The sequence below is a fragment of the Hippocampus guttulatus genome, chromosome 5 (genome assembly GCF_054856545.1).
Source record: "Hippocampus guttulatus isolate MCC_2025c chromosome 5, RoL_Hgut_1.0, whole genome shotgun sequence".
Classification (NCBI taxonomy): domain Eukaryota; kingdom Metazoa; phylum Chordata; class Actinopteri; order Syngnathiformes; family Syngnathidae; genus Hippocampus; species Hippocampus guttulatus.
Genome location: NC_141265.1, coordinates 2,254,097 through 2,326,185, shown reverse-complemented (window position 1 = coordinate 2,326,185; position 72,089 = coordinate 2,254,097). Strand labels below are relative to the sequence as shown.

General features: G+C 42.0%; 3 protein-coding genes across 5 annotated transcripts; 2 read left to right on the top strand and 1 right to left on the bottom strand.

The window, feature by feature from the left end:
• Positions 1–11,825: 11,825 nt before the first annotated feature.
• Positions 11,826–18,497, bottom strand: tm2d2 (TM2 domain containing 2). The gene is made up of 4 exons (XM_086112241.1): positions 18,126–18,497; positions 17,752–17,839; positions 16,616–16,731; positions 11,826–14,209 (listed from the first exon to the last, which is right to left on the bottom strand). The coding sequence occupies exons 1-4, from the start codon at positions 18,389–18,391 to the stop codon at positions 13,996–13,998; spliced, it is 684 nt and encodes a 227-aa protein (XP_085968367.1). The 5' UTR covers positions 18,392–18,497; the 3' UTR covers positions 11,826–13,995.
• Positions 18,498–22,125: 3,628 nt separating this feature from the next.
• On the top strand, positions 22,126–28,103 carry LOC147204634 (leukocyte surface antigen CD53-like). Of its 2 annotated transcripts, none has more exons than XM_086112498.1 (7): positions 22,126–22,262; positions 22,423–22,572; positions 23,721–23,795; positions 23,996–24,106; positions 24,265–24,372; positions 26,326–26,409; positions 27,647–28,103. In XM_086112498.1, the coding sequence occupies exons 1-7, from the start codon at positions 22,200–22,202 to the stop codon at positions 27,713–27,715; spliced, it is 660 nt and encodes a 219-aa protein (XP_085968624.1). In that variant the 5' UTR covers positions 22,126–22,199; the 3' UTR covers positions 27,716–28,103. The 2 variants fall into 2 exon arrangements, with proteins under 2 accessions (XP_085968624.1, XP_085968623.1); XM_086112497.1 differs by having other exon boundaries at positions 22,127–22,262; positions 22,384–22,572.
• An 11,112-nt stretch (positions 28,104–39,215) lies between these two features.
• On the top strand, positions 39,216–70,707 carry nsmfb (NMDA receptor synaptonuclear signaling and neuronal migration factor b). 2 transcript variants are annotated; one of them, XM_086112281.1, is made up of 15 exons: positions 39,216–39,458; positions 47,599–47,660; positions 48,157–48,900; positions 49,587–49,659; positions 51,424–51,492; positions 55,107–55,159; positions 56,573–56,662; positions 57,583–57,710; positions 57,845–57,928; positions 59,993–60,026; positions 60,261–60,331; positions 60,856–60,935; positions 61,771–61,873; positions 67,688–67,763; positions 68,921–70,707. In XM_086112281.1, exons 1-15 carry the CDS (start codon positions 39,349–39,351, stop codon positions 69,016–69,018), a joined length of 1,875 nt encoding a protein of 624 aa, XP_085968407.1. In that variant the 5' UTR covers positions 39,216–39,348; the 3' UTR covers positions 69,019–70,707. The 2 variants fall into 2 exon arrangements, with proteins under 2 accessions (XP_085968407.1, XP_085968408.1); XM_086112282.1 differs by lacking the exon at positions 51,424–51,492.
• The last annotated feature ends 1,382 nt before the right edge of the window (positions 70,708–72,089 follow it).

Sequence of the window (72,089 nt, the reverse complement as noted above, 5' to 3'; positions counted from 1 at the left end):
ATGGCCACATCACTATATTGGTTGCCCTCCAAAAGGGGATCAAGGTTAGACTGCCGCCTTAAGCAGCGTAGAGACGGTGACTCCACAGATGTATTAGGATAGAGTTGCGTGTTACATGTTAAAAAGTGTAGTTAATGGAAGTACCATATTATTAAAGACAGGTAACTTTTATTTACTTTTAGATTACGACAGATCCATCCATCCATCCGATCCGCTTATCCTCACAAGGATCGCGGGGGGTGCTGGAGCCAATCCAAGCCATCTTTGGGCAGTTTGGCGGGAGACAGCCAGAAATGGTTGGTAGCCAATCGCAGGGCACACAGAGACGAACAACCATCCGCGCTCACACTCACACCTGGGGACAATTTAGAGCAGGGGTGTCCAAAGTCGGTCCTCAAGGGCCGCTGTCCTGCCTGTTTTCCAGCTTTCCTGATTCAAATCATCAGGATCGTTCTAATGCTGCTTCAGAGCTGGCTGATGAGCTGATCATCTGAATCAGGTGTGTTGCAGGCGGGAGAGCTGAAAAACAGGCAGGACAGTGGCCCTCCAGGCCCGGAGCTGGACATGTCTGATTTAGAGTGTTCAATCAGCCTGCCAGGTTTTTGGAATGTGGGAGGAAACCTGAGTACCCGGAGAAAACCCACGCAGGCCCGGGGAGAACATGCAAACTCCACACAGGGAGGCCGGAGCTGGAATTGAACCCGGTACCTCTGAACTGTGAGGTCTAACGCACTAACCACTGGACTACCAGGCCACCCTGGTTACGACAAATTACACACACACATGCACGCACGCACGTACATATTTATTCATTTATTTGTTTTGGTCTTATGAATGTTTATCTAATAGTATGGGTGGGTGGATGGATGGTTGGTTGGTTGGTTTTGGAATGAATGCGAAAAGCAAAGCACGCACCACCCTTTCTCTATGCTAGCCACTTGTGCATGGTGCTACGGAAGGATGGGTGGATTGTTTGATGGATGGACAATTGCATCAACAGCTATGATTGTGTACTAAACTCAGTAAAATGAAGGTACTGTTAGGGTTTGGATGTGACCCCAATAGCACGACAACAGGCAGTTATCGTGGAAGCCAACACTTGGCGTAGTTTATTTAAGAGTCTTCACAAAGTCACTCAGGAAGAAGCACGAGGAGTCCACAAGGAAATGTCCACACAAGGAACAAAAAGCTGCAGGAGATGGCAACAGAGTCCACCGGCGTGGTGACGGCACGAACTTGCACTGAGGAATGGTCTGTGCGTCAATTTGTACCAGTCCGAACGAGCAGATCGGCAACAGGTGGGTGATGAGCTGACGAGTCTCAGGTGTGAGGTGCAGAGCACCCTGGCTGAGGAGGCTGCCCGGCTGGCCCCTCCCTAACAGGTACAGTATTGCATGAATTAATATTAATGCTTCAAAGAATAAATCAATCAAAGAATTTATACGAATTTACTTGGCAGCGACATCCTGACAGTGCATATTGCATGCACATACACATGGACAGACACAAATGATTGTTTTTCTAAATAAAAGCATCTTTATGTGAAGACATACTTTCAAGGACCAAAATAAAAACAAATCATGAAAAATGTCACTTACTGTGAGCTATGCTTCACCCAGCCATTCCAACAAGTACTGTATTTTCCGCAGTGAAAGGCGCACCTAAAAGCCTTCCATTTTCTTAAAAGCTCACAGCGGGCCTTAAAATCCGATGCGCCTTGTGTATGGTCATTACGGTAATATGTCGACCCCAAAATGGCTCCTTGCTAGAGACCTGCTTTCAACGCAGAGTTCAAACTTAAGGCAATCGGGTTACGCAGTCGAATACGGAAACAGAGCACCAGCAAGGGAGTTCAATATTAACGAGTCAATGTTATAACTTGCTGTTGGTTCAGTGAACTGTGTCGCTGCTTTCTCAAATAAGTTTTACTGACATTTGATCGTTCTGTAGCAACGACGCTCAACAGCTAAATTGTCATTTGTTTACTTATTGGTGTATTTAATACCCGGAACACCACATCTTCCGGCCGTAATAATGTTGAGTTCAGATTATTTGCGTAGCAAAATACAGACAATCCAGAAGTGTTGGCAGCTCCGCAAAACATATTTTGCGTGCATCAACCTGCCGCAGGAGGAGAGCAAATCAGTTTCTTCTTCCACCACGTCAAGGACTACAGTATAAGCAGGCGTCTCATGCGCCGTATTTAAAGAGAATGGGTGGCAGCGAGTCAGGTTGGCTGTGTTCACATCTTCCACGTTGCAAAAACCCAGGTTTGCAAAATTACCAAAACTTAAGTCTCGCCCACCCCTGCGCAGATTTAGACACCTCACAGCAGGCCTGTGCTGGACACAAAAATAGAGCCCTACGTGTCATGTTTGTGTTAATCAAAGACCTTAGAATTTAACCTGTGATTAGTGCGGCGTTAGATCTCACATGTACAAAGTACAGGTACATCTTTTTCTTTTTTACTGATAGGTTGGTTTTGAAAGAGGCAAGCACCTTCCGTGGTAGCTCTGCTTGTACCCCCACTGAGCTCAGCACGTCGTTTTTTTTCTCTTTTTACCTTCACACACGCGCACGCTGCTGAGGAAGCTTGAGGGCTTCAAGTCAGGAATAAATGAATGTTTTGTCTGTACAGCATCTGTTTGTGTTCTATGACTAGCTGCCTGGGAGCTTCATAGTTTCCTTTATATTGCTGATAAACTGTACGCCAACCAACTGGAATCAGTATCGCTGCGCCATGCCACGACCATGCTTTTCAAATCTTACAGTCACGCTGGGGGCAAGCTGGATTGTCTTTATGATGTCCCCATACAAACCGACTGTCAAAACCTTCCTCTTGTGTATCTGCACTTTGCATTTGGCAAGGGGACTGTAACAGGCCGGTTCCACAGTAAAGGTAAAAATATGAAATATTTATGAAAGTACATCCACAGCAAAGCTTTCAGCAGAGCCCTTCGTAGTGTGTTATACTTTTTGTGTAGGAGGTTTCATGAAACACACCAGAGGATTCAGAGAACTCTGCAAACAAACCTATTCCCCTGATTTGAAATGGCCCAGTCTCCCGCTGATTAACGAAAACTACCTTCCTCAGCCACGTATGAAAAGAATCCCAAGTATAGTCATGCGATGCACTTTAGTGGAGCACTTCCTGTGATTTGAAAATTATTTGAGTGCCCAAATGCCCTCCACTGGAAGGTCAAGCTAAGTACAAAAGGTACTCAACTGGAAAAATGATGTAAAACAATTTACTCAAACTCTTGCTATATTCTTGGAAAGGGGCTTACCTGGGTTTCCGCATTTTACTGTTCATTGTTGAAGTCTTTCTTTGGTGACTGAAGTTTTCATCAAGCTCATCCAGATCTTTTTACCTTCACAACATTATTCAAGAGCAGAGGTGCCCGAACGTTTTGGACCGAAGATCGACTGTTCGATCAACCCGTTACCGTACGCGCGCACGCACATAAACATGCACGCCATGATGAGCAACAGGAGGCATGCGACTCACTTTTGCAGCCTGCTAACTATCGTAGCTCACACGTACCGTTTTAAAGTGCTTCCCTCGGCCCTCTAGATTCCTATTCTTTGCCCCTTGCCCTCGGTGAATTTTACACGAAACAAACAAAATGATAAAAGATGAAAGATATAGCGCAACAGCTTCGATCACAAGCTGCAATTGCAGACTGCTGAGCGCTAACAACTTCTGGTGACGCAGGTCACGCGCCACCGTCGGTTAAAGATTTACCTGCTTTTTATTTTATTTTATTTTCTTAATACTTTTTGTGAAATGAGACTGACAGGATATTTAGGGTGCAGTGCACATTAACAAAAAAAATATATTACTAACATGCACAAAGACACACAAATGGTTGTTTGGTTTTTTTTCGGGCGGCCCGGTAGTCCAGTGGTTTGCACGTCGGCTTCATAGTGCAGAGGTACCGGGTTCAATTCCAGCTCCGGCCTCCCTGTGTGGAGTTTGCATGTTCTCCCCGGGCCTGCGTGGGTTTTCTCCGGGTGCTCCGGTTTCCTCCCACATTCCAAAAACATGCATGTCAGGCTGATTGGACGCTCTAAATTGTCCCTAGGTGTGAATGTGAGCGTGGATGGTTGTTCGTCTCTGTGTGCCCTGCGATTGGCTGGCAACTGATTCAGGGTGTCCCCGCCTACTGCCCGAAGACGGCTGGGATAGGCTCCAGCACCCCCCCCCCCGCGACCCTAGTGAGGATCAAGCGGTTCGGAAAATGGATGGATGGATGGATGGTTTTTTTTCTCCTCTACCCCCCTCGGGACCAGCCCGCGATCTACCGATCGATCTCCATCGACGTAATGGGCACCCCTGTTCAAGAGGAACTTAAGTGCAAAAAAATGGTGAAGTTTTGAAATAGAGTGGCAAATTAGAGCAGGGGGGGTTGTGATGACTTGTCCTTGGCATTGTTAACTCTTTCACGTACCCCGTGACCTGATAACATAAGCTGTCCACTGTAGTAACCTCCGTCCCTGAAAAGGATAATGCCATGAACAAGACTGTTGCCTTAAGTCCACTTTCATGCATTGAAGTGGAAGGTCATAGTTTAAAAGGTCCCATTCTCCATGTCATGCTTGCGCCTCTCGCACTGTGCACGTCCTAGAAATGTGATGCAAAAAAATATATGCGATAATAATTAATTCAGCACTACTTGAATGGGGCTTCCTCTACCTTTCTGATATTCGCCGGTTGTCCTTTCTCTGCTGTCATCATCACTGCAAGGTGGCGAGAGGTGAGCCGATTGCTCGTACGACTTGATCAAGTGCTCAGCAAAGTGATGGAGGTCATCCTTCATCACTCCACCTGAAACGATCCACAAATCCATAAATAAAGTTACCAAGAGGAATCTTGTCTTGAACTTTGCCGCTGAAAATACGTTCACATATAAATTGTGTTGAAAGAACCTCTTATTCTTGAGAAGTTACAACGGTGAGTGGCAAGATACAAGGCGAGAAGTTTTTGTTAAAAAGTCTTGTCACAGGGCCTGTCTCTTGTCGGGAATAAAACTGTGAATTGCTTTCAGGTGCTTTGGAAAAGAGAGCTGACATCTGGATGGCTCAGAGGTGTTTTTGCACCAAGCGCAATCATTTTATGACACGCTCTCAGTGAAAAACAATTGTTTTTTTTCACGTTCTAAAGGAGGGAGCACCTTAATTGCCCCCCTGGGAACAAGTCACATATGTTACAGCTGATTCATATCAACAGCTGAGAGTATCTAAAGTTATCAAAACTTTCAATAAAAAGTATTATGATTATTATTTTTTTTTTCTCAATTAAATCAAAGAGCAGTATTCACAGTTTAGGTGAGATGAGTGAGAGATTACTTGTGCAGCCCTAACAGATACCGACAATATATCGGAAAAATATTGTTATTTCGATAATGGCACATGTGATTTGCTTTTCACAGAGATGTGCAATAAAAATACATTTGTATTTTCATATGGAGTTGTATGCCTCTATCTGACTTTGTCCAGTCAAATGCAACCTTGAATATCCAGCACCATCCAATAGGAGAACATTATCTAGGGACATCTATTTATTTTTTTAATCATACTTATTTTGCCCCATGGGAAAAAAAAAAAAGTATTTCTCTCAAGAATATAGCAAGAGTTTGAGTAAAATGACATTTTCATTAGGCAATGAAAATGTCATTTCTTATCATGCAGCCTTTGTATTTGTGTCTGTGTTTAAAAATGGTGGACTTGAATGCAAAAGTGGAATCTTTTACAGAAAAGCAATGATGTAACATTGTTGTTATACTCTAAGTTCAAGGTGCTTCAAGGTGCGAGCTATAAGGCAACACAGTTACGGTTTAACTAAAACAGCGCATGCCAAACTTTGCATGGGGCTTACTATGCAGTATCAGCTAGGACTCATACGAAGACTTACTCTCCATTTTATTGGGTCACTGGTTGTCAAAGAAAAATGCTGCTTGATATTTTAATGGCTGTCACGAAGGCATACATTAAGTCCTGTTTGAGTCATCATCGTTGTGTGTTCTGTATTGTTACTGGAAACAACTGACCTCGAAAAAAAAAAAAAAAGCATGCTTGACCTTTTGCTTTTTCATTTGTTTGAGTGGTTCAACTTCTTTGCTACCTTATGCCTTTGAGAACTGATCAGGTAATGGTTTCCGATAGGTATCATTCTAATTGCAAGTTCGCAGTCAAACAGTTAGCAAAGGACATCTTTCATGAAGTTTGCGTGGTAGAGTTGAACCTCCAAGATGCATTACAGTCTATCGTGCAGATCTTGGTGTAAGATAACTCAACATTCAACCATATTCATTATCATTCTGAAACTACGGTATATCCTCATATTAAATAAGCAAATTACATTAATCCATAACCATGTAAGAATGGGGCAAGAAATTTATATATCAGTACTGTATTAAAGATGTTATGGGGGTTTAAAAACGCAATCACGTGAACTTTCACTGAACAGCATTTCGGCTTTGACGACATCCATAGCCCACATTAAATTAGTCTTCTCAAGGTCCTCAGAAAAAAAAAAATCTTGAGGAGCCTTTTGAGGCGCTCTGGTTCTCACCGACATGAATGTTTGTTGTCTGCGTCCTTGCCGTCATCACTGTAAGAAGCTGCGAGGTGAGAGGCAATAATTCCACTGCTGGCTATGTGCATGCGGTAGTCATTTTCTATAGTCTGGTAAAAAAATATGAATTGGTGTTTTTAAGTGGTATTTAATTAGCACTACTAGTCAGATTGTACTGATCAGCAAGGACAGAGAAGTGCATACAGCTTTCTGGCATCCCAATAAGTTTCCCGTCCTTTGCCTCCGCTCGTTATCTTGTGTGGTTGATTTCATTTCCCACATTCATTCATGTCGTGCATGAGAACAATTTTACCTCAAGATTTTTGGGTTGAATTTAAGGTATCCCCCGCAAATCCCACCACCGCCACCACCATTACATTCTTTGATTCATCACTGATACCCACACACACCAAAACTCAAAGAATACCACAAAATACAGACTTACAAGCAAACCAGCAAAGAAGGTGAGTTTATACTCAGCCTGTTTGTCTCCTTTTGTTCTTACAAACCGTTCAGATTTGGAGAGTCCGCTCGCTGTATACTGCAATATATCAGAGTCCAACCTAAAAAGAAATAGCCAAACCCTGCCTCTGCATGAAACTATATTTTCAGTATTGGGACTTCCTGCATTTAATCAAGGCTCAAATCCTCATATATTCCAGAATATAGTACTGCATTGCAATCACAATACACTTAATTTGGAGGATTATTTACTTAAGAAAAGTAGTAAAGTTTCTTCACTCAAAAATTGGAAGTACAGTAAATTTTACTTTAATTCCTTAACCTTTACGTAACTTCTTTTTTCAAAATAAACTTACACTATGCAAGTAACATTTACTCAAAAGTACTCCTTGTACAATTTACTGATTGTTAATTACTCATTTCTGACTGAGAAAAAATATGTACCAGAACTTTTCAAAAATATTTTTCAGTGTAACATGGAAATCACTGAAATTAAGTTCAAATGTAGAAGACGTGAAATACAGAGGAATTAGGTGTAAAAAAAAAAAAGATGCTACAAAACAGCAATGAATGAGCTAACGTAGTACTGCGACAAGGCTCTACTGAAGAAATCAGAATGGATCTTTATGAGCTATTACAACAACCAATGGTGCATACAGAGAGAGAAGAGAGAAGGTCAGAAACATTGCCCTACCCGGTATTATAGTCTGCATTTCTTTGTGCTAAAATATCATATTTTGTGCGTGCGTGTGTTGGGGAGAGTGGTTGCGTTCAGGCGCGCCTTGATTTCTCCTTACTAATTTTTTTTTCTGCTCTGCAGACTGTCATATAAAAATGAACGTAGATTCATTCTCAGCTCACTCGTGCAGTTGTTTACGCCTGCACATCATTTTCAAGAATTTCCTGAAAACTATGATGGCTAATTCTCCAGACACACATGACCTCAATTTCCAAAAAGTCTCAATCCTCTTAATAGATTATGCACCATGACTGAGGAGTCCTCAGTGAGGACATACAAAAGGGTGTAAGCCCAAATCAAAATGAAGCTTATTTTCTTTCCCCTTGATGTAGAGTTGTGATGGCGCCCGCCAAAGAAGGTATTTTCATCTGCTCTTTGCATTGCATCTTATCTATTACCGCAGACAAGACTCGTGAAACAGGATATGGAGAGTTCACCTCAAACAGCTCCAGCTCTGACGGTTGCCATATGGGACCTTTAAAAAGCTGGATCTCTTAAGGTCCACAGGGGCTGTCATTTTGCCTCGCTTTCAATTGTAGCGTCACAGAGGCAACCCGCAGCCAATTAGGCAGCGGCCATCGCTGAAAGAGGAGAGCCGCTGCGGTCAGGACTGCTTCTGAGATAGCTGACCTTGGGAGCAGCAAACCTTCCGCGTGTGCATCTGGCTCTACAAGGGAAGAGGTGGAAAGCATTTTTACCCAGCAGCATTTCCTGCTCCAATATAGATTGGTGGCACCAGATTACAAAGAGGACAGATCGTAGAACACTTCTGCCCCCTGGTGGCAAAAGGTGAAACCCGACACTCGACTGGAAAGGTGAAAGAAAGCTCTTCATGTTGAGATGGTGAAGCACTCTTGAGAGAGGACGTCTGCACAATGGCCCGGCAACTATGTGACATATGATCGTGGCTAAGTGGAAAGCATCGAAAACTCTCGAGAAGATATCCCCCGCCGTGAGGACATACAGAGTTCTTTCAAAGTCACTTTGTGTATTTGTCAAGTTTGAAAGAACGACTGCTTTTGAGACAGCTCACAACTTTCAAAACTGGGCCACTGCTGATCAGGAAATTGCACAAAGGACACACACAGCCTCTTCAATTCACACCCACTCTAATGAGATTATGAATTATGAGTTTTCCCGGGGAAGTAATGGATTTGTATGCTGAAGGAGCGCGCAGAGTGACGGCCATTCAAAATGAACATTTCCTTTGTCTATTACATAAACTTCATTAACTTACACTTTAGTCCAAGTAAATTGTATTTTATATGATCACTACTGTAATTACAGTCATGACACAATTATTGAGAAATATAATTCTGTCACATGCTTCAATTATTTTTTTTCACTTGCGCTATTACCCAGACAGCTCGAGGGAAAATCCTGCCTGGGCTGTGCAGTCCAATTTCTCTTACTGCTGTTCTCATTATCAAATCATGTTTAAGCATTTCAGGAGCTGGGTGTAATATTGTGTATTTATAGATTGAGACTACAGCAGCACTCCTTCAAACAAAGTAGTGACCAATTATACTGCAAACGTTCTCCACGTTGTATGGGAACATAAAAAATGTAAAAGAAAATAGCAATGATTTGGTTCACCCTTTCTCATTCAATATTTAAATAGACCCTTAAAGGCACATATAAAATCATCTAATTGTACCCGTCCAAACAATTTGAAATGCCATCATCATTACTCTAAAGCAAAAGTTAGCTTTATTTTCAATACTTCATTCAACTGACAGCTCCTCTATACGTTTTAATCAGCTCATCCAATTACTTGAATAAAGTTGTCCCCTTGAGGTATATCTGTGATGGACGTACAACGATACAAGTATGAGAATTGACTTGGCAGTAGCAAGGTAAATGGTAAAAGAAAGCAAAGCATAAAAGAGACATGATTTAGATTATTATTTTGAAACCTTACCATTGGCTGTCAACCACTTCCGGGATCCCCCGCCCACTGCCCCGAAGACAGCTGGGAGAGGCTCCAGCACACCCGCGACCCTCGTGAGGATAAGTGGATCAGAAAATGGATGGATGGATATTTTGAAACCAATGCTGCATATTAGGCTGGAAGATCAATAATAATCCATTCATCCATCTCGAGTCTCAAGTATATTCCACCGTAGCTGCAAGACTCTGCTTACTATGTCACAAAATTAGTCAACACACGATTTTATTACCGTTTATAGTCACAATAAATGCAACTTTTAACAACAGAACACGTTGCCAAAATGTCTTTTGTCGCCTAAAAGCCACCTTTAAAGTCCAAAACTAATCCCTGGGGGTTCCACATACTTTAGTAATAGTGAAGCCACCCACAGATAGTTGTATTAACCTCTCCATGAGCCATCACCTTACTGTGGTTGAAGGCTTTGCGTGTCCCGATGATCCTAGGAGCCAAGTTGTCTGGGGCTTTATGCTCCTAGCAGGGTCACCCACAGCAAACAGGTCCTAGATGAGGGACCTATGATTGGGGTACGCCCTCTCAGGCCTGGCCTGGAGGTAGGGCTCGCTGCTGAGCACCTTGTGGCCATAGGGCCCGGTGGGGCACAGCCCAAAAAGGCAACGCGGGTCACTCTTCCCATGGGATCAGCATGCGGGAGACGGGTCTTGGAGTCGGGTCCCCTGTGAGGTGGGCAGTGGCAAAGAGCAGGGACTTTGGGGGTTCAATCATGGGGTACAGAAAATAGCTCTTGGGACATGAAATGTCACCTCTCTGACAGAGAAGGAGCCCGAGCTGATGTGCGAGGCAGAACTTTGCCCAGGTCCCGGGGGAGGCAGGGGACAGTAAGTGGACCATGTTCCGTGCCTCCACTGTTGAGACGGCAATCCCCAAATCCTCGGGTGGACTCCACCAGTACGGGATGCCATCTAGCTGAAGAAAGAGTCCTATCGGGCTAATAGACACCGACTGGCCAAGCGGAATGCAGCTTCGGTGGTCACTGAGGCAAACCACACTAGAACAAAATACACAGGTGACTTCAAAATTGACTGAAATTTCGCATATACTGTACATTGTGATGAGTCGATATTTATACTGGAAAAGCCATTATTTTAGGCAAAGGTATTCCACAGAAAGTCACCAGTTTCATGCTTTTTTGGTCAATATGCTTCAACTGATGGGTTATGGATGCGGGCTAAGCCCAAGTGAGGATCAAGGATTCAAATGGGGCAGGGCGACAGAGCACTTTGGAGAATAGGGACAACCTACACACTTGCACCATCGACAGGATCCTGCAATGAAAGGGACACAAGTGTGGAAGTGTAGATATCGGGATAGGGCTCCCTCCTCTCCAATCTGTACATCATTGCCGGCCTCTCCACTGTCTTATAAACTTTCACCTTCATCCTAGCAGAGACTCATCGATCCCATAACACTCCGCTGACAGTGTTGTACTAAATTATGGTGTGCTCTCTTCCCGCCTGGCATCTTGCTGCCAGCAGCTACCATCAAAGACATTTAATCAGGCAAAAAAAAAAAAATGGGGCATACAGTCTATTCCACGGAGAACGACATTTAGAGGCCACCAAATTTAGAGCATAGCTTACATGGTCAATTTGTAAATTCTCATCCACTTGGGAGATATTTGGTCTTGTCGAGAAAAATCAAAGGCTTTCATTTTTGTTGGAAGCGCTTGCAGGAGTTTTTTCTGAATAAAATATTTGTCATCCAAGAACTTATAAAACCAGCTGTTTGCATCAGACCGTGACTACTTCAGGCAAACGAGAACTGCAATTGACTGCAAAGAGGGAGAAGAAATGGTGTTTTTCAACAGCATGGGAGGTGATTTGATGTGGTAAAAATACAAATATAGAGCTGTTTTGAAAGAAAACCAAGCCCAAGACCTGAGACTGGGATGGAGGTTTTCCTTCAAAGAAGACGGCGATGCCAAACATAAAGCCATATCTACAATGGAATGGTTCAAAATTAAAGATATCCAAGTGTTAGAAAGGCCTAGTCAAAGTCCAGATCTGAATCAAATTGAGAATCTGTGGAAAGATGCCTTGGATATGTTTGTAGTGTATTCAATTAAAGGTTGAACATGATTTGCAAATCATTGTAATCTGTTTTTATTTTTGTTGAACACAACATCCCACTTTCATTGGAATTGGGTTTTTCAAAAAAAAACAAACAAAACACATCTAGTAAATACTCTCCTGAGTAACACCTCAAATTATTTATCCATGATGAATAAGTCTCTCTTGCAGCTGTTGTTTATTGTTGGACATCACAATCTGGCAACAAAGCATCACTTTGCATCACTGCCTTTGTTTTTTCAGTCTGTGGTCGACAGGGCCAGCCAAAGCTAGCAACATAATTCATGCTTTTCCGAGTAGTCTTTCGCCCGTGGCGGGTGCCAGCCATGTTTTTCGTACGTCATCACAACATTCTGTTTCTGCCAGCTTTGTTTTGCTGATACAAGTATTTTGATGCAAAGTGTTTAGCAGAATGTCAGCAACAAAAAATGGAAAAGGAAAATATATACTGTAGATGTACTGCTTGCATATGTGCGAGTAGATGGAAATTTTACTCGTGTAGTCTCAAATTTTCGGAGCAACGTGGAGGCCTGTAAACGTCTGTCCTGTGAAACAAATAGAATATACAGTTTCTTATAATGTTTTCTGGGTGGTTCATAACATGGTTTCCAACAAAGGGCATGTACACTTGGTTTTAATAGATATGTCCCATGAAAACATACATGGATTGAGAGAGAAAGCCATACTTGATGGGTTTATTATTTGAAAACATTCCCTTTTACGTGAACTCAGATGGTCACATTCATCCATCCATCAATCCATTTTCTGCCGCTTATCCGAGGTTGGGTTGCGGGGGCAACAGCTTTAGCAGGGAAGCCCAGACTTCACTCTCCCCAGCCACTTCTTCCAGTTCTTCCCGGGGGATCCCAAGGCGTTCCCAGGCCAGCAGGGAGACATAGTCTCTCCTGGGTCGTTCCTGGGGCCTGATGCTGGTGGGACATGCCCGAGCCACCTCATCTGGCTCGTCTCAACATGGAAGAGAAGCCGCTCGACTCTACGCCCCTCCCGGATGACCGAGCTTCCCACCTTATCTCTAAGGGAGAGCCCGGAGACCCTGCGGAGGAAACTCATTTCGGCTGCTTGTTGCCGGGATATCGTTCTTTCGGTCACGACCCATAGCTTGTGACCAGAAATGAAGGTTGGAACGTAGATCAACCGGTAAGTTGAGAGCTTCGCCTTTTGGCCGAGTTCCTTCTTCACCACGAAAGTCGGCATTTGCCTGTCGATCTCTCTGCTCCCTCCGGCCCTCATTTGTGAACAAGACCCTAAGATACTTCAACTCCTCCACTTGGGGCAAGATCTCATCCCCGACCAGCAGAGGGCACTCCACCCATTTCCGACTGAGGGCCATTGTTTCAGATTTGGAGATGCCGATTGGTCATATTTAACACATCATCGCATTTCAAATGCAGTCATCACCAATATGTAACACAAAAAAAACCCCAGAAAAGGAGTGGTGGGGGGGGGGGGCACTTTTCCTCCATCTTCTCGAGTAGCTGTACTTGCCGCAGGGAGTCACATTATGTGTATATATGAAAGTATTAGGAAAATAACGTGGCAAAGCAATCTGCCCGGGCTAGCAAATGTCGGTCTCAAAACTAAAATAAATCATTTGAAGTTGAAAATGGCGTTACTTGAAGGATGTTGCTCCAGATGTGAATTTCATCTCTGTGAGCAATATTATTTGTTTCCTTAAGGTGAAATATTTGACTACCATCTGAAGTTTAAAAAGCCACTGCCATGCATCTTGCGGCAATGAGAATTAATGTTCGAGCTGCAACCAACATAGTTGAAGGCCGTCATCAATTGAGTTGGGAATAAAGTGAATACTGTATATTGCATGAAATTGTTCAGTCCACACTTAAAAGTTTTTATGTGGACTCATGTGGGTCAGTCTCACAAATATGACGGAAATTTTTAAAGTGAAATGATTTGAAAGTGGAGAAGATTCAACGTTTGCTCTTTGTCTGCTTGTTTTTTGACTGATGTGTACACATGACAGGGTGTTTTTCACATGAAAAAAGCTCAGGTAGTAGAATAGTGTATTTTTGTGTCCCCACGGGTAACCTGACTGGATCTCGGCTGGGTAGTTTGGAACCAGCCTGAAATCCCATTTCTGTTCTCTGAAAATGCAGTATCCAACACAAGGAAGGTTCAACTTCAGGCATCGCTCTTCTGGTCAGTAGTAAGTGCACCAGTTGCTATAATCGCTCGGCATCAAGCCACCGGTAATGAGCAGGATCAGGTCCACAAACCACCAGATTCCTAAACCTCCAAGTGTAAGCAGCTTCCCCACCGCTGTCCCTGTGTGGCCCAAGCAAAAACGGTCGACCCCGAAACAACCAAGGAAGAAGGAGTACAGCAGAGTGGTGATGAAATAGTGTCCGGTGTATCTGTGGAAGGAAAAAAAAAAGTCATTCGAAACCACCTAAAGGTATTAAAGGTGACTGCCCAGATGTTTTTTTCTGGGGGACTGATAACACTGCTAATTATTACCTCTGATGAAAACATCTTAAATCTGGGAGTCGCGGCTTAGAATTGAAGCGGATTTACATGGGAGAGGAGAAGAGAGCCAATCTCTCTTTTTCGTTCGTTAATGGATGCTACAGCTTCTTGTTGCTTTCAAGTTTAGCTTGTAGCAGACCAGTGGTGAAAAGGACACTTTGATTCGCTCCTCTTTCATCTATAACTGCTTCAGACAACGAAGTGTATGCATGAAAGTGGTTAAGATTGCATGACTGTCTGTGTCTTAAGGGTTGTATTATTTTTAGAGCTGTCAGTTTAGCGCGTTTTTATTGGTATTAATTTAAATGAATTTTAACGGGATTAAATTTTTTTCTCGCGAGATTAACGCGGCACACGTCATAGCGGATGTTACGTTTCTCTATAAATAAATCAGAAACAAAACAAGCACGCTGCACAGGTCCACGCATGTTTGTTTTGCCAGCCACGGCAGCGTGAGACACCGAAAACGGATACTTAAAGAGTTTATGAATGGAAAGTTTACTTTTAAAAAGTTGCCAGATTGTTCCACTGACAAGACCAAAGTTACCTGTATGTTTTGCAGTCGCTGATGCACGTCGAGAGTTTAGCGGTGCAGTGGTAGCGACCACACTGAAAACAAAACGTCTCCAGTGTTGTCATCGAACCAAGTGTAATCATCCGAAATGATGTCTACACAAAACCGTAGAGAGACTTCTGCGCAAGAAGGACCAACACGATCAACATAGCCTGACTGCTGTGTTCAAAGCAAACTTGAGAAAAACGAAGTATGCAACCATGGCTTAAATCCACTATAGGCTGAGTACTAGTTTACCTTAGATGTGCACTTTATAATGTTATATTGCTCTGTTTTGATTCCATAAAAAGAGCTGTTAAAGCAGCTGTTGTGTGACAAAATATTTTTTTCACTGTTGTTGATGGACAGTAATATTGTGTGAGAGATTATGTGTGAATAACTGCTCCAAGTGAAAAATGTTCATGTAAAATTGAAAATCAAAATCGTTATTTCAGTAAATATTTGCATTCTGCACATAGAAAACTGATTCATGATTCCATGTTGATGAGAGCATTAAAATGGGGAAAAATAGGACAAAAAAATATAAAAGGAAATTCAGAAATGATAAAAAATGCGTGAGTAATCACGATTAATTTTTTAGTTCATTTGAGTTAATTACGACAGTTGCATTTTTAATTAGATTAAATATTTGAATCGTTTGACAGCTCTAATTATTTTGTCATTTTATGTTAACTGTTCTTTTGATGGCGGGGCGGGCACCTGCAGAGACTCCTCTCTCTCCTGTGGTTGAGTGGAAAGAAATTTCATCTGTGCTGTATGCTATATGTTACACATACAGCACATTTGACAATAAAGTTGTATTCAATTCAATTCAAAATGTGGTCTGCTGTGTATGAAGCATCGCACTTAATGGAGCAAAGATACAGTCACGCTTTATCTGATTAACATGTTCAGTTCTGAGAAACTCTCGCCCAAGTAGTCATAAAAAGACAGTTGTGTGAATTCGGATGACAACCTGCCAATAAGTTCAAGGGGTATGTTTCTGAGGGATAAAGTGAGATACCGAGCGGTAGAAGATGGACGGATGGATGGATGGAAAGTGGGATAGCGCTCCGGGTGGTGGCGACACAACGTCTCCATCCCACAGGCTGACTCACTGATAGTAGTTTACCCATTTCCAGCACACACCTATTTCCGTGGTATCCTGTGATAACAATGCCCTATTCCTCTAAACATATGCTGATGTATGCTCATGAATAGGCCAATCATGAAAATAAGTTAAATGATATTTAATGGCTTGGAATAACAAAATGAGTATGGGGATTCACGACCCAACACAGCTGGAAGAGGTGGAAGGTAACATAAAATAAAATAAGCCTCCACTCTTTTTCAGCGGATTAACTGGACGTGATGCGATCCACATTTGTCACCTGTGCAGCAGTCATTTTGTCAGATAGAGAATTGTTTTTCAGTCAGAGAAAAGCATCCATAGAATTCAATGGCTCTTTCTCTTGAGGCACGTTTCTTGTGAGACTCTGTGAGTCTCATATTCCTCACCGTCTTTCGCTCACAAGGATACACAAAAGGGCCAAAAACAAACTATCGTTCAGATTTAAACACGCACGATGGCAGCGTGGAACATCCTCGGAATCAACCAGCCGGATCGTGAATCTAATCAGTGATGGGAAATTATGCAAAATATAGGCTGATCTGATCAAGCCGATCAGGTAGGCAGAAAGTAAATTTTTCAGCCTTTCATCTATTCTATCCAGCAGCTTACTTGATGCAGGGTACATTCCCTCTCAGGAATTCTCTGGGCCCGGCACATTCAATCTCATCAAGTGCAGTGCAGACAACTGGTGTGTGGTTCACTTCTTTCTTCGTCTGTCCTCCCCACTATCAATGAAAACAATGAATCAGGTGCTGTTCAAAGAAAACAATCAAACACCATGTTGAAAGTTGTGGTCAGAGATACACACAGCATACACTCCTCAAACACATCAGTGGATCATTCCATGCCAAAAAATTTAGTTAGTGTACGTTTTTCGGTGGCGGTCTTGAACGCCTCTCGAGTCGAACAGATGAAAGCACGGAGATAGACAAAGACGTACCTGTATTTGTTGAGACCGTTTTAAAAAATTAACACCACAGCTCTCCTTTTTTCGGAGCTGCAACGCATACTTATTTAATAAAGCAGCGACACAGTTCACTGAACCAACAGCAAGTTATAACATTGGAAGGATGTCTCCAGGAAGGAGCCATCTTGGAGTCGACGTATTACCGTAATGACCGTACAAAAGATGCACCGGATTTTAAGGCGCTCTGTGAGCTTTTAAGAAAGTTGAAGACTTTTTGGTGCGCCGAATAGTGCGGAAAATACGGTAATTTCTCCAAGACCGTGAACAGAACCGTTCAGGGTGGATATTATCAATACTGCATTTTTTAAAGTTCCGCCCAGGTGCCAGTTAAGAATCCGGGCTCGGTACCCAACCCAGCAGTGCTGGTACATGTTGCGAAGTTTCATAAAAGTTGAATGTACAGTATTATTATTTTGTCTTTAGTTTTAGTTTGTTAAGTAAGAGCAGCCGCTTGCTAATATGCTGCAATTTTTATATGATCCGATTTGTCGACGAATCGCAAAAAATGCTCTGTGAATAATCGATTATCAATATAATCGTTTGTGCCAGCTGTTCTTCTGTGCTTACTTTCCAACTGGAAGTTATCATGCCACTTTACAAGAAATGAGAAAGTGCTTACATGCATAGTTTTCTTCTTTACTAATGTATGACAATAGATAAATGTTTATCATATGAGTCAACCTAATAAGCAAACAGTTCTTTTAAAAAATGTATCCCATTCTTTCCTATATGTGTACTTATGACCACAACTTTAGGCTACATAGTAAGTTACACTTACCACTACACACCCATGACCCATTTCCAGAAAGGCGCTATGATTTCCAGCATGATCCACAGGGTCCTGACAGTAGATGAACTCCTCTGGCCTTTATCAAGAAAAAAAACAGGAGTGGAGTTATCTTTGTCAAGAATGGAAGTTGGCAATGTTGCACTGGGGAACCGCAGTAATTTTTAACACAATGAGCCAAATATATAAACGTATAGTTCTTTGTCAAACCGAAGCAAAACATGATGCTTATAGGCTAATAGTGCCAACTAAACGCAATTATAAAAGCTGAGTATTTAATGCATGTCGTGTAATACCCCGATTGCTTAAACGTGTCAATGTTTCACCACCGGTGTTAGCATCTTAGCATTACAGAGGCTACTTACAAATAACTGCAGAGGACGACCGGTGACAGACCCGTGTACTCAAAGGCGTCTGTGTAATTCGTACTTTCCAGTGGTGCTTCATATTTGACAGTTTCTGGGGTTTGCTCGGAGAAAGGAACAATTGTCGAACCAGGACCAAGGGAAGCAGGAGCTACATCTGTGGTCGAAGAGTTTTGGGATTGGATCCCTTCCAAACATTGTAAAAGAATTACTGTAACTAACAAAAGGAATTGCCCACATAGCAGGATGTAGCTTACGGAAATCATTATCACCGTCAAAAAGAAACATACACCCCGGTTAAATGGTCATTCGCAGCAAAGGACATCTTCATTTGCTAGCTCGATATCCGTCTACTGTTTATGTATTGTGTATTTGTAGGGCTTCTTCTTCCTCAGAATTGTATGGGATATTGCGATGGAGAAAATTGAATTACTGCCCCCTTTTGGAGCACATTACTCACTACATCTATCTCAGCAACAGTCAACGTTTCCATTCTTCTAAAATTTAACCTTTGTTTTTGTGTCCAACGTTTAGCAACACGAGTGAGTTGTAATATTACAACCCGCTGCAACGTTGTTACCTTGCAGTTCTATTTCGAGCTAAATTAGGGTCAAAAGTTTTGCACTTGAACAAAATACAAATTGAAACTGAAAATAGTGGAGCTTCGATTTTGAAGCCCATAACAGTGTATTCAAATGAAAGGAAGTGTGTCCAAAGTTAAATAATTCAATGAATAAAGTTCTCTTTTTTTAATGAGTTGTTTTGTTAGACTTCTCTTTTATACTCATCAGTTTCTTCATTCATGAATGAATGAATTTCATTTTTCCATGTTGTATTATCAAATCCACAAATTGGAGACATCACTTTGGTCAAAATCTTTGGCCGAGCCAACATTTTAATGAAACTACTTTTATTTTCGGTGAAATACAAATACAATTATAACATCTAATTGAAATATTTTCTGTTGTGCTATTTCATTCATATTAAATCACTTGTGCTTCTGGCATAATGGTGCTCTGGCATCAGAGTTGCCCAGTTTATTTGAATGTTTTTTTAGGGGGGGGGGGGGGGTTCTATCTAACAGTTGCAACACTTATTGAAAAACATTTTAAGGATATTTTTCAAATTTGAAGACTCAAAGGTAATTTAAAAGCAAAAGTAATATAAAAAAGTGAGTGACAGAAATTGACAAATGTTATATTACAAGACTTTACAAGTGCATATTTAAATTAAATTATTGCCATTTCTTGACCAAGTCTTAATGTCATTAATGTTTACTTTCGTTGATAAATATGTAAATAACACATTCCATTTACATCCCAGCAAACCTGTATGTTCATCTAAAACACTGGCAACATCAGTTCCAAAAATATCGAAAAAAACAGTCTTCTGTGATAAACAGCTTTCATCCATCCAGCCATTTTCTGATCTGCTTTATCCACACAAGGGCCGCTGGACGTGCCACACAATAGGTGTGTGGGGGGTGGGGGGGGGGGGGGCACCCTGAACCAATTGCCATACAATCGCAGGGCACACAGAGACCATCAATGATCACACTCACACCTAGGGACAATTTAGTGTGTTCAATCAGCCTGCCATGCATGTTTTTGGAATGTGGGAGGAAACCGGAGTACCCGGAGAAAACCCACGCAGCCCGGAGCCGTGATCGAATCCACGACCTGTGTACTGTGAGGTCTACGTGCTAACCACTGGACCACCGGGCCGCCAAGAGAAAAGCAGCTTTCGATTGCTATAATATAAAAGGAATGGCAAAATACATGAAGCCGTAATCTATGTTGGTTATGTTGTTTTGTTTCTTATCTTGTTACCTCGCAGGAGTTTTTTATTGTTACTTTTCACCAACATTCACACACTACACCCCGCATTCAGCCTAAAGATGAAAATAGACGACTGTTGAGCTTTAAATTCTTTTCAGCCAGTTGACATGCTGTGGAAGTCATCTATAAACTGTTAAATCATTTTTACCAGTCGGGGGTGCCAAAAGACAATATATAACAATGAAACTGTCATCATTTCCATTTCTTCATTCTAAAAAAAATGGCGTGCTCTGTATTTTTAAGACAGATTGCTATCTTGCTGTTTTACCATCCTAAATTTTTTCACAGATACTTTTTTAGACTCACACACTCACAGGAGCCAGGCAGATCATTTAAATCAACCAAAGAATATCAACTAAGACTGATGACAAAAAAAAACAACAAAAAAAAAAACAAAGAACAACAAAGCCAACATGGAGACTTGGAAGTGAAACACACCGGCGTTAAAGATGAGATAACGATAAACATCAGGCATTCAACAAGAGGTTCAGGTCAGTCCAAGAATTAATCAGACTGGTCCTGAGACAGAAATAGTGTCATGTTTGCGCGTGATGATAGTGGAGTGGAAAAAAAAGGTGTTGCTTTCCTGGGAGAATGTCTTTACACAATTTGTGGTAATTTTGTGTGCAGCATAGATGATGCAACCAAAGACAAAAGACAAAACACTACAGCTCATTTTGTTTTCATTTATTTGAAGTATATGGAAGGAAAGAGTTTGTCTTCTCTCGGTGATGTCAGTAGTTTTTTTTTTTTTTTTAATGAAAACATTCATCCACAGTAACATTTGTAAGGTGAGAAGTGCCCTGGACCATCAAAGCTGTTGACTGTTGATCATGTCCATTCATGGGAAAGCCCAATTGATTTAGTGCAGGTAAATACATTAGGCAATGGAATTACTCTGAACTGTAAATGATAGTTTTCCTGATTTCTTTTGACACTGATCTTCACCTCAATGAATTGATTCAGCTCATTTTTGTTTGCACATTGTAATTTTGTGCAAATGTGGACAGAAGCCACAGTTTCTGACACATTTGTCGGTGCTTGTTGTCTGCCCTCCGCTCATCTCGTTTTACTTTTCGCTTCATCTGTCGGCACCACGGAACACAGAGAACAAGAAACTGTGAGAAACATCTGATTTTGTGATTCGTTACCAGAAAGGGGGTTTCAGGTGAGCCCTTTTCATCTTTTGCTTGATAATGAGTCGTTCAAATGTTGTTGTTTTTTTAAAATGCTGAATGTGTCGGAAATAGCAGGTGCTTTGTGTTACGCTAAAGATATTAAGAAAATGCTGCAGGATAACAAAAAAATACATTGTTGATATTGAAAGAGTGAACTTACAATTTCTTGTCAACTGGTTTTAGTGTGCCACTTAGACACAATAATGTGAATACAGTATTAGCTAGAGACAAAAATAATTTAAAAAATAGGATATGATGTGGGCGGCCCGGTAGTCCAGTGGTTAGCACGTCGACTTCACAGTGCAGAGGTACCGGGTTCAATTCCAGCTCCGGCCTCCCTGTGTGGAGTTAGCATGTTCTCCCCGGGCCTGCATGGGTTTTCTCCGGGTACTCCGGTTTCCTCCCACATTCCAAAAACATGCATGGCAGGCTGATTGAACGCTCTAAATTGTCCCTAGGTGTGAATGTGGGCGTGGATGGTTGTTCGTCTCTGTGTGCCCTGCGATTGGCTGGCAACCGATTCGGGGTGTCCTACTGCCCGAAGACGGCTGGGATAGGCTCCAGCACCCCCGGCGACCCTAGAGAGGATCAAGCGGTTCGGAAATTGGATGGATGGATGGATATGATGTAAACAGTTGACAAGAAAATACTGTAAGTATTTTTTTTTTTTTACTGTTAGCGTTTAATATGTGCAGCTTTTGCTTGAACTTGGACAGTGAATTATGTTTTCGATGCAATACTTGTGTACATTATTTAGAAAACTGGAAATAAGTACATTAGGTTCGCTCACAATTATTGCCATTTCAGGAGACTCGGAACATAATGAAGGAAGTTGAAACAAAGTTGAGTGGGCAAACTCAAGCAACCATGTGTAACTGGGGCCTGAATAGGTCACAAGTGCTCATTGTGTTTATGGCTCAATGTCACCATATCAAACACTATTGTGGTGTAAACACACTGGCACCAAAGAGAGCAGTCTCTCTATTTTTCTGTCAAACACATCTCTGTTGCTCCCAGGACGCTAATCTGAAGTGCTTGCGATCTCGTAGAATTAAGGGATGGATCGCTCCTGTGTAAATCGTTTAAAAAACCTGATGATATTTCTCAACTTCCTGTGCTGGGTAAGTGCTGGAAATGGCAAGTTTATCCTCTGAATTTTCTGATATTTGTCAATTGAATTCAAACTCCAAATGAGATGGGCACAATGATAACGTAAGGTGTTGTTTCCTGTCTGCGCTGGAGCTATGTGGTGCGTTTGTGGTTGCCTTTGGGATATTTCAGGCCATACACTCCAAGTTTGCATCTCTAGTCACCACTTTCTGGCCCATCTACCCCGCCAACACCCTGGTGGTCACCGGTACGATTGTTACCTGTGTGTGTTATCTGGGTGTGCTTGGAGCCATGAAGGAGAATCGCTGCCTTCTCTTCAGCGTGAGTATAAATCCTGATGACATATCCTCACTAGTCATGGGCTAAGCCACGGGTGTCAAACACAAGGCCCGGGGGGCCAGCTCTGGCCCGCCACATCATTTTATGTGGCCCCAGAAGGCAAATCATGTGTCAGCGTCAATGTTTATTGCGAAAATGCCAAAGGTGCAAATTGTCTTCACTTTTAATAACATTGAGAGATTGCAAGGAATTTTTGTTACAATGCCCCTTTCAAAATAAATTAAATAAATAGCTGATGACATTTTTTTGGGGGGGGGGCGGGGGGGATTCTGTTGTGTATATGTGATTATATGAGGGATCTTAAATGGGTTGAAAGTCATAAGGGCTATCCAAGAGAAACTATAACTACGATGTGGCCAGTGACAAAAATCACACTCCTGGTATCAGCCAAGGTACAACTCAACAATGTAACTAGAGTCAGTGCAAGAAATGCTTCACAAAAGTAATGATGTACCATTTTGACACTGTCTTTGAGATACTGAGACGGCAAAAGTCTTGAATGACTGCTCTGGCTGAGGCATGTGCATGAACTGATGAAACATGTTCGAATGAGAGGTGAAATGTCTTTTGTAAGACAACCAGGGCAAATCAAGGTTGAGACTAATGGACGATATATTATGAGTTTAGATTCAAGCGTATCTTTTAATGTAACGAACGCCTCGGTTGAAGACAATCCCATTATTTCCCTCCTAGTCTCATCTAAGTGTTTAGGATTCGTGGTTTTCACCCAGCCTGGTATGAGAACTTGATTGTGATTGATTCAAGTCCTGCAGCAGACCAACATACAATATCGAGAATTTGGGAGGAAAGGTCCTCGCTTGCTTCCTGAGTAGGAGGCCCAAAGCAAGGCACTAAACACTCACGCAAAAAATGTCATGGGTGTGAAGTCAAAACACAAAACTCACACCATAGCAATATCAATGCTTTGTGGTTATGACCACAATAATAAGCCCCTCGGGTCTCTCTGTTTCGTTTGTTATTGTTTCAAAACCATTTGACCATGAGAAAGAGCCCTGTCTCTTTATTGGTCCCTGTTGTGTTTTTTTTTTTTTTTTTGCTGTATGGTCTAAAAACAAGCTTGAATTTATTTACTAATCATCCTATATGACTTTGATTTTATCCATTTGCAGTTTTTCATCCTGCTGTTCATCCTGATGCTGATAGAGCTGGCCATGGCTTGTGTATTCCTGGTTTACAGCAGAATGGTAGTAAACTGTTTATACTGCACATAATATGCTGAACTGTCAGCAGCCCATCATCACGTTTTTTTTTTTTAATGGCGGAAAAGCCCATGAGGCCAAGTCAAACAACAATTGTTCTGATTCTGCTTGAAGGCGATCTTTGTCTCTTCACTGTCCAAGGCACTGGGATATTGCGGATAACTGACTTTCTGTCTACTGTACAGATCGACACATACTTTGAAAAAGACCTGACACAAAGTTTGGCGGTCTACAGGCAGTCCGGTCCTGGAGAGAACCAGACCATTAAAGAGGATTTTGATGCCGTCCAGCACTTGGTAATCATCTCTTCATTCAAATACTTTAAGGCATCTTGATGACTCCATGTTCTTATTCTGAACAAATATTGTTGAAATATATGGCTAACATGTTACCTCTGCCCAATTCAACGGTGATGCTCAGCATTTGAGTTTGACTTTTTTTCCCCTCTGATCAGTTTAGGTGTTGTGGAGTTCGCAGTGTGGCAGACTGGATGGGTAAAGTTCCCATCTCCTGTTGTGTCCGGGATCCCTGCACCTCCCCCATCAAGACCTACTGGCAAGAGGTAACCCACTCCCAAACAGATTTTAAAATATCACAATATCATTTCCTTCTGCATGACACATACACATTAGCAATTGACCTCAGGTGTAGACTGGACTACCTTGGTACCCTGATGAAAATCCTCAGGATGAAGTCACTTTATGTCAAACATCGGCTCTTCAATTTAAACCCAAAATGGGATATTACGTGAATCTTTTTGTAAGACATTGTTGCCCTGTGGCGGACTTTCCGCAGAAGGATGCGATATATACAGTAAGTGGCTCTCTGCTAGGATATCAAATGCTGGGTCACGCACGATACAGAGAGTGCCCAAGGAAGACCTTGATGAGACTCCACCTGAATTTATATTCGTTCTCAGATTTTGACATTATGATTCTTTACTTGGACTGGATGTGTACACCCTTAAACGTACACACCAACACCTGCTGAGAATAGCAAGAAAATAAAATGAATTGACTTCCTCCCTGGAAGTGTTTATATTTGCCTGTATTTATAGTTTAAACACTAATTATGAAAGAAACTATGATCCCAATAACAACATCATTTCAACGTCATGTATCATAAACATACTTCCATGATACAATTACCTCTTTCCTATTAGCCAGGGCTTTGATGCACTCTTGTGTTCTAAGAGCTCCAGTTGAGTTGAGCAATTGCTAACGGGGACTGTTGGAGGATGAACAGAAGCCAAATGTTGAAAGTCAGAGTATAACACAGCAGAATTCATGTTTTTTTGTTAATTGAGGAAGTGTATAACGCGAGAAAAGGGGAAGGACGGGAAACATCCATGGAGATAAATGCTGTGATCAGAGACAACCAGAAGATTATTGATGGCGGCTGAATCCGAGATGACAAGGTCAAGGGTGTGGTCATTGTTGTGTGTGGGCGGGGGCATCAACATGTTGCGTGAGATGGAGACAGTCCAGCACATGAGAGAAATAGGCTGCTATGGGGGAGGAAGGATTGTCAATGCCCAAAATTTTTTTAGGGCATGAATGGCTGAGGAAAGGCAGTAGATCATGTTCCGCATTAACATGTTTCATTGGATTTTGTTTTAAAACCAATTCAGCTTTACTGATTCCACTGATATCGAAAGAAGCTAGTTCTCTTCGTATTCTAGCATAAACAAAGTGTAACAGAACAGGCGGCTTCTCTTTTTACACACTCCGTTATGTTCGGATCTGAATAATTTGGTTCTTTTCATGCATTGAAACATCAATGTAAGCAAACCTATTTGATAAAGGGCCTCATATTTCTGAACAATATTCACCTCTTTTTCGTGGTACATAAACATATACACAACTATTAAACACTAATATTTTCCACATTCAATAAACTTGCTGCTGTGATTGTTCTGCATATAACAGTAAACACTTTTGCCAAGGCTTGAGTTTTGTTTTTCAAATATATTATCAGCTGGTCTACATGGCCCGGCAGGAAGCCATTTCTCTGCATGATCCTCGGTATTAAGTAAGTAATATTAAGTAGTTCTTTGAGCATGAGGAGATTTACTATGGAGTTTTACGAATAAGTAAGGCAGCGACAACTTTTTGGTTTCTGTTACTGTACTACCTTGCGCGGCTGCTTGCTGGCGCTGTTGATTCACGACAGCTTTGTTGCTGTTTGTGATGCCAAGGTGACGGCCGACACGCGTCGACAAATACCTGTTTCGGTTATATTTCACTCGGCATTTCAAAAGTCTATCCACCGTCTTGTCAAGACGATTCTCCTTTCTTGCAAAATCCATTTTTTTTTTCACAGGGGGAAAACTAATGCAAAGTCACTAAAAATAACATTTAAACCTAAAACAAAAAGAGCATTGAGAATCATGAATATAAAAATGTGTGCGCGCGTACAAATGTATACAGTATTTACTTTCAATATATACTGTATGCCAATGTTGTTTTAAGTCCTCCTGTTCGTCCACGAGTTCAAGTTCCTGCTTTTATTTCAGGGCTGTCTCATGAAACTGAGGGACTGGTTTGCAAGCAACTATCGGAGCACCGGAGCGGGCGTTGTCACACTGTTTATCATCCAGGTGAGGTAACTTCAGGTTTTTATCCGCAACTTGGAATTCCATACCTGTCAACTTTTCGGAGCGCCAACCTGTATAAACTACCAAAAAAATCCTTATAAAGAGCAAAAATTCCTTCTAACATACCAAAGCACAGTTCTACACGGCAGTCATCGAATCAATCCTGTGTTCTTCCATCACGGTTTGGTTTGGGGCCGCCACAAAAAAGGACAAAATCCGACTTCAACGGACAGTTAGGACGGCGGAAAAAATCGTTGGCACCGCCCTACCCGCTCTTGAGGACTTGCACACTGCAAGAATCAAGACAAGGGCACGGAAAATCCTCCTGGATCCTCCGCACCCTGCCCACCACCTTTTCCAGCTACTCCCCTCAGGCAGACGCTACAGATCCATGCGCATCAAATCCAGTAGACACTTAAACAGCTTCTTCCCTCTAGCCATTAACTCCTTAAACAGTCACTGACGTAGTCACTCTTCTTGTACTACAAATACTGCTACTGGTTACTCTAAAATGGTTCAATGATTTGTTATTTACGATGATACTAATGCAGCGCGTTATACCGGAGACAAATTCCTTGTGTGTTCTACATACTTGGCCAATAAAGATGATTCTGATTCTGATTCTGATTCTGATATGTCAAAATAACGGCAGAAAAAAACCCACGAAATTTTCAATGATATTTATTGTAGATCTCCATAATATAATGTCTGGTTAATGTCGAATCATCATTCTACTTAGTAGCATTACTGTGTTCAGAGTTGTATTCCTGCGTTACTTTTTTGGAAAGTTGCCGGCAATGAAAGCATTCGAGTAGACTAGCACCATTCTGGGCAAAAGCAAACGGAACTACCTGTTAGGGGAAGGGGAAAAAAACCGGAAAATTTCAGAATCCGTATGATTTGTGCGATACGGCCATATACGTAAGATTCATCACAAAATCCGTATGATCTATGGCTAAACCGTATGAGTTGACAGGTATGGAATTCCAATCATTGTGGAGTTGAACTGCGTCATTATACTTTGCTGCCATATGTTAAATGAGGTTATGGTTGAAACTTTGTACATGACAGACGGACAGTGGGGAGAGTGTGTGGACAGAAAGACAGAAAGATAGATACAATAGACCTCAGGGGTGGAATAGTTAGAAACACGTGTTTTGTTTTTCTCGAAATGTGATTTGAAATGTCATTGATTGTTTGTGGGAACTAATTGTGTGTCATGCGCCTCATTTTCTTGCAGTTCTCTTGTCTGTGTTTTAACATTCCGCTGTTTTGTCACTTTGCTCGAAACGGGCTGGGCTACCTGTGAAAAGGATGCAGTGCCAAAGTCACAGTGACCTCCATCTTTGCAACTTATCAGTATTGAACGTATTTGTTTTTTCAAGGGGTAATTGTAGCTGTTCAAGCTTGGTGTGCACTAGTTCTCTCATACATTTTATTCACATACATAACAATATTAATATACATTTCAAGGTAATTATTCTTTGTATATTTTCATTCAATTGTATGTTGTATTGATTAACTTTCCCCAATATAGAAGCCGAATGCCGATGCTGTTTATATGTCCTGTAACTACTTTTATCTCTCCATGTATATTCGCACACTGAAAACAAAACAATTTTGATCAATTCAATGCACCCGATTGTATTGTTCTGTGTTTTATCCTATTGATTGGAAATAAAATCATAATAAATCGCTGTTTTGTTTTAGCCCTGCATTCCTTCACTTAGAAGCTCCAACAGTAAAGAAGGACAAAAAAGGCAAGAGCACGGGATAACTGGAATTATGCCTGAATAGTAACTCCTGCACAATAACTTTCAAAGTAATGGGAAAAAATGGCAGGGCGGCCCGGTAGTCCAGTGGTTAGCACGTCGGCTTCACAGTGCAGAGGTACCGGGTTCGATTCCAGCTCCGGCCTCCCTGTGTGGAGTTTGCATGTTCTCCCCGGGCCTGCGTGGGTTTTCTCCGGGTGCTCCGGTTTCCTCCCACATTCCAAAAACATGTACGGCAGGCTGATTGGGCGCTCCAAATTGTCCCTCGGTGTGAGTGTGGGCGTGGATGGTTGTTCGTCTCTGTGTGCCCTGCGATTGGCTGGCAACTGATTCAGGGTGTCCCCCGCCTACTGCCCGAAGACAGCTGGGATAGGCTCTGGCACCCCCCGCGACCCTAGTGAGGATTAAGCGGTTCGGAAAATGGATGGATGGATGGGAAAAAATGGCTCTCTTGGAAACAAATGTTGTCCATCTGTCAGGTAAAATCATCACTTGTATCACTCTCTGACATTGTGTGAATGCAAAATGGCTGCCATATTCCAGCATTTTAGGTCACAGATGCCTTTGGCGTATTGCAACAAATTCATGCAGCTCTTCAGTGTTTTGGCATTAAAAGTTTTAAAATAATTGTTACCGTTTGAATATTACAAACTGACAGTACTCATCTCAGTAAAATTTGTCGATTTTCACAAGGAAATTCAGTAGTAATTTACCGTTACTGATCAAATTATGAAAATGACCCCTGCCTTCTGTGAACATGGGTTGTGATTTACACTCTCATATTATTATAACGCGCTAAAGTGAATGATGAATGTGTCATCATGGCTATTGGCGATTATAGGACGTCAAAACGCATTACTTGGTCTGTCTTTCAATTTAGGTGTCTCATAGTAGTTAAATCCCTATGGCTCAGTAGAAGGTCCGCTGATGAGGGGGGCATTACTCGAAAGCATGTCCGTGCTGACAGCCTTGTTAAGACACCTGCGGCTGTTCTCAACATTTATCAACTTTTCAAGCCAGGAAATGATCTTAATATCATCTCTCGAAGGTGGAATGCTATGCCTGATTGATGTTTCCTGTGGATTCCGTCTGAGATGTTTTCACAATCAGCCTGTACTTCCTCTTCAATGTTCTGCTGACAAATTCAGATATCACATATCTTGAAAACTCAAGAAACTTCTGAGGCGAGGCTCGTTCGAGTCAATCGAAATACCGAGGTCCATTAAAAGATTGTCGACTGCTTAACAAAGACATTTTACTGTGGATTTGCTGGTTGCTTTCTTCACATTTTAAGTGATGACACATGGAGGCTCTGTTGGAATTCTGCTGTGAATTTTGATATTCAATTCTTGCTTTGCTGGAACCACTATGGTTTGTCTTTCCTATTTCCATTTAAAATTGTTCATAAATAGGTGATTTTTCTTTTTGATTGGATTAAAAGAGAGATGTTCACATAGTAGATTGGCTGGCAACCGGTTCAGGGGTTGTCCAAAGACAGCTGGGATAGGCTCCAGCATGCCCACGACCCTCGTCAGGGTGAAACGTTTCAGATGGATGGATGGAGGGATATTCACATCATACAGGCAAATTATATTCCAAATAATTTGTGAGAGGATAAGCGGTTCGGAAAATGGATGAATTGTATACTATCTGCAGTTATCCCTAATGATCTGGCACTGATATACTGTACATACTTTGCCTTTCAACTGGGATAGTCTCAAATTTTCTCTGCTTTTGATCCTGCACAGAATGATCTGTGTCCATAATATGGCAAGGAAGAAGATGACTGGAAAAAGTTTATCACATTTGGACTCTTCATTTTCGTATTATTTCTGCATATGCACTTGCCTGTTCAGTTTTGATGCAGTATCAACACATAATCGTGGGACATGCATGTAATAGTAGATGGTCATGTGCAAGATGAAATGGAGCTAAACATGGCCAAGTAATCACTTTAGAGCAGACTTGTCATCTAATTGGCTTTTAATGATGACACGTGGAGGCCAAAGATCACGCTCAGGGGGTTCGAGGTCCGTTGCGCACTGAGAATCATTAAATGTCACAGTTAATAAAGTTTGCTTGGAATGAAATTGCGTTAATAATGACATCCCCTCCCTGAGCCAGTGTTAAAGGGTTTGTGTGTCTCATTGATCCTAGCTGTCGGGGGTTTATGCCCTAGGTTGGATCACCAAGGCAAACCGGTCCAAGGTGAAGCATTGGACAATGTAGGGCGTTACACCTTCGATGAAAGACAATTTTTGGGCCACCTTTTTTCCTTTGCCTGGATGTTGGTATCCGGGGTTCCAGAACTGGAACCAGGCCTGAAGGTGGGCGTCTGGTGGCTTGGCCTGCGCCCAAGAACTGGATTGGTGTACGATCTGCAGTGATGTGGACATACAGTAGGGCTATCCAAGTAAAGAGGGAGCTGAATCGAAAGGCAAAGCTCCTAATTTATCGGTCGACCCACACTCACTTGTCATGGAATTTACATCTTTTGTTTGTTTTTGTGGCATCTGTGAAATAAACAATGCCACTTTTATTTTTGAACTCTGCTGTGTTTGTTTGGTTGTGTAGCTTGTATAGAGGAATTTGCAGGTATTAATAGATGTGAGAACTTTGTTTGAAAGTTGGTCTGTGATTTACATTTGACTTGAAATGAAAAATAACACTTTTTTTCTGACATTGATAAAAACCATCACTTGTCAAACACTTGCCCTGAGCAATCGCCTTCATGTTGAGCTGTGATTGCAGTTCTCTGATGGGGTGTTTAGTTCTAACTGGGTCAGGCTAAAGTTCTGCAAATGTGGTGGGAATTATTAGCACGGAGCTTTAGAAAAATAGAAATTAGTAGACAATCTTAGAAAATACACTTCTGAAAACCATGTCCAAATGGTGCTTCACTCATGTACAGAATTAATGTTTTTAAATCCATACATTTGTCATCGGGGTGGCATTCATACGACCACTCTGATTTCAAAATAAATTGTCAATGTTGTTTCTTTCATATGTATTCACGTTTATTTGTCCATTATTAGGCACAAAATGTGGATGTATTTATCCTCACATTTATACACTCAGAATTCCATCCATCCATCCATCCATTTTCCGAACCGCTTGATCCTCACTAGGGTCGCGGGGGGGTGCTGGAGCCTATCCCAGCCGTCTTCGGGCAGTAGGCGGGGGACACCCTGAATCGGTTGCCAGCCAATCGCAGGGCACACAGAGACGAACAACCATCCACGCCCACACTCACACCGAGGGACAATTTAGAGCGTTCAATCAGCCTGCCATGCATGTTTTTTTGGAATGTGGGAGGAAACCGGAGTACCCGGAGAAAACCCACGCAGGCCAGGGGAGAACATGCAAACTCCACACAGGGAGGCCGGAGCTGGAATTGAACCCGGTACCTCTGCACTGTGAAGTCGACGTGCTAACCACTGGACTCCCGGGCCGCCCCCACTCAGAATTCCATCATTTTAAAATGTGTATTTGCTGGTCAACGGATGAAATCAAATTGTTTGGACAGCATTGAACTGACTTAGGATGTGATGGACCTTGGCTTCGTGAACTGGACCTTGTCCCTTTTAATTGAATACGTCTTCTGTGGTGGGTCACTGATTTGACATGAAGAGATCACAACACAAATAGAAGTCAAGAATACTTTGGAGAAGGTTGGCCTATTATTTTCAAAATGTACAACCAATTGATGTCTTCAGAGATATATATACAGGCCAAGGAGGGAATCACATTGTGATGACTTACGCGTTAAAGACAAAATCGTAAAAGATCTGTCCTTGTCCAAATATTTAGGTACCCAACTCTCACTCCAACTTGCCCTTGGCTAAATTACAGATTCCGTGAGTGTCACTGCCCTGCGTCTTTCTATTTCAAATACATTTTTTTAAATTGTCACTTTATCTTGGCACATCTTAGCTGTCCTCTAAGTGTCTTGAGCCCTTTGTGCCATCCATTTGCAATGTATAATAAAAACAGGTCAGACAGGTAAGTGGGTCATTGCACGGCTGAAGTCGTAATTCCCTCTGGCTTCACCGCATGATCACGTATCGTCATCTGCCAAGACATCAGACGTGTGGCGACAAGGCACGTTTTTCTGAAGGGACTCAATCAATGTGCCAAGTGACCTGTCACTGTCTGACACGGAGTCCCTGAGTTCTATGTTCTATTATCTATCCATTCATCAGTTCATCTTTTGCACCCTGGATGTCGATTATATTATGTCTTCTTCTGTCTGCCTTTTCTTTTGATTATTGTTAAACCATCGGGCTCCAATCATCTTTCAGACTTTTCAAAAAGCTGTGGGCAGAACCCAGTAATCACTTCACACCACAGCTGTTAACCCTGAGTATGAATAGCACTAAGATTACATCAAACGCAGTGTAGAACATTGTGTGTTCTTTGGTAAATAATACCCTATTGGTGCCTGATTAATATCACTGCAATCAACAGGAGTTATTTTTCGCAATAGAAAGTGCATATCGACGGGCACATAGTATAATTGCCTGAGTCATATTTCAAAATTTTTGGGAAACAAAAACAAAATAAAAACATTTTAGTAGGATTTTTTTTTTTGCTGTTGATGTTGGAACAAAACATTCAAACAATTGGGTGAACAAGCAAAAGGAAAAATACCCGGCGTTAATTACTTAAAAAATAAAAGTGACAGAGGCAGAATATGACATGACTTTGGCCTTTTGAAAAAATCTCTTATATATAAAGGTAAACATAACCTAACCAACGTTGTTTTGCTCCCCTAAATGTAACCAAGATGTACAGTATAACTTATCAACATTAACCTAGTCCAGTGGTTCTTAACGTTGTTAGAGGTACCGAACCCAACCAGTTCATATACACATTCACCGAACCCTTCATTAGTAAAAAATAAAAATATGATTGAAGAAGTGTTCCTTCAGTTTTGAGTTGCTCAACTTGGCATGACAAATTATGCAGATAGGACACTGAGTCCCATCACTTTCCGTGATGTGAATCCATGTTGTAAATATTCGTCTGACCGCTTTTTTTTTCCTCGACATAGTTAGCATGTATTAAAAAAATTCTAAAAAAAAAGAAATCACACAACATACTATCACGACAGTCACACGTTGACGACCAAGCGAACTAAATTTCCCGCATCACTGATTGGAGAAGCCATGTAATGTGATCATCTGCAGCGGGCGTGTCACAACAAATTGACATGTTGAGTCGGTGTGTCTTAACCTCCATGGCAGAGGCTTCGTCGAACCCCTGAGACTGATTCACCGAACCCCTGGGGTTCGATTGAACCCAGGTTGAGAACCAGTGAGCTAGTCATTTCGTCATATTTAACTTTAACCAGTTTTCCTTTCCCTGTCGGGCATCCGGAAGATTCTGGACAGAATCGGACCCTGCGAACGTATACAAGGGAAAGTTGATCTAACAACAATATTAGGTGAAGCTCTAGATTTACTAGTCGATCTACATTTCTACCCTTATCTATGGTCACCAGCTTTGGGTGACCTAAACAACAAGATCCCAGGTCCAAATGGCTGAAATGAGTTTCCTCCATAGGGTGTCGGTTAGTGATGGGTCTGACAACACTGAAACCTCAGCACTTGCGTTGAGCAGAAGGCGACACCTCGTGTGTCATCACAGACTGTCAGCCGCTTAGCCTTGGAGACGACAAGGGGCTCCGAGAGCCGGTCCAGCTCCTTGAGCCCTCATATGTTCTGCCTAGTAGAAAGGTACGTGACACAAAGTGATAAATGTGTGTTTTACGCATGTAAATGCATGTTATGTGGTTACGGTCATTAATCTACTCTAAACTATCAAGGCAATGATTGGCTGTAGGTATGAGGAGAAAATGGAGCAAGTTTAAAAAGAACAGGGCAGCTGCAGTTAGCCTGACAGCTGGCATATGGACATCCATCAACATGGAGCCTTACTTTGGCTGCGACCTGTCACTATGTGGACAGTGACAACCACACGCTGTGCCGATCAGGGTTGGGAATGGAACACTGCTGGAAATCTGCCCCCCACCCTCCAAAAAAAAAACCAACAAAAAAAAACTCATGGAGGAGTGGGTCATAGCAGAGAAAGTGAGATACCCCGTCACAGATCCGGCTGCAAACATGATTGCATGTGTCAGAAAGCTCCAAATGAGGTACACGATTTGCACAGCGCATAAATTAAATTTAACAGTTCGAAAATCAGGCGGCCCGGTAGTCCAGTGGTTAGCACGTCGACTTCACAGTGCAGAGGTGCCGGGTTCAATTCCAGCTCCAGCCTCCCTGTGTGGAGTTTGCATGTTCTCCCCGGGCCTGCGTGGGTTTTCTCCGGGTACTCCGGTTTCCTCCCACATTCCAAAAACATGTATGGCAGGCTGACTGATCACTCTAAATTGTCCCTAGGTGTGAGTGAGGGTGTGCATGGTTGTTCGTCTCTGTGTGCCCTGCGATTGGCTGGCTACCAATTCGGGGTGTCCCCCGCCTACTGCCCAAAGACAGCTGGGATAGGCTCCAGCACCCCCGCGACCCTCGTGAGGATGAAGCGGTTCGGAAGATGAATGAATGAATGAGTTTGAAAATCATGTGACCAAATTCAAATATTCATTGATGTCCAAAATAAAAGAAGAGAGCTAGGTATGAACCAGTACCAGAGCCAAAGACAAGCTGGCACAAGTTCGGCTCCAGATGGGAGGACCGGTGAAGAAACAAATGAATGAGGTGTCATCCAGATGGAACAGCAGGTATTCAATGCTGGAATGCATGGCAGAACAGAAAGAGTCTGTGTTGGAGTCCCTTGCCTGTTTAAAAAGTGACATACCTCAGTTAACTGCAAATGAGTACAACATCATACAGGAGACACTGTGTGTGCTTGTTCCATTTAACCCATTTAATCCCACCGGTCACATTCGTGAAGTGCGGATGGTTGTTCGTCTCTGTGTGCCTTGCGATTGGCTGGCAACCAGTTCCGGGTGTCCCCTGCCTACTGCCCAAAGACAACTGGAATAGGCCCCAGCATGCCCCGCGGCCCTTGTGAGTATAAAGCGGTTCAGAAAATAGATGGATGTTTTTCGGCAAGAATGCCTCGAGACTCTGAGTCACAACACGAAGGGATATCTTTCCTTCCACATTCAGAAGGCTGATTTGGGAGTACTGATTGATGGTCTGGTTCAATAATTCTTCTCAGGAATCAGGATCTCTCTTGCCCTTCGTCATGCCTTTGGTATCATTTCTTTCTGCCACACCGCTTTCATTAGCTTCCAGAGGTACTTTAAGATGTCCGGCATCTTCTTATAGAGCCTATATGGAATGCCACTGGGACAGGAGCTTATCCCTGCAACTTTCAAATAAAAACACAATCAGTGTTTCCAGTCCTACAGTATTAATGGCCATTAAAGGAACTTTGAGAAGTAGTTCAAACCACTACTTTGCTCACTTGGAAGAGCAAGTTTTGAACTAAATCACCCCCAATGACACATTTGACGTTTGATCATAAGACAATTTTTTGTACTGTTGTTTCCGGTGTGATGGTGTAAAAAGCAACCAGGGTGTGCGTCATCTCATCGTCAGACATCTAAAAACAGCTGCACAACCCTCATATCACTGCCAGCTCCACAGACACATCACACCTCGGCTAATAATGATGTGGAAAAAGCTCTGTCTTGGAGCAGTACAGATTAACCAAGAATACATTTATATATGACCCCGTGCAGATTACTTTTCACAGTACAGTACCGTATATTAATATTTTGTGATTTAAAATGTTGTTAAATTGATACTTTAAAGCAGTATTTCAAAAAAATATCCGATCTTCCCTACCGCGTGGTCAAAATCCCTTTGCCCACACACAAGTGTATTAAAAAAAAAACAACAACAACAAAAAACATAAATATACCAATACTGGTTAGAGTCTTGAGGACGAGTGTCCTCAAGCTGTCCTATGCAGCAAAAAGAGCAGCATTCGACTGCTGTGCTGTTAAATAATGGCTTTACTAGCATTAAGCTCTCAGGTTTGCAGTGGCCTCACTTAGAAAATAGAATTTGCTCAACCACAGGTAATAATATTAATTACAGACAATAGCTTTTTAAACTGGGAATTTGTATTTCTAATCACACTGAATATATTTTATTTTGTCTATAAATTCCAAATTGTGTTCTGTCATCCATAACTCTGCCAGGAATCATCAGCATTTCCCCTGCTGCTCTCGTCTGGCAGGCTGCTACGCCACATTGAGTTATTTGGGTCAAGAGCATCCAGTGTGTGTCCTCTGGGACAATCAAGGAGAGGCTCAGCACACGCTGATTGGAGATGTGCCTTATTTACTTGGCAAATAACAAAAGAGGTGTAGCCGGTTGAAAGTCACATTCGTCATTTTGGAAATTATGAATCATGCTATGACACAAGTTTGACATTTCCAATGACTTGTCCTGTTTAGCCAATCTGATTATTCGTGTTTGCATGTATATGGAAAATTATACACACACACGTTTATCAAAGCACTTGTTGGCAAAACAGGAACACTGTATACATACTGTATGTCGCAGTCAAAAGCAAGATTCAGTCGAGGGCACAAGAGGGGAGGGTGTGTGGTTTTTTTTCTTTTTTCTTTTGTTTGAAGGGTCAGGAGTATTAAGCGAGAAAGGTCGAGGAGAGGACACTGGTCAAGGCGGACAGTGATAGGTAGACTTTGTGTATAATGATACATTTTTACATTCATCCAAACTGCATTGATCAAGGGATGCTGGTGGGGTTTCGCCTTCACTATGCCCTAAATGTCCTCCTCGTTCAACTCATGCGACCATCCTGTCCTCTGATCCGATCTCTCACCATTATTGGTCACAAACTAAGTGTTGGGTGTGTTCAGTGGAACCCGATCCATCACCAGGAGGCGTTGTGGAGGGAGGGCACTTGTATCTAATTGGCCACTCATAATCACATGCCAACTGCTGACTTATTGAGATTGGATTGGATCTCGTCTCCTTGACGAAGGTTACAATTATTATCACCCTCCTCCAACCCCCCCCCCCACCCCCACCACCACCACCTTTATTCTGCACATGTATTGCACAGGCCAGGATCCATCAGCTTGTTCTGGAGTCACCTCTGTCTTGCTTTTTACAATCCAAGAGAAAATAAAATCGCTGATATATTCAGTGGCTTGAGATGATTTGTGTGGCTGAACGGGTTCACCCTGAAAAAGGAAAGGAGGAGGCATGAGATAATGCATTTGCATTTCAAGGTGCTAATTGATCTTGTACTAGGCCTGGAAGAAACTAAAGCCCATAAAAAATAGTTTGGAAATATTATTATGATTGGTGAAATAAAGACAATATGCGACACATGTCATTGAGGTCTGTGGGAATGAAAGGTACAACATTTTAGTTTTCATTCTTCCTGTATTTGGCTGTGTCAGGTGTGCAACACCTGCGTGAGACATTGTATCAGTAAGTGCGTTTTCAACACTGTACGGCTGTTGCCGACGACTCGGACGGACCGGGACGGCCTGAAACGCTGACGGAAGGTCACTGACATACTCACCCGACTGACAATGCCCACTTGTGCTTATGTGCACATCAACCTTGAAAATATTAGCGAGTTAAGGTACAATATTTACAAGAATCTTTTTCACAAAGGGATTATGAGGAGTAATAAATTTAGGGAAAGCCGGAGAAGCTATGCTAATTGCTAAACTAATGTAATGTCATCGTGAAAGCCCGGGGCTGTTTCCAAGTGTGCACACCAGTCCCTATTTAGTGTGCTATTAAGGGATTCCTCCATTTTATAAGGCTGTCCGAATGTCCAAGGAGGATAAATGTAGGGCACTCAAAATTACCAACAATGCATTTGGAAAAGTAGTGGGCATCAATGTTCACTCAAAAGATTATTATAGACCAGGATTGCACTGCGAGCAGGAAAACACAAGCGCGAAGATCAAAGTGATACAGAAACTAGACACACGGATATCATTCATTTTATTTAGTTGAAAAAGTGTCCAAACAAATAAATAACAGTTGCTAATAAATAGCAGTTCATAATAAATAGTGGGCGGCCCAGTGGTCCAGTGGTTCGTACTGTACTGAGCCAGAAAAATAATGCACATTCAGGTTGACAATCAGGTTGCTAACAAATTCCGATAAAATTACAGTAACCCATCAGAGAATGGTTACATCGCCATATATTTTGTTTGCATTTTAATTTCATGTCACTTCATTTTGATACATACCTCAATAAAATCCTTTTTTTTTTTTTTAAAGAATTCCACCTACAAAGCTTCAACAATGAGTGTCTTCAGATTCCAAACGTTTATTGAATGGCGTTCAGAAAAGGTGATGTAATAGTGTTGATTAAACATGACCCTGTCCCAGCTTTTGTGGAACGCGGTGCAGCCATAAAATTCTAAGTGAATGATTATTTGCTCAAAACAACAAAGTTTATCGGTTTGTACATTAAATATCCTGTCTTTGTAGTGTATTCGATTCAATCCAAGGTGAACATCCATCCATCCATTTTCCGAACCGCTTGATCCTCACTAGGGTCGCGGGGGGTGCTGGAGCCTATCCCAGCCGCCTCCGGGCAGTAGGCGGGGGACACCCTGTATCAGTTGCCAGCCAATCGCAGGGCACACAGAGACGAACAACCATCCACGCCCACACTCATGATTTGCAAATTACACAATGTCCAAACTTCATTGGAATTGGGATTGGAAATGTTTTTTTTTAACCTGGATTTCTTTTTTTTTTTTCGTTGTGTTGAGAGCCGCAATTTGCAATCAGTAGTGATCCATGACATTTCAGTGGGGAATATTGATTTGATATGGAAGCAAATTGAGTTGAAAGCTTGCTCAATTCGATTCGTCAGTCATGTCAAGGTACCTTTGTTTTTGACATCCTCCTCAGCTTCTGCCCACGCCCAACCAGTGCACGTGCGCACGAGACAGGCGGGTTGCTCTTCCATATATGGTCCTAACTTCCTTTCCGGACTGGTGGGTACGTGAGTGCAGAGCTGAGCATCACGTCTCTCGCACGCGGCTCTTCTCCCAGTTCGCAGCACTGCAGCTGCTACTACGCGTAAATTAGGTCAAATACGAAAACTTGAAATTGTGACCGATTGTCTTTCCCCTTTTCTTTTTTTTGTTTTGTTCTTGTTAATTTCTCTCGTCGAACAGTGGGGAATGGTCCGCGCTTTCTCCTCGGTTCGTGTCCACTTCAGCATGGGAACTGCGGCGTCCAAAAGGAAGAATCTGAGGAGTGATGCGATATCATCCGTGGCCGCAAAAGTTCGGTGAGTCGCCACAATTGTGAGCTCATTTAATTAAAATAAAGCTGTACCGTGTGTGAACTGCTGCAGAACGTTGCGAGTGAGTATGAGAGCTTCAAGTGATGCTTGGAAAAACATGTGGTCGAGACTTGTGAAATAATAGACGCGCCTCTTGTGTGTGTGTGTGTGTGTGTGTGTGTGTGTGTGTGTGTGTGTGTGTGTGTGTGTGTGTGTGTGTGTGTGTGTGTGTGTGTGTGTGTGTGTGTGTGTGTGTGTGTGTTTCACTTTTAAGTTGCCGGACTAAAAGAAAACCCTCCTCACATTTAAATATGCATTGAAGAATATTGTACCGTAGCAGAGAATAATTTGGACTGACTGGACTGCTCGCTCGCCGTGTTCCAAACGCATACCTGTCAACTTTTCGGAGCGCCAACCTGTATAAACTACCAAAAAAAAAATCCTTATAAAGAGCAAAAAATCCTTATAACATACCAAAGCATTTTATATGTCAAAATAACGGCAGAAAACCCCAAATGTTCAATGATATTTATCGTACATCTCCATAATACAATGTCCGGTTAATGTCTAATCGTCATTCTACTTAGTGACATTACTGTGTTCAGAGTTGTATTCCGGAAATGAAAGCATTCGAGTAGACGAGCACCATTCTGGGCAAAAGCAAACGGAACTACCCGTTAGGGGGGGGGAACAAAAAACGGAAATTTTCAGAATCCGTATGATTTGTGCGATACGGCCATATACGTAAGATTCACCACAAAATCCGTATGAACTATGGCTAAACCGTATGAGTTGACGGGTATGCAAACGTCGTCGTGGAAAACGGTTCAACTTCTACCGCAATTTGAAAGAGCAGAAAGGAAATAAGCGTAGAGTGCCTGCTGACAAATATGAAATAATATTTAAATTACCCTCTAGTTTCAGGCTAACAGGGGCAGTCACGTTTATTTATGAGATTTCTATGCAATCATTAAACCTCTACTAAAAGTTTTTTTTTGGTTTGGTTTAAAAAAATAAATAAAGTAGAAAATTTGGATTAGTGTACCTTTTACAGGACTGAGAGCTTCCAAAGTGCAGTAAACCATCCCAGAGAAAAGCCAAGTAACCGAAGTAAGCTACCTTTACAAACCAAATTTATATTTTAGGTTGTTTCTATGTAATGTATATTGTAACGTGCAGTAATTTTGATTTGTATTTGTTCACTGACAAAAGTAATAACCTCCAGCTGGTCTCAGTGGACTTGCACTAATTGTAACAACATTTCATTTTGAATTGGTGCGGACTGCAACTAAAGGTCATTGTGTCAGAACAGTGTGTTCTCAGTTTAAAAGCCGACTCGAATGCGCTTTGATTTGTGAACTCGCAACCGGCCTGAAGAAGCCTTGAATCTGTCGTGTGTGCGGCTTGTATTCATTTCAAATTCATTTGTCGGCCCTCTCAACAGCTTGGCTAATTGGCCAAACAAATGTAGGCAAAGGACATGGTAATATTACCTTAGTGCCTCTGTGTCTGAATGTTTTTTTTTTTCCCCTGATACTTTTAGAAGCATCTCACAGATTCGTAGTCTACGTTATTTACGGACTTCATTTCAGGAAAATGTGTTCCACAGTTTTTCCTGCACCGTCACTGACAAATAATTAAAGGTTTAATGGCAATTAATACATGGTGGTGTCTTTGAATCCCAGTCAGTGTTCCAATCAAAGCCTCTGAAGGATACTCATGTATTGTTACTGTGAACGGCAGGAGAAGAGCTCACTTTTCTCTGAGAAATCAAACTGTCGGTATTCTTTGGTGAACCAGTGATAGAGAAATCTATGAACAAAATTGTATCATGTTTAAGGTTTCGGTTAATTTGGGCATGTCTGGACATACTCAGCGCAGAGGCATCGGCCGTTTGGGCGGAGGGCCTTTTCTTGAGTAATCACGTCAAAGCAAGGGGGGGTGAACAGATGGAAGAAGGCTAGATTCAATCACAGAGTGGGAATGAACAAATTGGGAACAAAGAGTTGTTGAATACCAAAAGACAGTTTGGGAACAGCTGTCGCGCCCAGGTGGTCATTCGTCATCAGCAAAGTCTGTGACTTGTGTATTCGGGTAGATCAGATCATTACCGAGGGGCCGGGGCGGGGGGCGCGGTATGCAAATCTCTGGGGCAGCGTCTTTCTTGTATTTTGCAATAAAAGTTCGAACCGGCGGAGAGGGAGCCGAGTGTGTATCATCGGAGCAACTAACCGTCGTTCGCTCTCAGAGATCCGCTCCCGCCGATATCGAAGACAATTCTCCCGTGTGCCGAGTCATTTCTTTAACTTTGTCCGAGAAAATCTCTGACAACCAGATAAGGCATTTCAGAGCAGGTTTCATTTACAAGGAGACATGGAGACAATTTAGAGTTCAGGACATTCTAATTGCAGACCGTTGGAGCCGGTATTTGAACAGCGGACCCTTCAAGCCAGTTGACGACCGGCTATACCAACCGAGCCACAGCCGCCCAGTCACACATCCTTGTGAATTTCAACTGCGTAATACTGTGCATAAAACTTGGGCATTTTGCATGGAAAAATAATGAGATAAGTTTTTATATACAGTACCTTGTTATTTTATCTCTTGAAAAATTCCAAAAACAAGGGCTTCTAAGGAGTGCAGTGGTGCAAAGGAAACATCAGTAACATTTGTAGCTTTTGTCACCCAGCTTTAACATTAGTATTTTTTATTTTTTTTACTTTTCTCTTTTAAAGCTTTTTTTTCGGGCAATACAGTGGATGATTGGTCAGCACATTTGTCTCGCGGTAACACTGTGGGTTCAAATCCGTGCGTCAGCCTTTCCGTGTGGAGTTTGGATGTTTCCTCCAAATTCCCATAACGTGGAATCTAGGTTCATTCAAAACTCTGTTTTCTATAGGCATAAATGTGAGTTCATTGTTTTTTTCTTTTTTGTCCATGTGTCCTGCGATTCTCCGGTCACCAGCTTGATTGATTGATTTATTGAAGATATAAACACATAACCCAACCTGCATGACCAGCTCAAGGTGTACTTGGTTTCTCTTCCAAAGTCAGCTGGGATAGGTCCCAGCGCACCTGCGACCCTAGAGGGGATAACCAGTACAGATGATGGGTGGATGGATGGATGAATGGATGGATGGAAGTAGTTTTCCCACACATTGCTGTACCATGTAGAGTCCCACACCAGGCAGAGTGGAAAATTCAAACATGAGCCTGCGGAAGATGTGGACAATTGGTTGAGAATGTCTACAAATGGCGCTGTGTGCTCTCTGTATTTACAGCTCATGCACCCAGGCCCCCAACAACTTCAATATTCTCCCACAGAGTTAAAATTCGATGGTGCACTGAAAGACATCGGAAGAACAAATCATTGTTCTTACTTACATGCAAGTGTTAGTTTCACGAAACGGAAACTTGTGTATATGATAGTTTAGCATGCCCTCAAAAATGTTTATTTTTGAGACGAATATTTATTTTTTGTGACTTTAGATTTGTGATACAGCACTGTAGACTACAGCACTTCCTTTGGTAACATTTTAAGTTATGTGGCCGCCGTTGGAATAGCTCTCCAAATGTAAATCGTTGACCTCATCGACTTACCTGTTGGGGGTCAAATACTCGTAACATAATGGCCATGAAAGGATAAATGTAATGACAATATATTGGAATATTGACTGGTTTGGCATGACATTGTATCCTTTGTAGAAAGTGTCATTGTAATGCTAATAAGAGGATGTATAGTCTTGATACTGGCCCTATGCACTGAAAGGATTAAGTGAAGACTGGAGTTGAAGGTTAAAGAGGTTAATGTGTGTATGACTTGGGGTGGATTTTTTGTCGGGGCAGTCATGCAAGTTATGTCCTGGGCTTTTATGGAACTTTCTTGAAGCAATTGTTTTATTTAAATGACATTTGGGAACATGAAAAATTAAAGAAAAATGTCTCACCACGGATTTCTACTGTATCCTTAACCCCACCTACCCCACCCCAAAGAAGGCATTCTCACTCTTGATCTAGCTTCCCATCCTTCCATCTAATTACACTTAATTCATTTACCCAAATATGAATTTATGGCATTAGAAATTAATGTATTTTGGAAACTCCTGATATTAGTTTGAGGTGCTGTTTTACATGACATGATCCATGACATGCGGTACATTAGGGTTGATGATTGGCTAGCTTTGGCTGTGTTGTTTCGCCAAATCTCCTCTCTGTCTCCCCATTTGAAACCCTGGGCCGTCTGCAGAAATGCTTGTCCAACCTCATACCATGCAAACTGGATGAGATGTTTTGCATGCAGTTTTTTGCACCCCACTCCTTGGGGAGTCGCTCCATGGCAGGTTTGTAAATGGTGTTTCTCCATCAAGTTCAGCTGAAATTGATCTCATCGTTGTACAAAGACGTTCGTTGTCTTGGTTTCCCTGGACAAGACACAAGACTTGGCGGATGTATGGATGATCTCTGGTTCAATAGCCACCTCGGCAGAAAGACTAGGTCTGGCTCATGTAGCGAATACTATCAGAGGGAATGAGCTGATGAACTCGCCGACGAAGCAGATGATCAAAAAACTGGTTTTGCTGTCAAAAGATGAAGAAGTCCAAAACTTATGAACGCCACAGAGTAAAGCAAACTTGGTGGGGGAAGACCGTGGAGTGTATGTGGATTTGACTCTAATGTGAGGGACTGCCCTGGTGATACGAGACTTTCAACTCGTTTGACCCATTGGCCAAATGGAAGCACCTGAAAGGAAAAGCTGTGCACAATGCCGTGCTTCGAGTAGAGAGCTTGGATGGTGGACATATTAATTTGTTATTTCCTTCCTTCCTTGCTTCCTTTCTTCCTTCCTTCTTTCCATTCCTTCCTTCTTGCCTGCTTACTTACCTGCCCATTGAATATAATGTTGATATAATCTAAAACCTGTAACATTATACTGTAAGGGTGGCACAATGGTCAACTTAGAACGTCCGCCTCACAGTGCAGAGGTCGTGGGTTTCTATCCGGCCGCCCGGCCTTCCTATGTGGAGTTTGCATGCTCTCCCCATGCCTGCGTGGGGTTTTTTTTTCCAGGTACTCCTCCCACGTTCCAAAAACATGCATAACGGGTTGATTGATCACTCTAAGGCGGCCCAGTGCTCCAGTGGTTCGCGCGTCGACCTCACAGTGCGGAGGTACCGGATTCGATTCCAGCTCCGGTCTCCCTGTGTGGAGTTTGCATGTTCTCCCCAGGCCTGCGTGGGTTTTCTCCGGGTACTCTGGCTTCCTCCCACATTCCAAAACCTTGCATGGCAGGCTGATTGAACACTCGAAATTGTCCCTAGGTGTGAGTATGAGCATGGATGGTTGTTTGTCTGTGTGTGCCCTGCGATTGGCTGGCAACCAGTTCAGGGGTTCCCCTGGCTATTGCCCGAAGACAGCTGGGATAAGCTCCAGCAACCCCCGCGACCCTTGTGAGGATAAAGCGGTTTGGAAAATGGATGGATGGATGGATATATTCCTTCTAGTGGATAGCAAGTCCCCCTCACAGTGCAGAGGTGCTTGGGCCTTCGTGTGTGGAGTTTGTTTGTTCTCCCCGTGCCTCTGTTGGTTTTCTCTGGCTCCTCCGGTTTCCTCCCAAAAACGTGCATGGCAGGCTAATGGGATGTGATTGTCTGTGTGCGCAAATGGTCTCTTGTCTATGTGTGCCTTGCGATTGGCTGACAATCAGTTCAGGGTGTCCCCCGCCTCCTGCCCGAAGACAACTGGGATAAAAATCCTACCAATATAATTAAGAATGATATCTATATTATCTATATAATATAATATCTCAGATTTGCTCAACTGAAGTGAAAGCAAACAATGTTTTCTCTTGTACTGTGTAGTATGCTTACATTAAATAAGACTGCACTGCATTTGTTACGTGTTTCAGGCTCCTTTAAAGCGCTCTGTACCTTGTGCGTTTGTATACAGTACCGTTGTATGAAAGCATCACCCCCCCCCCCCCCCACCATGAAAGCACCTCATGTAAACAAACACAAAACTCTTCACAAAAGCAAAAATCCCCGTCCCTTCTTTCATTCCAACGGAGGCTCCTATATTTGCCCCTCCAGCTTTGTGCCATTCATTGCTCATTAATGTCTCCCACTGGGAGGCATTTATACGCCACACTGTTCAGCGTATACATTGACTTGTCCTTCTTCTCCACAATAATGTGGACGAGTAATCATATTAACCTCATTTGAGTACCTCCCATGCACATAATGCTATCCATTTTTTGGATCTTTGTCTTCATCTATCGTCTCTCTTCTTGTTTAATACAAATTCCTTGCTTATTTTTCTTATCATCATCCCACTTCCCACTCGGCGCTTACTTTCTATTTCGGTCTTATAGACGCTTGTCACCGTATTTCTTATGCTCCCTCCTCCCCCTCCATGTCACATGGCTGAAAACATGCAGTAGAAAAAAAAAAATCCAAAAGCACATGGCAGAGCTGCTGATCGTACAGCTGCACTCAGCCATAGCAAGATGAGGCACAATCGGACAGTTTCATCACACTAGTATGTCGGTAGTACTGTGTTTCCTCATTTTTGTGTGCCGTTCGCCAAGGACTAAGTGCTGAAATGGAAGGGAAACTCACAGCCATGTGATTCAATTGAACAGATTCAGTGATGACAATAAGCTTTTGGTTCAAACGGAGTTCATGATTCTCTTTTTCATGAGCCAATTTGTATGATTCAATTTACACGAAGAGATGAATTATTGTCTGATCTGTCAACCAGTCAGCATCTACAAACAAAATCAGTTGTCTTCTATACATCCCATACCGTGGGATTTTGTATATTTTTGTGCATTTGCCGTGTCATGTACTTTGTAGATCCACTTCACGTTTAATATTTCAAACTGTCTGGCAGGAAAGTGACATTGTATTCAGGACAAGACAAACTCATCAAGTCCAGGGCTGACTTTGAACATTGCTTTGCTTTGTCCTCTGTGAACTGGGCTGTGAACATGTTGACATCACTCTCTTCAGAGGCTAGCATATGGATTTTTTATAAGAAGTGCTCTGAGTCATGCAGATAGATTAAGGATGATTGCATTTTCTTCCCCGTGTCCTGCCTCCTTCTCCCCCCGATTCATCCAAGCCGGGAGGGGAGTCTTCACTGGAAATGCCGCCGCTGCACGTGCGGCCTCATATTTAATTACTTAGAGTGTCATAGCAAGAAGGCATATAGGCTACGGCGTCAACACGGCTATTCCATTTGACTGGAGCCCCAGGAGATTTATGTTTGAGTGCTTGTCGACAGCCTGCCGTACAGTGCAGGTGTAACCTATTTATTTGTATGTGTGCTGCTCAGTACAACTGTGTAAGAATCTACCTATTGGAATACTAGACCTGTGTAGTCTGACTAATCACGTGATTTTGTACACGTGCGCCTGTGCGTGCCTGCGTGCCTGTGTGACCTTTACTATTTGCGGGATGTGTCCTTGACTGTGGGAAGGTCAACTGGACAATCTAAATAAAATTCTAGATCAAAATAAAGTGACAAATAATTGTGAACAGCAAATTCATTTCAAGATATTTGAGGAGCAACAACGTAGTTCAGTTAAAAGGGGCAAATATACATACCGGTAATAGTTTTCACAACATCATTCAATTTTTAGCAAAATACATTTTTGGAAAACAAATTCAAGTCGGGCTTTCTTATAGTGGTGTGTCTTGGAAACATGTTTCATGATACATGTGGACTTTCTCTGACGCGCATCCAGCAGCTTTGTATTTGATACAGGCCAAGAGTCAAGCTCTGTTCTCTAGAAATTTGGCTTATGTGGCCCACAATGCTCTGTTAAGAGTTTCCGGCACCAAATTAGGTTTATGCACTAAGTTGGCTGTGGCTTCACTAATATGTAAGGTACCTGTTATCCAGAAGAGCCGAGCCTGTTTCGGAGCTTGCCCAATCTACTCTTCCCAGGGCACTAAGTTCCAGCATGAGCAGGTGTTGTGAAGCCTCAGAGGTGATAATCATTTCTGTGCTGGGTCAACGTGCAACTGCCATTCAGGGCCTGTTGTCTGTGGACATGCCCGGGGTTTCGCTCCATCTTTGATAAAGGGGATTTCTTTTTAGTTGCACACTTCATTTTATTTCATGTGTACTTCTCGTGTCTTAACAGGGCTGCCAGAGCATTTGGAGAATATTTGTCCAATACAAATTCAGAGAACCGCAACAGAGCAGGTAGGTGAGGTCATTAGACCATGTTGTTTCACCTGAATTAAATGTTTTGTTTCCCCCCCACTTCGGACAGCAAGTTGTTCCATAAAATGTTACCATTCATGCCACTTTTAATGAATGGAATGTTAACAAAGCAAGGAGGTCTTCCCTCAACACATTTGAGATCAACTAGAACATGTTGTCAACCAAGCCATCTCATTGAACATTAGTGACCTTAGACTTCACAAATGTTACTCTGGGTGAATGGACAACATTCCCAATGTCCCATTCCTAAATCTTACAGAAGGAAAGTTGCTGTTATGTTGTTTGGCTGAAGACCAACTCCATTTTCTCTTACATTTTCCATTTTCGCTTAGAATATTGGAATCCTGGACTTCTTTGTAGTCAACCCTAAAACACCTGGACAATAAAATTGTAGTCAGCCATTAGATTTATTTTTTTATCTTTAAATAGCATCCACTGACTTTTCCATTCTCATTTTCATTTTTTTTTTCTGTAGATCATCTGTTGTCTGACACCTTCCTTGGCCATACCTGCGACTGTCCAGACGCCAGTCACTCGTACAACAACAATCTGCCACCACAGAGCAACTCTTTACCCATAGTAAAATCAAGCAAGGCTGGACAATCCAATCGTAGTGCCCAGATACAAGCCCAACCTCAGGCTAACCCACTCAAAGCTCAGGCACCTTCTAAACGTAGACTCTCTGCTGAGCGAAGCCTCTCCACAGAGAACCCACCAAGTGCCAGAGAAGCACAGGGTAGTGTGACAGTGAAGCCAGCTAGGGTGTACACGATCACAAAAGAGGTGAGGATGACTCTGGGCCAAGGCAGTGAGGAAAGCCTGGAATTGGAGGTGCTGAAGTGTGGCAAGGATGACCCACTTTCCCAAGCGCAATACGATAACTCATCTTACCCCGACCAGCGATCATCTGCATCAACCCGGGGTAGCCACAACCGTAGTAGCCATCACCGCAGTTACCATGGCCGCCAGAATCGTGGAGGGCCTTTGTCTTCATCTCAGTCACTGCAGAGCTCTAACAGTGCTAGTAATATACGAGATTGGGGCATGAGGAAAAGAGGTTCAAGAGATGACAGCACTCCAGACTGTGTGGCCTGCATTCGTGCCCCGTGTCAAAGCCAGCGCTCCTTGGACCTGGATACCTCACCACGGAATGGGAGGAAGCACCATAAGAAACTGGAGAGGATGTACAGTGATGAAAGAACATCTACTGATGACAGGGGTAAATGCATGTTAGAAGTCATGATGGGTCAAATAATTATAGGTAGTAATCTATTCACTCATTTTCTATGCTGTTTATTCAGTTCAGCATTGCAAGAAAGCTAGTGACTATCTGACCTGACTTAGGACCAGAAATGCAGAAGTAGTGTCTAGAAAAAGTTGTTGAACCCGTTATTGAAACACTTGGAAATGCTTGTAGCAATAACTCCTTGAAGTACAAACGAATGAAGTACTGTAGTTGTTTTCAGAATGCTTCTGCATTTTGGCTAAGGAGTTGCTTCATGAATCACAACAGATCGAGTATGTTATGTGTTTATCTGAGGTTTATCGATATTTATCTATATTTAGGATGAATGATTTTCCAATTTGGCAACACTAGGTCCTACTGGTGACCAGGTCTTCCTTAAAGTTTTGAGGTTCATGGTTTGAATCTCAATCCAGGGTGGGTCCTGCCCAAATTTAACTTATATACTCTCCAAGTGAAGCAAAATGTACGGACGGATGGATTTACATTTTCATAACTATATTACATGAAAGCTGTCCTTGGAAAAGGTAATCATTGGAAGGTCAGATGATACGGTATACCTTCAACTAATGCAGAAAAACTGCTTATTTCGTTAAAGAGCCTTATGCACTTCAGTAAAACTCACTTGTGGTTATTCTACTTTCTAATATTTGTGATTTCAGAAGACAGTTCTGATAGCTGGTTCCCCAAAGAGAATATGTTGAGTTTTCAGACAGCAACTACCACCATGCAAGCGTAAGTACAGCATAGAATCTACATTTCTTCTCCCTCAATGTGTATCATTTTTCGATCAAGTTCCTGTCAGGTCTGCTGATTAAAAAACTGGATTATAGCACAAGCGGGCCTTTGGTGGCCCGCAATAAAATGGCACTCTAAAATGTGAAGTTTTAATATATTGATTTCCTTTACATTTTATTGTGATATTATGATCACATGTAATTTGTTGATGTACTTTAGTGCCCTATATGAAAGATGGGGTATGTAAAGACACTCTTGTTTTCCGCTCGAGTGGCTCAGCAAAAATATTTGGGTGAGGGATCATGCCGTACGCGAACTCCCCTGTGAGCTGTCACATGATGCAGTTCAACTGATACCTACTGAATATTTGGCTGGCTGTGCTTCTGGCTTACCTTAAATCTTGTCTTCTTCCACTTCTTTCTCTGTGGCGGCTTTCCAAATCACGACTGTAGAATATCGTGAGTAATTCCTTCACACACCCACACTCTGCATATTTGGCATCTTGTTTGTTTCACTTCAAGTATCGCATCTTCAACCTTTTTTTTCCCCTCCCTCCATGATTGCCTCTTGTACCTCTGTGCTATTCGCTTTCCTTTGTCCTCTTGAACCACATTGTTTGCTGGACTGAGTATTACCATCAGAAAACAACGGTGCACAATTGGCAAAATAAATCAGCAAAATTGTAATACACTTTATACATTACAAATAAGTCAAGAAATGCCACAGTGATACCGTTAGGTGGAATGTACATACTCAGTCCTGGTATGAAAAAGAATATTCATGATGATGCATGTAATGTAATGTTGAGAACACATATTTGCTTGTTTGAAAAAACACCCATTGCCACCTTCAGTAAATCGTCGCTACATCTGATGGATACGAGAAGATGAACTGTATGTAGGAAACAGGACTAAACCCAACACGATGAATCTAGAAATCATGTAGAAATAATTGTATTCTTGTGACAATCTGATGAGAATCTTCGAGTCCTGGCGACATTCTTGTATGTAAAATGAAACTTGCTTGACAACAAACAAACAGCATGAGGAAGATATATTGTTTGCATTCAGTGGAGAAAAGAAGGTCTTTTCACGGGCTGGGCAGTGATAATATTCACTGTACAGACATTTCTTGTGCATTGGTGGCTCTTGTCAGTCAAAACCTGACTGCCGGGTATGATTTGATATTTGATACACGGTGCCACTTGCTGCTCATTCTGTTTGACATCATGACAGAGCCACTGCTGTCCTCTTTAGGGTCAAATGACAGTGCTTACTGACCAAGATGCGCAGTCCTTCAAATGGTTTGGTCCAATTCAATCTTGTCTAAAATTCCGGGTTATCAATCGACAATACCAGTAAGTGATCAACTAAGTGGTTCACGAGGAATAATAATATTGAGAAGGCAAACTTGAAATTTAGTTTCTAAGTTAAAAACATGTCTCTTTGCTATCTTGTGTTGTGGTCCTCCAAGTGTGTGTGTGTGGGTGTGTTTCCGTACTGTATGAAATGTGCATTCTGCAATAACTTTCGCCGATCCATAAATAACTCTAAGAACTTCATTCACCTCGATACGACCTATAATGATTCACTTTGCTCTTAAAAGCAAAATGACGAAGCTATTCAAGCTCAGCTCACACGTTTAACCCTTGAATTCGATTTGGTTCAGACAGAAAAACTCATCAAATCAGGTCGTGTTGAAGCGTAATTTTACCCCCTACCCTTCTCCCGGTACATGCTTAACACTTTGACATTCTGGCAGGGCTTTCCGGGGCATTGCCGAGAAAAAGAGACGGAAAAGAGAGCAGGATGCAGCCACCGTGATCGAGAGGTACCCTGTCCTGGCTTTCCTGTCCTGTCCTGTGTAAAGCTAAACCGTCCGCTGAACAACAACCCTGTCGCACAACAACAAACTCATCTTCTTGCCTAGGAAATATGGATTTCCGCTTTCCCGAAAGAAACAATGTTGATTTTTTAATGCTGCCTAGTAATAATAATCATCATCGTCATTATAATAATAATCATTATTATTATTGTTATTACTATTATTAGTAGTAGCAGTAGTAGTATTATTATTAATTCAAAACATTGGCACATCATTAAAAGATATCCCGTGTGTGATGAGCTACTACAGTCTTGGAACACCTGTAAAGTCAAATACGAAAGAAGGAGAATTCACTGTGGTTTTGCGTTTGGCTGGCAACCACTTCAGGGTGTCCCCTACCTATAGCCCGAAGTCAGCTGGGATAGGCTCTGGCGCGCCAGCGACCCTCGTGAGGATAAAGCGATTTAGATAATGGATGAATGTGACTTTCTTTTCAAAGCCCGCTCAAGAACATTGGATCAGATTTCAAAAGCAGTGTGTATCTTTCAAAGAACTTTCTTGACAATTAAAGATCATTTGAAATTGGTGAAGGGAACATTAGTGACATAAGTCATGCCATAATATTGATCATAACATTTAAGATTCAGAAAGGTTGATTTACTTCTACGGGACTTGACACGGGACAACTTTGCCATTGTTGGTGTACTTTTGGCCTTTGTGTAGCATAAAATGGAAGAGATTTGAATTCATATACTCAAGACATGATTTTGTAGACAAGTACAGACTTTCAGCTTTGCCCAAATGTGGCATTTAACAATTTTATTTGAGATATATTTGGACAAGTGAATGTTTTAGAAGTAATATCTAATTTTGAATATTTAGATAAAAACCCAGGAAATGTCTCTCCTTGAAATGCTTTTCCTGGCCTTCATTCTTCGCTTGTTTGTGGGTCTTGCTGCCTTTGGTCTTTTTTTCGTACATAAAAAAACAAACAAACTGTATTTTCCACACTAAAAGGCGCACTGGATTATGAGGCGCACCTTCAACGAATGGCCTATTTCGTAATTTTTTTCATATATTGGATGTACCGCATTATAAGACGCAATCTACAATGCATCCACTAGATGGAGCTACACTGAAGGAAATGCCAACAGAACGATCAGATGTCAGTAAAACTTGTTTAATAAAGGAGCGATACAATTCACTTAACCAACAGCAAGTTGTAACATTGACTCGTTAACGTTGAACTCTCTTGCCGCCGCTCTATTTCCGTGTTCAACTGCGTAACCCGATTGCCTTAAGTTTGAACTCTGCGTTGTAAGTACAGTTCGTGTCTAGCAAGGAGCCATTTTGGGGTCCGCATATTACCGTAATAACCATACACAAGGTGCATCGGATTTTAATCCGCACTGTGAGCATTTAAGAAAATGGAAGGCTTTTAGTGCGGAAAATACGGTATGCTGTTTTGGGTTTAGATCAGGGCACTGACTGTCAAACACCGAACAGGACATCACTGTCCATAGCTGATGCAGCTATTTCCAGCTTTGATGCTGTCCACTGACCAGTCAAGGATTTAGCGCGACAAATTGAACTGAAGCAGACTACTTGGTGGAACTGTGGTTCAAGGAATTCACTCAGTGTCTTTACTTAATGCTTCGTGTTGGGGTTCTTGCCATCTGTGTTTGAGAGTGGACCGTATGCGTCAGAGAGAAAGTTGTCTTTCAACATTTTAAACCAGGCAAGGGAAAATTTTCTTTGTGTGCCTGTTTGTGTGAGCTCATGTGTGAGTGCCTGATCAGACTTCGAAATACCAGGCTTTTAACAGAGAGGTGCACCTCATTCAGATTTACAATTTATACCTGCATCAATATGCAAGGACGTTTTTTTTTTTTGCTGCAAAGGTCACAGGAGATACTTTGCACACACACCGGCATGAATTTGACACCAGACTCGCTGTGTGGTTGTGAAGTGATTTTAAAAGCTGTTGTCACTCAGTAAAAAGTGTTTGCTGACTGATAGAGGCATGAGTCAGAGGAGGGGAGGATCTATTTTAGGCTCTGCATTCACGACTCCCTCAGCCAGCACTGACATGGAATGCCTTTAACTATATAGAGTAGCAGCACAATGTCTAAGAATTACAAAAAAACAAAACAAAAAAAAAAAAAACAAAGATCAAATTTAAATGGATTTGGTTTTCAAAAAGTACTCACAAAGTAATTGGGGTGATTTTCTTTTATGGTCATGCCACAATATTTCCAATGAATAACAAAATAAATTACAAACTCATATTCGACTATCCGTCAGTCTTTGTGATTGCAAAAATGCAACAGGTTGATTCCTTAGACTGCATAGGTGTCAAAGTCAGGTCCTGGAGGGCCGCTGCCCTGCATGTTTTCCAAGTCTCCCTGTTGCAACACCACCAGATTCAAATGATTAGATCATCAGCCAGCTCTGCGCAAACCTGACATTGAACCTGTTCATTTGAATCAGGTGTGTTGCAACAGGGAGACTTGGAAAACATGCAGGGCAGCGGCCCTCCAGGACCTGACTTTGACACCTATGCCTTAGAGGAATGCATGTCATCCCATCTCTTGAGTTTCAAGGATGTCAGTAGTCCTGCTTGTGCGCCATGGAGCTTTTTAATTTTCTCAAATTTACTGTCGATGATTTCAGTAATTGTGAAATCTCCCGTTTTGTTCTATCATAGTAACTCAAACTGAGAAAGACGAATCAGACCTGACTGACAAATATGTTCGTGTTTGAGTTTAACTTGCACAGCACTGAACAATCACACTCAGGGACGTCATGTTGAATAATGAAACACTTTAAGGCCACATATGGTTCCATTTGTAAACCTCTTAAGGCAGACCCTCTGGTTCATTTCTCGCTTCTCAAGTACTTTGTAGTTTCTTACTTGATTCAAGTGTTGCCGTTGTGATAAAACAAAAAGAAATCACAGATATTGTTGAAGTCAGGTAAAGTACTGTTCGGGTAGACACCCAGGAAAGCACAAACATTTCCGCACACGTCAGTTTTATTGTCTGAGTGTCACATTTGTTTGATGGGACCTCATGGATTGACACTTAAGACGTAAAGTCTACTTCTTGTGACTGTAATTTTGGCAGGGTTACTGAAACCGCTTGACATAGTCGTTTGTCTGTGTTTGTGTCACGTACACCCAATATTTAGCCCTTAACATTTGACCCTACTTGAGCTGTACAAACATACATCATGAGACTTACCTACCTACCTTACTTTACCTATTCAGGAATTAGGGTTTGACTTTAACTTGTCCTCACCTGAATCTTTATTCTTCCCCAAAGTGAGATATTTTTGTAGAAAACTGTGGTTTTCAGATGACAGGTCCTGTAAGTGTATTGGCCAGATGTCTCCAAAATTGGGGTATCGATATGGTCGTGTGGTCTTCCGCTGCATTGTGGCTTGATACAGCAACGTACACTGTGCACTCACCTTTGTCCACTCTCCATCAGTTGCAGCTTCGCATGCTCGTTACCTGCGTGCTCATCTGTGTTTTCAAAAGTTTTGACAGTATTTTTTTGACTCTGATCATGCCGCCTCTTCCTGACGTGTCATTTTTTCTCTGTTCCCAAACACGATAGAAATTTCCGCAAACACCTTAGGATGGTGGGAAGCCGAAGGGTGAAGGTTCAGAGTAAGTGAACGTTCTATGCATGTGAAGGTGCTGATATCAGTTCATGTTAGCGCTTCAGGGGTGAAGCATCCAGCTTGAAATGTATTAAGGGAGGAACCTCTCTATTTGTCGGATTTCCGCCAGTAATTGGCTCAACCCTTTCATTTTACCTCCGCTGAATATGAAAAACGTCTCCCTGTTTTTTCAGCTATCTTGCTTTTTGGGAAAACAAAAACAAACATTTTGTCACATCAAATGTGGACATCGATTGCGGTTAGTATGTCTGGATCACCGTGAGGAAATCGCTACTTGAACCACTTTTCTTCGAGTTTTCTTTGGGTACACCGGTCTCCTCCCACATTTCAAAAATTGGCACAAAAGGTTCATTGAGGTTGAAAGTTGAAATTGTCCATAGAGGCTGAGTGTCAATGTACTCTTGCCTCTTTATTTATTTTTGTTCATGCAAATACTTCATGTTTTTCTACTTTCTTCCCTCCAAATTTTGCTGCTGTAAATTGCGAATTTCTCCATTGTGAGACAAACAAAGGTTTTCTTACATTCTTATCTTATTTTCTTATTTCAAGCGTGGTAAGCTCTAGTTGTTCACAACCCTAGTGGGATGGATAATTTGTGGAATGAATTTCCTTTCTCGGAAAGTATGGCAAAATAAAATACGTGCATTTGTTTGTGAGAAAGAGAGAGAAAACACAATAAATGTCACTGATGCATCCACTGACCCCATGCTGTAGTGACCCCGCCGTGGTCTCACACTAGCTTGGCAGCACTGCGGCATGTAATTAACTCACCAAAGATGAAAGTCACTACCAACGACTACCTTTTTGACCTATAATGTGCTTTGTATTAAATGACTAGGCCCGGTAGTCCAGTGGTTAGCACGTCGGCTTCACAGTGCAGAGGTACCGGGTTCGATTCCAGCTCCGGCCTCCCTGTGTGGAGTTTGCATGTTCTCCCCGGGCCTGCGTGGGTTTTCTCCGGGTGCTCCGGTTTCCTCCCACATTCCGAAAAACATGCACGGCAGGTTGATTGGACGCTCTAAATTGTCCCTAGGTGTGAGTGTGGGCGTGGATGGTTGTTCGTCTCTGTGTGCCCTGCGATTGGCTGGCAACTGATTCAGGGTGTCCCCCGCCTACTGCCCGAAGACGGCTGGGATAGGCTCCAGCAGCCCCCGCGACCCTAGTGAGGATCAAGCGGTTCGGAAAATGGATGGATGGGTGTATTAAATGACTATTGTCATTGGCTCGCATGCTGCAAAAGTAAATCTTTAACCAATACACAACAAATGAAATTACCACACAACATTAGCTGAAAATACGAAAGACAATTACCCTCCAGGACACTTATTACCTTCTTCCTGAATACTGGGTATGATTTTGCTCGATAGAGGATCATGTGAATTTCTCTTGTAATCGTCAGCGTATGCCGATCGCAGAGCCAAGAGTTTCAGCCGCTCGTGGAGTGACCCCACCCCTGTCAAGCCTGACTCACTGCATGACTCCAGAGACAGTGAGTCAGCACCCTTTCCATCTCTCGCCTCCAATGGACAGACAAAGACGACACTTATTCTGCATTCAAACACGAGAAGAATATATTCGAATCTTTCACGAGGACAATGAAAATGGGCTGACACAAACAAGATTGACGCGGTACGGTACTTAAAATGCAAACGCATGGAGATAGTCCATAAATCAAGGCTGCAAATTCATGCAGCTCACACCTTGTCGGATATTGTCTGAATAGTTCTGACTTGGGTAATGAGAAACTATGGCAACATCATTTTTTTAGAAATGTTTGCATTTCTTGGCCAAAATATTCTCAGTGGTTTGGCGGTGGAGTTTAGTGTGTTCTGTTCTTGAAAATTTAACAGTGATTCAGTGTCCTCGCAACAGTAGAACCTCCAAGGTGGAATTCAATTTGAGGTATTGGTGGACAATAAGAACGGAATGGGACCCCAATTGTCGAAGCAATGTTTCATTCCAGACTAAGAGTGAGACCAAACCAGGAATTTACATGAATATACTTGAACCCACATATATATAATAAATATATATATCTATATATACAGTATATATATATATATATATATATATATATTTTTTTTTTTTTCAAAAGACACAAAGGCGAGGTGGGGGGGGGGCGACTGCATCCTTTTGCACATTATAATTGGCATTATTGCATTCACTGCTTGTTTGATCCCATATGACTAGTGTACACTCTTTCTTCCGATGTTTATCCCTTCAACTTAATTTGCATTGTAAATGCTAGTTGTAACTGTCTGGGAGGTTTTTGTGAACTCCCACCTCCATTAGTCCGAAATAAACCAACAGGTGCAGCTCCATCAAATGATGGACGTACTCTTTAATCATGTTTGTGTTCTTCTTTCATCTCACCCTTTGTTGTTGTGCACGTGTGTGTGTTTGAACCAGGTGGCGATATCCAGACCTCATCAGGGACCCTCAATGAAGGGTTGGATGAGGATGCTGATTGGGGGGATGAAAGAGAGATGGAGAGAGTAGCCTGTGAAGGAGATGATTTCATCCCTCCTAAAATCATTGTAAGGATCAGAATTCACTCTTCAGCAATGTTGACGTTACTGCGTGACTACGGTTCATAGATGGCCTTTTCCCTTCATACCAAGTGGTCCGTGATCTTCCTCTCTAGCTCTGCATTTTTATTTGCCTCCCTCAGCTTATATCCTCCAAGGTTCCAAAGGCTGAATATGTTCCGAACATCATTCGTAGGGATGACCCTTCCATCATTCCAATTCTTTATGTGAGTAGTAAAAGCTTTTCACAACTTCCTTTAAGTCATAATGTGCCTTTAAGTTTGTATTTTAGACTGCTACGATTTTATGTATTTCAAGCCTCTCGCATAGAAAAAAATCCAACTTCACCCTATCACACCCGTTCGTTCGTTCATTAGTCCAAGCCAGACTTTGCTCAAGCTGACAATGATGCACATTCGCTTATAATGGGATTTTGTTGAAATGAGCACAGGTGGGCATGTCAGTAAATGTTGCCGGTCCGTCATTCCTCGTTCGCCAGTCCGTCTATTCCAGTGAAGAAGCAAGCCTTGTATCACGAAAACGAAAACAAAGATATTCCACAGTATTTACAATCAACATTTACAATCATATAACACACTGAGTGCACCTGAACGGGAGTCCGTCAATGACAGAAGGTCTGTCAGGATTGACAATGTGATGTACAAAAACCTATAAAAACCCACTTCAATCGATGTTTTGTCCATTATTTTTATTTTATTTTTTTTTTAAGTTTCACGTCATTTGTCAGCACAACGAATTGACGGACCTTCCATCAGTCTTGACGGAATGCCCACGTCTGGAAATGAATAACTCACATTCACTTACTGAGGGCCAAACTTACATGATAAACTATATGGGGGTCAAAGTATTGGCACAGCTCTTTGATGATAACACAGTACGCCCACCCCTCCCCTCTAAAAATAAATAAATAAATAAAGCCGTTTATTTGGACAAAAACCTAAACACTTACATAATAACTGGCCATACGTGATTCCTTGGCCATTGTAATCACGTAGTATTGGTAAAAAGGAATCCATTATGTTGGGAAGATCCCATCTATAACAGCTGTCTATGTCAAGGGTGTCAAACTCATTTCACATTGTGGGCCACATATGGCCTCGGTAGATATCAAGTGGACCAGACCATTAAAATTATACCATACTCTGCTATAATTAACCAAAATATGTCTTTCCTTTGTTTTGGTCTAAGGAAGCACAAGAACATTCGGAAAATGTTGACATTTAATGAACATATCTTTTACAAAACATTTCATGAAGCACCTTAGATTTCCTTCGACAAATGTGCAATTGATTTATATCATTCATACATATGCATTGCAACTGATCCCACTGATTGTACAAAGGCACAAAACTTTAAAAAGTACCGGTAATTGGTATTGAAAAATATAGTAATGCACTTTTAAGATTAAATGAGTTTTATAAAGAAAGGAATTTTTCAACCATTTACACATGTGCATATAAAAATTTAATCCCTGCCTACACCTTACAAACTAAGGAGAGTGCTATTAAATGTAGAAAGAATAAAGTATTCACGTGTCCTTGATATATGTCTGCTGTGTTGGGTCTGTCTCAGTGTCTTCTTCTCTGATCAAAACAATGTCTTCTACTCTGATCAAAACAGTGTGTCCCCCTAGCGGATACTCAATGAATTGCACCTTATTAAAAATATTAATTCCGTGTCTTTTATGCATTTTTTTCACTTTTAAATTATCCCGCGGGCCTGATGGAACCTCCTTGGGGGCCGGTTCCGGCCCGCGGGCCGTATGTTTGACACACCCGGTCTATATTAACTTTCACATTTTAGATGCCCTGAATTTGGATAATTCAATTGTTTTCATTAATATAATTCTAACCTCACAAGGATTACTTTGCAATTGTGATTCTGCCAATATAATTGATGAAGTTGTCGACATTTGCGTTCACAGCGCCTTGATTGTTTGCATTCAAACAAAGCTGACGTTACTTGACTGGACCGATTTGAATGATGGTTTTATTCATTCATACGTAAATGTATTTGTTCTCATGTTGTGCATGGGCAGAGAGTGCATTAACTTGTCATGATTCATTCAATTAGATTCAGAATCTGAACACTCGTGGGATGCCATTGCTGTATTCAAAATATATTATACCTACTTTATTACATATAAAGACTTCACACTCATTGAACTCAATATTTGTTCTTATTAATTTTTTTTTAACAATCTGCATCTTTCTTTGTACTTCTCTGCTCAAATGTGGTGAAATAAGAACTTGTTACTCTCCTATTTTCAGGACCACGAGCACGCTACATTTGACGACATCCTTGGTGAGCATGACGGGTTTTGCGGTTTCAGAATTTGGCACAATGCTGTGCGAAGGTAGCAAGGACAAGGTGGCATATTTGTAGTTGTTGAAGCACTGAGATGATTCATTATTTGACATGATGCTATCAAGAGACAGACAATGTACGTGTTTCATCATTTGAGTGGTGAAAAGTGACACCCCTCTCTTTCTGATTTTCCCTCTCTCTCTTGTCTCTCATTCATACTCCGACACTCAGAGGAAATCAAGAAGAAGCTGACTGCCTACAGAAAAGGCTGCAAAATTTGGAATATGCTCATTTTCTGCCAAGTGAGTGACAAGATGGGCAGGATTTTAGGAATTCTGTGACATCATTGGGTCATAACATGTCATACATGACATAGAATGTTGTCGACTTAACAAGACCTTAGCTATGTTGAACTGAGCAACCAGGACAGTGAAACAATGTGTGGGGGGGAAAAATTAGCCCTGTGCCCCTGAATTTATTCTACTATATCTTCTTAACCTAAATGATTCTATTTTCAGATTTCAGTTGTCTTTATGGTGCTAATATCAAAGGTACTGATTTTGCAAGCTCGACACTTGCTTTCACAGTCAAGAAATATATTTTTGGCCCTGAAAAAAAAGCACTGTTATTTTGGGGTCTAAATATGCCCATCAGTTGCAAAAAGTCCTGTTTAAAGCAATACAGTTCTGTAATTGTTGTGGTTCCCACTGTCAGAAGTAGTGAATGCGATCAAAACAAATCATAGATTCCATTCCTATTTTTGCTTGCAACAAAGATGATTGATGACACCGCTGTGTCATGAGTTTGAAAATGAATCTTTCCACAGGGAGGGCCGGGCCATCTGTATCTACTGAAGAATAAAGTGGCCACCTTCGCCAAAGTGGAAAAGGAGGACGATATGATCCAGTAAGCAACTCCAGACGTAAAAGAATATATGTAGAAAATTTCCATCATATTAAACTGTATCCCAAAATTACCTTACATGGGAGCAAAATTAATAAATTGTATTTGAGTAGTACAATTGTTTATTAGAAATATTGCTGTCCTGTGAAAAACGGGTATGTCCATCCATCCCTTTTCTAATCCGCCTATCCTCACAAGGGTCGTGGGCGTGCTGGAGCCTATCCCAGCTGTCTTCGGGCAGTCGGCGAGCGACACCCACAAGTGGTTGCCAAACAATCGCAGGGCACACATAGACGGAAGAACAATTCGGCCCCGTAGTGCAGAGGTGCGGGATCCGATTACGGCTCCGGCCTTCCTTTGTGGAGTTTGCATATTGTCCCCGTGCTTCTGTGGGTTTTCTCCAGGTACTCTGGTTTCCTCCCACATTCCAAAAACATGCGTGGCAGGTTAACGGAACACTATAAATTGTCCCGAAGTGTGAGTGCGAGTTTGAATGGTTGTTTGTCTCTGTTTGCCCTGCGATTGGCTGGCAAACAGTTCAGGGTGTCCCCAGCCTACTGCCCGAAGACAGCTGGGGGAGGCTCCAGCACGCCACGCTGCCCTTGTGAGGATAAGCGGATCAGAAATAGATGGGTTATGAGTCAACGCAACATTATTTCAGTCACCGATATTTTTTTTAAATTGCACCCATAATATACACACTCAAGCTGTTATGCATTTACCATCAATGAGGCATAATTCAGTTTTCCTCAGCCTTCTTTCAAGCTCTCTTTTCTAATTTCCTGGGCTGCTCTCGACCCTGTTGTCATTGATTTCATAACTTCTCTTCCGAACGCAGTTTCTGGCGGCAGCTGGGCAGGCTGATGAGTAAGCTGAACCCTGAACCCAACGTCATCCACATCATGGGCTGCTATGTGTTAGGGAGTGCAAATGGAGAAAAGGTATATCGTGTTTGTATCGTGACTAAGACTTGCCGACAGAGAACTGACGCACGCACCCTTTGAAAAAAAAACAAAACACAAAGTGCTGCTAACGTGTGCACCTGCAGCTCATGCTTACTCAGAGCAATTGTGAGTGCAAATACACACACGCTAAATGCCATATGCTGAGAACAGCAGTGTGAAGATTATCAGGCAAGCTGTCGGTTTCAGCTCTTGAGATCCTCAGGGCTTGCTGAAGAAAATAATAAACAATGGATTTGTTTTTAAAGTAAGGAAATGTATGCGTCACTTGACTTTTTCAACATCTCAGCTGCCTAAATATTTGCTGTTCTTATAATAATAATAATAATTATTATTATTTCTGCTTGGCTCTCGACAAAGGCGGACGCTTTTTTGCTCTGCTCCTGCTCCTGCCCCCCCCCCCCCCCACCCCCCTTGCTCGCCACTCAGTCTATGTGCTGTCCTTGTGCTGTCTTTTCCTAGCCTCCGCCGTATTTTTTCATCCTAAAAAACAAACCATGGAATTGGTTGGCTGGTCTCTTGATGCAATCGACAAGATTTTCTGGACGAGAAGAGCAGGCAGTGGGGAGCCTGCTTGCCCCTCGAGATATTTGCTGCTGGGCACACCCTAGATCCATGGAGGAAGCGGAGAATGGTGTGCCTGTCAATACTGTCCATTGAGGAAGAGGAAGACATCTACATTATCGGCCTGCTGATAGCAGGTATGCTGCAGTTTAGTGTTAGCAGTTTCCTGTTCTATCGCAAAATCCAACCGACGGGAGCAGCTTTATTGGAAGTGAAGAACCTGCCGGTCATTCTCGATGGTCTCGCGCGAATGTCCAACACTCAGACTCAAGCGGTGACTGAGCTCAACCGCAATTGCGGTTCTGGAGCGTCTCCGTACGATCGACAACAACAGGGGGAAGTTGGAATTCTCGCTTGGAAAAGGAATTGAGGATTTGGCTGATCGCCGCCAGTGAAGGGATACAGCCACGGACTCAAGGCCACCTGAAATTGTTGGCGGCCGTCCCTCCAAAACAAACAACGCTATTTGGACCCCTTTCCCCTCGATGGAAGGTATGCACGGAAGCTAGTGCCCCCACCATCACCCCCTCCTTCTCGGCCATGGACTGATAAGCCAGGACTGTCTTCATGAGCAGACCTTGACGAAGCAGCTGCGGCCTGTTCACGCATACACAACCAGACAATCACACGCGCATACACATCCTCATCATCACAGTCTTCATCGTTCCTCTTCTTTTCCCCCGCGACGTGGAATGATCTGCGGAGCGCACGGCGGACCGTGCAGCTGGTCGGATGGGCCGCGTCGTGGTCACCCCACGATATTTGAGCACGGATTCCAGTTTCTCCAAGTTGTTGACCATCTTGCAGTGACGCTCCAAAACCGCAACAGCTTGCGGTTGAGCACAGTCTGAGTCTGAGTGTTGGACATCCGCACTATGCCATCCTTAGACCGGCAGCCTCTTCACTTCCAATAGAGCCGCTCCCGTCGGTTGAATTTTGCGATTGATCAGGAAACTGCTAACACCAAACAGCAGCATACCTGTTATCGGAAGGCCGATAATGTAGATGTCATCCATATCCTCAACGGACAGTGTTGACAGGCACACCATTCTCCGCTTCCTCCAGAGATCTAGGGTGTACCCAGCAGCAAAAGTCCCCGAGGGGCAAGTAGGCTCCCCACTGCCTGCTCTTCTCGTCGAGAAAATTTTGTCAATGGCTGTCGGGCTGCCACCCGGCACATGCAGGGATGGACAGTGAAATAAAGGAAGCGCTCTTTCTCTCACACAAACGTACACCACACTTTGAAATGACAAGAAAATAGACTCCTTGACGCCCACTCAATTCACATATGGACTTACTGACCCTTGTTGCAATTACGTGCTCCCAACATTTACTTTCACACTTCTTCCTCCTCCAGTACCCGTGCTGTTGCTCATCCGCCCCCACAGAGGCAAATGCACACTTACCATATGCAGGCCAATCTCACATAGCTCATGTGCACGTGCAAGTTACACGTTATCGTCCTCTCTTAGACGCTGTGTAAAAGTTGGCATCGTAGAAAGCAAGTTTAACTCTTTACTCTCCATTTAGAAAAGAACCTACATTTAAAATGAATACAAACTTTATGAAAGATTTCACTTGAAGATTTTGCACTGTGTTACATATGTATATTAAAAAAAAAACTGCACCGCACTGGAGCGTAATTTGACATTTTAAGTTGTCGTTTTATGTCCTTTATTTATTTCATTCATATCTAAAAGAAAAATAAACTATAATGTAAAAACAAATGTTCTCCGATTTAGGTTGAAACGGAGCAGGAGTTGGACACGTTTTATTTTATCTGCCCCTTTTCTCCCCAGAATTAAATTACAAAAGAACCAAATTTAAAGACAACAAAATGAAAGGTTATTAAGTCTAGAGTCAATAAGTCGTGAGCACTCAGTGCAGCAATGACCTCTTTGCAAAGCCTAAACACTTCAGTCAACCCCTTGCATCCCCTGCATCCCCCCTGAATTTTGTTATTACGATGTATGCGTTATTCACCGTACATTTTGGAACGGTTCCAGAATGATCCAGAACAGAATTGGACTCTCAAAGCATGGACTCAGTTGGGTTTGAACAAAAATAGGTTATTTATACAAAAGTACGCAAGATCGACAAAGTAGAACAAATGACGCTGGTCACAAAAAACAGGAAAACGGGTCAAACCAAATTCACTTGCGAAGGCATGGATAATATAAACGTAAATAGTATGTAAATTTTTGTTAACTTTTCTTTTGATAGCGGCGCGGACACCCGCAGCGGCTCCTCTTGTTTTATGTTGAGAGGGAAGAAATTTCATCTGTGCTGTATGTTACACATACAGTACATTTGACAATAAAGTTAATCCAATCCAATCCAATCCAAATAGCTTGTCGTGAAAAGACAAGAGTTAAGCCAAACCGCGAAAAATACAAAAAAACGAAAATAAGATTCAACAACAAAAAGACTTACTATGAAAAATGCAGAAATAAGGCGAGAAAATACGTAGCGTGAACAAAAGAGAACATCTTGAAAATTCAACACTTGAGACAGTTATGAGCAAGATATGGAATAATCTGACAGTGGCAGTCCTGAAATACTTGGTTGATTCTAATGCATGACAGGTGCACCGTTGGAAGGAACCGCCCACTACTCTACCTGGAACAGAGATCAAAACGTCTCGACGCATATTTGTCAACTTTGTTTACGATGATACTAATGCAGCGTGTTATACCGGAGACAAATTCCTTGTGTGTTCTACATACTTGGCCAATAAAGATGATTCTGATTCTGATTCTGAACTAAGCTACCCAACAAAAAGGGATCTGAACCAAAACACCAGTTCTTCATTAGCCCACCCTTATATGGATATTGTAGGGAACTGCGGTTCCTCGAGAGCCATATCCCGCCTGTTTTAGATCCCGCCCTACTCCAACACACCTGATTCAAATGATCAGCTCATCAGCAAGCTCTAGAGAGGCCTGAAATGATCATGAACAATTGGGCATTAACGCCTCATTAGCTGAGGACCACAGACGTGGATGTTTCACTCACTTGTCTCTAGTGCATCTCTTGGTGGCAGAGTGATGGCACGAAACACTGCTGTTGCCCTAGTTGTTATTTGACCCGCAAGTCTTATTTCGCCAAAACCAGAAATGGCACCGCTCTGCCTCCTGCAGGTCTTTGATCTCTTTCCGAAACGCATTACCATGCAGTTGAGCAGGACCCTACGGCCCAGTCCCAATACCCACACTAGACCCTACGGTCCTCGGTGAAGGGTCCACTTAGTAGAAGTGCAGGTAGTGTTTGAGAGCGCGGGTTAAAAGTGTACAAAAAAAAAAAAAAAAAAGATTCACAGAACTGGGACAGTGCGCGTTATGTCATCGACTTGGGCCACTGTGTGGGCTCTGCATCATCACACATGGTGGCACCGCTTGTTGTTTTTGGCAATTTTGCTGTTTAAAATGATATTGAAACTGCAGTAAAGTAGTTGTGAAGTAAAAACTCGGGCTCGGGCTTCCAGCCGTGGCTCGACTATATATAGTATCCCCTTGTGGTCTCGATCTGGAGCTACAGAACCACACACAAGGCTTCAGACACGCAGTTGCGAGTTGTGTACGGCAAAAGTCACACGAGAGGATACGGCCGTTCAAGAGGCTCGGTGTTTAGTGATCACAAACTTTCAGATTTATGTTCAAATGTAATCATTTATTTCAGTCACCCATTTGAAGATTCTCGTTATGTAGTTGCGAATTGAAATGCACATTTGTAAGTGGTTTCGCTACAGTAATGGCCCTTTAGCTTCACAATTTCAAACATCTTTGTCCCTTTGAGGATGATCTCGAAATCCACAACAAACAGTACATGGGAGACATTAAGCATTTGATTGCAATGCCCACTTCTAAGTCCACGTTGTGCTTTTTTGGCATCATCGAGAAGAGAGAATGCCAGAGGTAAGCAGAGCTCAAGTAGATCAAGATTTAAAAATGCAGAATGCATACAGTGCAGGAAAGCTAATGTGCGGTGTCGGTCAAATCCTGTTTATGTTGAACAAAGTATCATTTCTGAGTCATTTCTTTTGTATGCAATTTAACATCTCAAGTCATTTGAGCAAAAGTTAACTTCAAAAATGGAGAGGGCAGGGCTGGCGCCAGAATCTTGTATGTCCCCATCAAGTACTAACATGCAAATGATGCTTTGATGTCACCTGTCCATCCATTGTTTTCTTAAAAACGAAGAACCCAGTTGGGACAATGTTAATCATGTATTTGTTAAAATATTCTACATGCTCAACACTTTGTGCTCAGCAATGAAGTGATTTGAATTTCAAGGTGACCCGAGATGAAGCCCCTGAAAACATCTGCCTTGAGGTTTAACCTTCACCACGTTGATTTTTCCAAATGTTTACAGCTGCATATTCCAGGAAGGTGCTCGTGTGGGATAAAAACTAGTCATATATTCCTTGCTTGTTTGCCTAATGTCTGTGCAGTGTTGTTATGGCAGCCTAAAATAATCTATTGTCTCGAAAGAAAACAGTGACTCGCCTGCAGAGACATCCATCATCATGCTTTTCTGCTTTTGTTGACTTACACGAGCTCCAAGATGTTAATTTGAAAATGATATATTTATGTTGCGTAATGAATATGTGATATTAGCACTGTCATAATTGATAAATCGAACTGCTGCTGCCTGTGCGTGCTCTTGCAAGCTCAGCTGGGTAGATGCTATTAATAGAGTGAGCTGTCTTCAGGTGACGCCGTTTATCACTACGCGATCAGTTAGTCACGTTTTCACTGGAGAGTTTTGTTGTGGGGGTGGGCAGTTAAAAGATGAATCCAAGTGCAGGGAAGCAGACGGAATACTGGAGTAGTACCGGTAATTTACAAACAGTCAACCCAAAAAGGTAGATGCTTAAAACAATAAATCAACAGTATTCTAAAATATTTCTGTATACCCTTGCAGCGACCATAGTTTCACCGCATAAACAAATGTTTGAAAAAAGTGAGGTTTGGAAACTGAAGTGCAGCACTCGATATAGTAGTACATGCTAAACACGATACGTTTTTATGGGTCAGATTTCTCTGGTGAGTGAAAAATGTTTTCACTAAGCATAGACTGTTGACCTTTACAAGCAACAGTTCATGCTGCTTGAAGACCACCAAGGTGGCACTGGGCTTCTTCCATGACAGCCATTCAATTTTTTTTCTCTGTGTAATCATTCTGGTTTTATTTGAAAAGATATTCTCCTTTTGTTCTCTCTTCCTGCAGCTGATTAAGACTTTGAAGAGGCTGATGAGACCCTCCTCTGTTGAATTCAAGTCCCCACTAGAACTGTCCGCACAGGGTGAGATCACTTTACACCCTCACACAGTTTGTAAACTGCACAGCTAGCTATTGTATTTATTTGTTCTCGTTTATTTGGGCATAATTATCATTCTCTTTGTACGACACAAACAACTTCATGTTTCTGTTTTCTGCACTATAAGGCGCTTCGGATTATAAGGTGTACCTTTAGTGAATGGCCTATTTTAAAACGGTGTTCTTATATAGGGCGTACTGCATTATAAGGCGCATAGAACAGAAGCTACAATAGTGGCTGCGGTTGCATGATGCATCCACTCGACGGAGACACGCTAAAGGAAATACAATACAATACAATTTACTACAGCTTTATTTATATAGAGCTGTAGTTCTTAACCTTTTTACAAGTACCAAACCCAACCAGTTAATATGCACATTCACCGAACCCTTCATGAGTGAAAAGTAAATATATACTGTATATTTTGTTTTATTTTATTTTTTACAAATTCAAGATATTAAAAAAAAACGCATTTATTAAAAACAGAAAAAAGTAAATACAATTTCAAGAGATAATTATACTTTTTTTTTTTTTAATTGTACGACGTACGATCACGACAGTCACACGTTGACTACTAAGCGAATTAAATGTCCCACAGCACCGATTGGACAAGCAATGTCATGTGATCATTGGCAGCCAGTGATGGCCAAGTGGGCGTGTCATAACTAATTAACATGTTGAGTCGCATGAGTCCATGGCAGAGGCTCCGTCGAACCCCTGAAACTGACTCAAGTTGTGGAATATGTTGTATTATCTCTCACATGTACATGTAGCGATATATATACGATATATATATAGCGATATATATCGTATATATATCGCTACATGTACATCGTAGGATCGTCGGTAGTTCCAAGTATGTGTTGTGAAGCTCTGATGGGTTTCCGTTTAATATGTCAAATCTCTGTATGCACTTCTGTGTACTATCAACACTCCGTGTGTATTTCACATTGCGCTCCTGCCAACTAACCGTCAGTCACTGTTCATTTTGTCTCAATTGCGAATTGAGCTTCACGACATCGGTTGAAATCTGTAGTACCTCACTTTGCAAGCACAGCCCAACCGTGACGGAGTCGGCTTCTCCAAAGGCATGGACAGTTTTGTAATCGGGTGTTTCTTCTGCCTTTTTCTTTTCTCTCTAGGTAAAGAGATGATTGAGATGTACTTTAACTTCCGCTTGTTTCGTCTGTGGAAAAGCCGCCAGCACTCAAAAATGCTGGACTACGACGACCTGCTGTGATGATGAAGCTCTATTTTCTGGCTCGTTGGCCAGTTGTTTCGCACCCGAGCCTCTGTGCTGTGACGGAGGCTGTGGAATGGCCCCCGGAGTAGCTCGGAGGTAGAGTTACAGCAGCAGCACCAGCTTGCCTGGGATTTATTGCTCTCTCCTGAAGGGGACAGAGTGGCCGAGTAGATTCAGCTGTCGTGGTGTACCGTCGCTCTTCTGTCCACTTTCCGTTCCTGCTAATCTCTCAGAGAAACAAGAATGAGAAAGGCAAGAAAATGGGGTCAAAGGAAATGACTTTTCCCTCCTCGGCCCAAATGTGTCGGAACATGCTCACTCCAGTTCGATTTTCGAGCGTGCGGAGAATGCTTGATCAAAGAGTAACGGAAGAAAAGACAAATTCCTTCTTCCTGAAGGTGATTTTATTTTCTCACCCTTGGATACTTTTCTCCATTTTATGGTGGAAGCTCATTGAATTTCTTCAAATAAGCAAGTCCTTAGTGGCGCATTAGGAAAATAGAATTCCAGCAATTCTCTATCTGCTGGCGTTTTCAATGAACTAATATTTAGTCTTATTAATAAATTAACATTTTTTTCATCACTTGATCATCAATGTATTACAATTGTGTATAGACTGTTTGTTGTATTATCTCAGGATAAAGCCAGTGTTTGATACTTTTGAATTCGATTCACGGTTCATATTGCAACATTCGTGTAGGCGAAGGTCTTCATACAGCACACACATCAAGCGGGATGTTACAACTGTCAGGCTCGCTAATCCAGGCGTTCTCTTCATTTTTAGACGAGCCTTGCCAAACAGACAGACATCGCCCTCAATCTTGTGTAGCGCTACAATATTACATTGTTCACCCGGCTGCAACAGCACAACTTATTCTTTCTGGAGCTGTTCGGCGGCTGATTAGGTGTGTTCAACTACGGTGTGTTTATATTGCATGCATGTATCGACACAGTTCATAAAGTAAGTCTATAGGAGTAGAAAGTCAGACGACAACTTTTAACTTTAGGATAGCATATGTGCTTTTCAGTATTTTGAGAAGCCTAAAAGCGATGAGAATCTTCCTCGCTATTATTTACATGTTTGTGATAGATGGCAACTGTAACAAATCTGCACTCAAGTTCAATTACCTCAGTGTTTTGTGTTGCCATTATTGAAGTACCAGCTTCGAAGACAATAGGCGACTTTTAAAAGTTGCATTGCAACTAAACGTATTGTCTTGTGTCCTTCATATTACATCGTTGACATAGCAGAGAGGCGAAGGCCGATTCAGCCAACGTGAGACACGTTTTATGAAGGTCCATGTTACACTTGTAGCCGAATATGGTTGAACTTGTTTTGTAACTGTATACTGTACAGAGTCAAGTGAATCTGTTTTATCCGGCAATGCCTTGTGCACAGCTGAAATAGTCTGTGTTAAATGACCAAACACTACTTCAGAAAATATATTGTGAGGTCAAAACATAACCGAGTCATTTATTTGGAACATCCAGTAAGAAAAACTACTTTGATGTGTAGCATAACTGCTGGTGTCATCAGGCAGTTGGTGCCGTGTCAACTACAGTGACTCTTACAGTACATTGCTTCATCTCTCCCTGCTGAGATGGTCTGAAAATAGATTATTACCCTGTCCCCATTCACCTTCTTTATGATGTGATTGCATTTTGTGTGCGTGCGTGCGCACGTGTGTGGTGAGGGGGGGGGGGGGGGGGGATGTATGAGTCCCTTTAATGTGGATACATGACACTAGCTGTGCAAAAACAGCACTTTTATGTTACTCAAAAGCATTGACATAGTCCACATGCAACTATTTCTTCACAGAGTAAATTGTGTATTACAAATGTTGCATATAAATGTAGCAATGAACATATGTGAAGGATTTTTGTACCACACTGGTTTGTATTTTTTGGAGAAAAAAATATTGCATTGTGAATGTTTCATGACTGGTGTCAAAAAGCCTGTTCCCATCAAAATATTAACAGATTAGTGTACAAAAGGTGATATTTTCTTTAGGCTATCCTACTAAATTGCTGAGAGTACACAATTCATTGTTTTGTTTTGGGGGGGTTTTCTGTCGGGCTACAAAAGTGTCATTGCTCTGTCAGCCCCTGAAAAAAATCTAATGTTAAATACATTACTATTTCATAGTGATGAACCTTGTGTTTGATCAATTGGCCCTTTGTCCACGGCAATTAACAACAATAACACTTCCCCCGATTGAGATGTAGAGGTGCCTCCACAGGCTTCCGCTGTCAGATGGGTGTGCCATTATAAAGGCTATGACAGCGACAGCTTGACATCTTGTTTCAAAGGAAGTTGTGGCAGTCAAAAGTGGAGCTCAAAAGGTTTTAGTGTGCTTCGTTAAATTAAGTAATTAACTTTGAGCATTTTTTGTTGTAATCTATATTGTGTAATGTCACATTAAATAATGTTTATGTACAGAATGTTACAAAGTTCCATTTACTTGTTTTTTTTTTTTGTTTGTTTTTTGTTTTTCCATCATTTTTTTTAAACACACCAACTTGTCTGTTTGGACAGTAATAGAAGTTAGGTTTGCTTCATGATAATGTGCAACCTAAACACTTTTTCATATCCATATTTTCCCTTTTTAATCAAATGTGTTTCCACGGTCTACAATTATTAATTGCAAAGCAATGCATTGAGTGAAACCTTTCCCTGAATAATTGTCAGATTATTGTTGAAGCGGTTGTCCAAGGCTACTCATCATTACTGGTGAACAGTCCAGGAAGATTAAGAATTATGTTAATTCTGCTCACTGATTGCCTCTTGAAGTCAAGTCTCAGAGCCCAACCACTTGGCCATGCAGCTGTTGGTGTGGCATCTTAAATAATGCTATCAATATAACCCTGCTGCTGCATGTATGGATTTCTATAATTAAAATGATTATTAATAGTAAGTAAGAAGTAATCATAATTGTGACAGGCTAAAGCCAAAAGTCACTTCTATCCGATTTCATAAGTAGCCAAACAAAACTGTTTCATATAGCCGAGTTTGGTGAAATTATTTACGCACTGGGCAAAAAGCCCAAGTTATTTCAAATATATATATA

Coding starts and splice junctions, on each gene's coding strand:
- tm2d2 (XM_086112241.1), bottom strand. CDS start 18,391: ATGATTTCCGTAAGCTACATCCTGCTATGTGGGCAATTCCTTTTGTTA. Junction 17,840..18,125: donor GTCGTCCTCTGCAGTTATTT/GTAAGTAGCCTC, acceptor TTCTTGATAAAG/GCCAGAGGAGTTCATCTACT. Junction 16,732..17,751: donor TGGGTCATGGGTGTGTAGTG/GTAAGTGTAACT, acceptor TTTCATTGATAG/TGGGGAGGACAGACGAAGAA.
- LOC147204634 (XM_086112497.1), top strand. CDS start 22,200: ATGGATCGCTCCTGTGTAAATCGTTTAAAAAACCTGATGATATTTCTC. Junction 22,263..22,383: donor TTCTCAACTTCCTGTGCTGG/GTAAGTGCTGGA, acceptor TCTGCGCTGGAG/CTATGTGGTGCGTTTGTGGT. Junction 23,796..23,995: donor TCCTGGTTTACAGCAGAATG/GTAGTAAACTGT, acceptor TCTACTGTACAG/ATCGACACATACTTTGAAAA.
- nsmfb (XM_086112281.1), top strand. CDS start 39,349: ATGGTCCGCGCTTTCTCCTCGGTTCGTGTCCACTTCAGCATGGGAACT. Junction 39,459..47,598: donor TCCGTGGCCGCAAAAGTTCG/GTGAGTCGCCAC, acceptor GTGTCTTAACAG/GGCTGCCAGAGCATTTGGAG. Junction 57,929..59,992: donor CCATCATTCCAATTCTTTAT/GTGAGTAGTAAA, acceptor TCCTATTTTCAG/GACCACGAGCACGCTACATT.